Source organism: Quercus robur, chromosome 10 (assembly GCF_932294415.1).
Source record: "Quercus robur chromosome 10, dhQueRobu3.1, whole genome shotgun sequence".
Classification (NCBI taxonomy): Eukaryota; Viridiplantae; Streptophyta; class Magnoliopsida; order Fagales; family Fagaceae; genus Quercus; species Quercus robur.
Window position 1 is genome coordinate 50,535,561 of NC_065543.1, and position 72,089 is coordinate 50,607,649.

The following is a 72,089-nucleotide window of genomic DNA, read 5'->3' on the forward strand; positions in this document are numbered from 1 at the left end:
ACTAGAATCAATTGCGCTAGAAGAGACAATGAAATTGCAGGCTCTAAAACATCTTTGTGGTGAAAATTTTGTTCTTAGCTTGATCATATTACCTTTTGTTTGTTTTTGTGTGTTGTGGACCTGTGGTCCAAAAATGACTGCTGTGTTTTCATTCTGAAACCTTTAAAGAATTTCCATAAAGATTAGGTGCCATTCTGGATCAGAAAAGTTCTATTATAAGGGGGAATAAATTGTGTTTTGGGAAGCCATGGTACTTTTCTATTATAAGGGGGAATAACGGTGCTTCGCGCGCCGTCGATCGCGAGATCGCGCGATCTTGAGAACGGTGCTTCGCGTGCCGTCGATCGCGAGATCGCGCCGGTTCTTCTGGGTTTTGTAAGTGTTTTTCTGGGTTTTGCCTCTTCCTTCTTCTTTTCCAAACACCAGAAAATATTTTCCGAAATTTTTTTGGAAATGCAACCAAACACATGAAAACATTTTCCTTTCCGGAAAATTGCATTTCCGAAAAATGGAATATTTTCCGGAAATGCTTTTACACGAACCAAACACAGCCTTACTCTGATTTTCTTTTCCACTCCTCACCGTACCCTAGCTAACCCTGTGCCTTCGGAGAGTTCCACACCCACCATAGATTGATGAAGGAAGACCTGCATCGGTCCGACGCCGGCAAAGAGCCCAGGTGAGAAATCCATCTATTGGAAGACAACCCCAGTCTGACGCCGGCGTCTTCTCTTCCTTCCAGAAACCCATTTCACCCTTTTCCCCCACCTTCCCTCGAGCTCCGACCCATGACACCTCTCTTCCCATAAATATATGGGAATGTAAATTGTTCGATTAGCAAGATTTTTGGTTTTTTCTGCAAATGGACGTCATATTACCCAGTACTCAAGGTAATTTTTTCCCCTTTCCGATCGATTTTTAAAATTCCTTAAATGTTGCTCGGTTTTTTTGTTTATTTTTATTTTTTTAATTTTTATTTTTTCCCAGTGATAATATCCATTGGTTTTGTCTTTTGTAGTGCCCATAATTTAATTGTTTCAGTTAACCATTGAAAGTTTTCACAAGGCTGACAATGGTTGCTCAGAAAATGTAATGTTTCTTTGAATCTCTCTGTTTCCTTTGACAATGTTTTTCTTTTAATTTTATTTTTGACATATACTGTGATCCCAAATATTCTCAACAAAGATGTTAGAATTGTGAATGCCCTCTCTTTATCTGATTTTCAATTGTGGTGTTCTTCATTATGTGCTTCAAATGAAGAAGAGTTTTGCACTTTGATAAAAATGCACTTTCCAAGTAACAGGGCATTGCCCGACTTTTGTTGAGTGACTTGGCGATGGAAATTGTCATTGAATTCCAGTCCTTCAAGAGCAATGATTTATGTAGTTTTATTGGTTTCTGTCCATATGTCATTTTCAGGCAGTGATCTCTACTATTGCTGTAATAAGTCAGTTGACTCCTCTAGCTTAGAGATAACCAATTAAATCATTTGTGTTAGTTCCTGTGATCCTAGGAAAGCGTATAATATTGTGTGACTTGATTTCTTGTTTTTGTCCTGAAATTTGTAGTAGCTGACATTTAGTTTCTTTCTGAAGGTTGGACACTCTATTGGTTCATATATATTTATTGATATGTTCAGGAGATACTCAGAGAAGGTGGTGTCAACTTTTGCTAAAAATTAATTTGTTTGCTATGATAATGCTGCCTCCTCATGTTCTCACTCTAAAGATCCTTACATCAGTGGTGGCATCCATGGCCCCTGTTTGCTTCCAGATTATTTAAGCTGCTGCAAGATGAGGGTTTTTAAAAAAAAAAAAAAAAAAAAAAAAAATCTTTGAAGTTCATGCACACAGTTATAAAAGAAGGCAGATTCATATCAGTTTCCACTCAAATTACACATCCGACCATAGAATATTGGGCAGATAAAAAGTTTCAAAAAATAGAATTAGAGACTTGTTTTGCATGCATTATTTTATGATAGTGTTGGATATACACATGTGAGTCAAAGTCATAGTAGATAGAATCTAACTCAATTTGATACTTGAGTTCAACCTTTCTCCTATACTGCATGTCAAGAATTCAACTTGGAACATGATGTATTGCTTATTCGCTTTCCACCAACTTTGATGACCAAGTCATAGTGGATAGACACCTAACCCAACTAAACAAAACTTTAGCATTTAAATATTTTAAAGACATTTATCATATGCAATTTCATTAATTATTATTTTTAATATTTTCTAGATGATCTTTCTCCTTTGATTAGGGATTGTGGATTGCTAGAATAATCTGATAGAGCTGAGTCCTGACCCTCTTGGTTTCTTAGAGCTAGAGGTTTTATACCTGAAATCCGTGGAATGGTGTGTTATAAGTCATTATTTATGATGTCTTCTATAACCACTGCCTTTGGGCGATTTACAAGCTAAAATTGTTCAGAACTCATCAGGATTTTGTCATGATCAAAACCAATTTTCTTGCAGGATATTGCATAATTGATTTATAAGGAAAAAAAAATTGAAATTCAGACATCAATCATTAAAGCAATTTTAGTAGTTGAGATGTCACATAGACAATTTTGGAGACTCCAAAGTCCAAACTCATATCTTCTGAGGTTTTGTGTTTGTTCCAGCCATTATTGACAGTTTGATATTGACAATATTGGCATCCATGTCTTGGAGGAGTAACAAAAAGACTCTAGAAGAGACAGTAAGTCATTTATTCAAAAGGCTTTATATTCGTATAATCACAGGCACCACCTCCCCTTGACCTTTTGGTTAAGTTTGTGTGTATCAGAATTCATATGGAGTGAAGGATTCAAGACTTGGTGTCAGAAAAAGGACTAAGAATAAGGATAAAGTCATATAATCTACCATATGATAGCATCCTCAGAAAAAAAATCACACTATGATCTTGTTAATAATTGTGCATATGCTATGATATTAGTCAAATTATCTTACCAAAAGTTCCTATGTTCTTATTATCAAGTGTGTATGTACTATGCATTTGTTACTAATTATCTTTGTGCTATGACAGTAGTCAAATTACCTTGACAGAAGTGCCTTGTTGAACAGCTTGCTGTGACTAATCCTGGACTGGGGGTGATTGAAAAGCTTCACAAGTCCAATACCAATTTAGCAAATTTGACTGGTGAGGACAAATTCTTCCACACAGTAAGACAGTCTGAGAGAACTTGAATAAGGTTGTTGTATGAGAGAAAAATGATACAAAATTATAAAGTGTTGAAATGGGAAGGGAGGAGGAAGAAAAAGGTGAGTAGGCAGTGTTGAAATGGAAACGGTGGGAGAATAGGTCTGGTTGATTACGGTATGGTGTGAGGGTCATTATAAGATTTTTAAGTGGAGTATCTGGGATCCTAATTAATCTGATACTATAATTAAATAAATAAATAAATAATGTAGATAAGGTAATTATAGTTTACATTATAATATTATTCATTGAATCTAACGTTGAGTTTGTCTATCAATTTGAATGTAACCGGCCATGTGCCTTGTAGCTTAATTGGCTGGGAATAAAGTGCTTGGGGGTGTAGAGAGGAGAAAGGGTTCGAGCTGCGAAGTTAGCACCATATTGTAACTTTCTAAAAAAAACTAAATGTAACTGCAAGAATGTTTTATGTTCTTTGTATTTGTGGATTTTACATGTTACATATGCACCTTTTAAATCCTTCATATTTTTTCCTCCTATTTTATGAATTTATGTTACTATTTTACTGAAAAAAAAAAAAAAAAAAAAAAGAAGTGCTCATTGAACCCTTTTTTTTGTGTTTTCTTTCTTTTAAGCATCAAAAGTTGCAAGCCTGCAAGTTATGGATCTGCCTTTGCATCTTTTTACTTATAGGCCAGTCTAATATTTACACTTACTGATATATTAACCAAGAAACAAGAAATTAATTACATATAGCACGTTGGTTCATAGTTCATACATGACACATCAATATTCTCTAATGTTTGTGAAGCTTCATAAAATATAAATTTCAGAATGTGGCATTACTAACAGTATAATTTCAAGTTTCAGCCAAGTGGATTATATAAGCAACCAAGGACAAGCGGATTCACTGTCCTTTTCGTTTCCTGAATGTAGTTGCAAAGGAAGCCAGATTCATTCATACTTTCATTATGGAAAAGTTTGCCATTATAAAATTCTTAACATAAAGTAATACTGGATTGATAGCATCCTATATTATTCTTAAATATCCTGCTTTTGAAGATGATATGATTTTATATGTGGATTACTAGATTGTTATTATGTGCTTTGGGTTAAAGTAATACTGGATTGTTGGTTATAAATTTTATTGAGATGAGCAAAGCTTGCAGTCAGTTACTTAGCCCATGTGCATAAATTAGTTAATCAGGTGTTCAAATAGGTGCAGGAAATTGGTGCTTTGTCTTATGGTTTTCTTGATGGTTTTTCTTGGATATCAGTGTGAATTTGCTCGATATATGCAATGCTTTTAGCTCTGAAATCTCAAGGGTGAACCAGGGCCATCTCTTACTTCAGTGTGTGCTGCACAATTTGGATTCCAGCTCTTCAAAGCAGTTTATCAAGGCTCGATCTTCACTTGATGCATGGAGACGACATATTAGTTCAAAGATCTGTAGAGTTGAAAACTGTTCCACCCATTTTGAACAAGCTTGTGGAATCACTGGATCTTCCCAAGGTTAAGAACTCAGCCAAAGGCAAGGAGAGCATAGGGACTTTTAGAGGGACTAAATCTTCTTACAAACCAATATGATGGCTTTTTTCATGTAGTTTTAACTAGGCGTGATGCGTTGCTCTGTAATGTTAGAGAGAGTGGTAGTGTCTCTGACCCAAAGTTAGGTTGCAAAGTAGTAGAAAGAGTACAATCTTAATTATTGGGGGTAGCTAAAATTTGTTTGGGGTTTGATGTAGATTCTTTTGTATTTGATGTTATTCTGTTGATTTTTTTTCTATTTGATATTATTCTACCTAAATGGCATTTAAATAAATCACATTTGTGAATTTTGTCATTTATTTGGAATATTTTACAATCTATTTGGAGAAAAAATATTTGTTTTTGCTTTTATATTATGCAAATTTATTTTACAAGTCATTGGAAATCTGTTTTGAGTGTTCAGTAAATCTTTTCACACTAACGTATCAGAAATTTGAGATGCGAGCAGTGTAGTATGAAAGTGATAATTGGTCTTATTTCTACTTGTGAAAAATACACAGTCGATGCCAACAACAAAACACTCTTTTGTGTGAATTTGGATAAACTATCAAGTGTCTTGAAAGTTTCTAAGATACAAATTTAACACTTGATCCTTATGCTTCACAACAGAACAAATTCACAAAGTTTGTGAACCATCAGTTATGGTCCTCACAAAAATCAATTATCGGCCGCACATATCGATGTTGTGATATCAATACGAACCTGTTTCATCTCAGGTTTGTCCAAGATTGAGATTGCTTCTGCCATGGCATCATAATGACCTCTCTCACTACCAAATGATGTGCCCCCTGTAGATCCTGAACATTCAGCATCATTGTTTATCTCATGTGCTCTAACGAAATTGTGAAAAACCATTGTAGCAACAATGATCAAGTTTTGAGTGTGCATCTTAAAGGGTGGCATATGTTTCAAAATTTTCCATTTATTCTTCCAAACTCCAAAAGTTCGTTCTATGATCGAACGGAGTGATGAATGGAGATAATTAAACCTCTCCTCTGGATGATGCAGCACTTTAGAAGGCCGAAATTCTCCAATGTGGTACCTCTCCCCCTTATATGGTGCAAGGAACCCTTTCCTCATAGGGTATCCTGAATCAACCAGATAATACTTTTCTGCAAATGAACACGTTTATTATATTAGCATTTTCACTACATTAATACATACTTTAATCCTGTAATTAAACTGAATATTTACAAACCAGCTGGAGTTTTGGGGAAGTTGTAACTCTCATTATTGAGGCAGCTAAAAAAAATCCTCGTGTCATGCGCTGACCCTTTCCATCCAACACATGCGAATGTGAACTTCATGTCAAAGTCACATGCGCACATGCAATTTGTTGTGGTGGTCCCCTTCTTGCCATATTATGGGAGCTGCTTATCAACATCAATGACCACGGGGATGTGGACCCCATCAATTGCACCAATGCAACCCTAACCATTGGCACAAAAGTACCATTTGAAATAAAATACGTGGTATGACCATAAAGATAATTTAACTTAAATCAAGTCAAGATACCAAATTCACAAAATACCTTGAAGTGTGGCCAATATCGATCTGAATGCTGAATATGTTCTGGCACGTCCCAAAATGTACGATTAGCAGGTTGGATAATGTCCGGTGCCATAACGGTGGCTAACAATTTAACTACCGTGACCACATGTCAATGCACTGTCTCACCCGAATGCTAAAATTTTTCTTGCACCATTCTGTTACCCTCACCATGACCAAGTACCATCAATGTCATTGCCAGAGACTCTTCCACGCAAACACTTCTGGTACCGTAATATCCATACTGGCGCAGTGTATTACACAATTGTCTAAACACATAGCTTGACATTTTAAAATTTCTTCGACATTTCTTCTCATGTCCAGTTAAAATATACTGTACCCATTCTAAGCCAGTTTGTATATTCGTATGCAATGGTACTTTGGTCATATAGGTATCCACGTAAGCTAGACATGCACACCCGGCTAGATATGTTGCGAGTACAATGTCGTCGCTCAGGTCGAAGTCTGCTTCCATTGGACCTGTACTTGGGAATAGGAACAAGACCAGACTCAATATGCCTGAGATCCTCTAACAGGTGCTGCAATTAACAGGTGCTGCAAGAGAGCTAAAATGATCTAATCTATTTAATTCTAAGTTACATGAAGCACATCTTACAGTATAGTGAAACTATGAGCCAGAAAAACAGGTGTCACGCAAATTGTATGTTTCTGACTTCAAAAGCTTCCTGCAGGATTTTCACAGCACCATCGTACTTGCTACCTAGAGATCTCAATATGAATACAAGTCAAATGTTGAAAAGCTCTTTGATAGTAATAATCATGATGATGCTGTGACTATTTTACTTAACTAATGAAGTTGGTATATTTTGGGACCAAGTGCAGAGCTAGCCCGGAAACAAAAATGTATATGTATCAAGGTCAGGATGTAATAATGACTTTAGCTCCATTGTATTGATTAACATAAATTGGGGACCTCCTGTAATATTTCCTAGTGACGTGTGTAGCCCTAATAGATTCTAGGAAAAGGGTTCAATTAGGCCACCAATTGAAAAATATATGATCAATTGTACAAAGGAATCCCAGCCCCAATACAAATTTGCAGACACGAGTTCTGCTATCACAGAGGCTGTTCACCTAAGCTGGGTTCTAACACCCCACCCCCCCCCCCCCCCCCCCAAAAAAAAGAAAAAGAAAAAGAAAAGGAAAAGAAAAGTCCTAGATCTAAATTAGAATAACTCAACTTGAATAGGAGGAGATTGTGAACACTAAACAGTACAAGGTGAAAGAGGAGCAGTCAGTTTCCTTGAAGACGATAAGTGTTTGTGTTATAAAAAGCAGGCTTACCCAGCTAACTTTAGATGTGTTTGTGACACTTATTAGATATACAAAATTAGTTAGTTATTTAAGAAAACATGGAATGACAGAAAATGATGTAATTGATTTGGTTTCATGTGATAAGTCACATGAGACATCTTGTAAAATATTGAATGTTTGCAAAGAAGTCAGAAAAATATATACTCAAATTTAGAATCACATGATAAGCTGCTTCCAAGCTCTATCCTACTAGAAAACAAAGGAGGAAATTCTTCAGGAATCAGTAAACTCAAGTGAAAGATGTTACCAAGGCCTAAGCAGGTCAAATTAGGGTCCAAACAACTTCGAATGTTCAATCAAGTATATGTGGTAGACCTCACATGCATTTGTCTTTTTTACACACCTGATTGGCCTAGTTTAATCTTGTTACCTCCCACTTAATTGTTCTGTCTTAGCCAGTCTTCTAAATAAATATCTGGCAGTTTTCTTACTCCGCTTACTTGTGAGCTGACTGAGACAGGGTTTATACTTTAACCCCAGACAAAATAAGTCAAATAATGATACTAAATTCTCTGCCAATTACCGTGGTTAGTTATCTGCAATACTTGTTCGAGAGACAGAAATCAACCAAGGAGACTGCTAGTTTTAGTCAGCTCCTTTTCTGCAAAATCAAACAACTTGGATGAAGCCATGGAAGATGCCAAGAAATCTGTTGAGACAAGACTACGAAAGGCACCTCCAAGCAAATCCAATCCTATCCAGTACAAGTAACCTTGATAGAATTTGTGTGGAGATCTCAACTAGAAAGAGATATTAATTTACATTCTCTTTCCTCATTTTTTCAGTTTCTTTACTTGTACTGTTCAATAGGTAGGAGAAATGGATCTCTATCACTTTTTTTTTTTTTTTTTTTTTGGGGGGCACTTGCTCTGGTTTTAGATCTCTGCTTTTGCAAATACACAATTCTTTGAGAATTAGTATTATATTTAGGAGGAGATGAGGGAGAAGTGTATTTACAGAATGTCATAGAATGTATTATTTTGTTTCCGGAGATTGCCAGCTTCTTGTTGGCTATTGGTGCTGAATATGGTTTTGTTTTAGATTAATCATTATGCTAGTGTTTATAGTGATATATTGATTTTTAGGTTCTCCTTATAACCTTATGTCTATATATTATTATTTTCCTTTTTTTAATTTTCAATATATACAGAAAAATGTAAAGATGTTGAAATGCTACTGTGGCTCATTTTGTCATTATGTTTCCTAGTATTTCTACATGTAGCCAAATGTAATGAGCAGTGTAGGAATGATTGTTAATTTCTTTTGGCTAGTTTAGGGTAGCCTGTGCCATGAGGAGATAAAAGGAAGTTCCACAAGTTGATTCTCCAAACAAGAAGAATAATTCCTGAGTTTTGACCTCCTTTTAGGTAGAAGAGAACCTTTTCTCCCACAAAAGGTATAATGGTTCCCTCACTCTCATAATTTTTTTGAGGCATCATCTTCTTCCCTAGTGCTCCTAAAAATTGCATGTTTCAAATATATCACGCATGAATTTCTGAGTTTTCACCCCTACTCAACACGAGGAGCCCATGTCATCCTGGCCACATTTTTGGCCCTAGTCCACCTTCTTATTCTTTCAATGCAGAAGCATTGCAAGACTACTAGAGATGGCAAAATGGGAAATATATGGTTAATGCTTGCAAGTTTCATATACTAGGCAGGATTGGTGAATTTTCATCCCTTTCTCTACACACCAATTTTTGAATTAAGGATTATGCACCTCAATGAATGGACATCGTAACAAATCTGACCTTATACAGCATGATAGTGCAGGATGGGTTTAAGATATGTTCTTATGCTTTGGCCAAAAGAAAACAAAAGAAAAAAGAACTTACACAGTAAAAATATTCTATATGTAATATGTGCCCAATTTGATACTTCTAAGAAAACAAACAAAAAACAGAAATTTCCATAAGCGAGTGACATATTGATGCAAAAAAGTTCAAATACAGTGTAATGTAGAATCATAAATTCATAAGAGAAGAATCCTGAACTTTGTATGGTTGGTTGGTACTTGGTACTTGGTACTAATAATCCTTGTAAAGTGCAGTTCAAAATTTAAGTACTGAAAACCAAATTATGCAGAGATTACTTGAAATTGGGATTGATTTAACATAAAATGGAAAATATGTATAAAAAAAATTATGCAGGACAATCTTGAAGAAACTGTATGCTTTCGTAAAATAGAATTTCCCAGGCTAAGCACAGAGGCTAGTTGCATAATAAGTAGGTAGACAATCCATTACCTTTTAGCCTAAAAAATCAGCAAAGTGGTGCAGTGTAATACCATAAGTGGTTTAGTCGAATAGGTGCAAGAATCTCACTCTTCTCAACTGCCAATCCGTTGTTTTTAAGGATCTCAGCAATGGTAACCACCGTGGCAATAGCTGTACATATAATATAAAAGTCAATCATTTCAAAAACAAAATTTCCAACAATACAAACAATGAGTGTATTTCCCCACTTATGTGATTTAAAAATTGCATGACCTCTGCACAGTAAATACAAACAGTGAGAACCTTCTACTATTCTCCAAGTACAATAGTCAATCCATGCTTCAAATGAACATCTTACAGATGGTAGAGCTAGTATATATTAAACCATACAAACTGAACGGAAGAATCTATCATATGTTCAAAGTTTTACAGAACATAGTAAATATGATAATTTAATTCCTAACTTGCGCCTAGCAAACTCAACCATCCATCACCAAACTCCAGTTACCAGCAAGAGAAGGGCTGAATTCTAAAATATTAAATGCAAAAGTCAGACAAAAGAAGCATTGGACAAACATATATAAATATAGCTCAAACACATAGGAATGATGAGCAGTGTCTTACATACACACTCATAACAAGCATTAGTTTTTACCAATAAAAAAAAAAAAAAAAAGATAATAGTGCAATAGGTACAACATTGAAAGTTTGATTACTACACCAAGCCTACACAACCCTATCGAGACAATCTATTGTTCCTTCACGGAAAATGATAATCAGGGTGCCTTTGGTACTCTTTTTTCTAGCCACTTCAGCTGGATGTCCTTGTTATCGGAAAGTGCTGCAAACATGTGTCTACCTGGCTCTTTTTCCATGAAGTAGATGGTGCTAAACAAATGAAGGTAATGACCCGAGTACATCCCGGGAAGACTCAACACCATGTCCAGAATTTCTTTAACCTAAGCCGTTGCTGTGGGAGCAGATGGTGTATGGGCACTTAGACTAGATCTTTCAACAATAACATTTGAGATACTCTTCAAAGAGTCTGACATCTCTTGCGCAGCTGAACGCTTTTTCTTTTGTTTCTTGCAAATTGGCTTGAAGATGTGGACACTAGTTGCCAGGCCTTTCCCCTTATTCATTGCTGGTCCTGCCCTCGACGATGATGGACCTTCAACCTTCATTGCGTCAACATTCACAACGGGTTCACATTGGGGGTCAACAAATTCTATACTATTAGTGGAGTCCCCAGACCCTTTAGTGGTTTCCGTTGGTATTGGACCACTCGTGTAGAATGCATTTTTCCCCGTTGCAACCGTGCCTCCAAACATGATGTTCAAGAGCTCACGATTCGGCAAACCATGCGTTTTAAAGGTTTTTGCATCGGGACATGCCTACATGTGGACAACCAGTAGTTAGAACACAAGAATATAGTTTTAGACAGTAAAGTTTTTCACAATTTTGTATTCATCAAAACTAACCGCAATCTTTCGGTTCCACCACTCATCAGGTGCGTCAAACATCCCAGTTCCAGGATCATAACCCAACCCAGTGTCATTCTCCAAACACTTGTTATAATTCTTCCACATTTTTCTCAAATGATCCCATTTGTTTTTAATCTGCAGCCAAGTCACCACTTTTCCAATCTCACCCAACTGCCGAATCACTTCACTAACCCTAATTTTGGACAAAAATCCAGTGGCCTTCCTCTAGCTCTCCATGACTTGAATAGCATAGAACCGACAAAAAGCCTCTAGTTCCTTAGGGTCTTTCCAGTCAACTCTTTCATCATTACTACCACCGTCCATCGATTTCTTCTGCTTAACCATTTTTGCTACAACTTCCTTCTATACTCATTGAGGTATTTAAACAAACAGTTCGGGTGCATTTTACAATCAGTTAGGCAAAGTAAGAGAAATGGTATATCCAAATGCAAAGTAAACTCAAATGAAAAATGCAAAGTAAATAATGGTATATCCAAACACAACAAAGGTTGTAAGAGAAATAATGGTATTAGACGAAGGATCAATAAACCCACACTAGTGTCATGGAAAACACAACAGAGAACCACACACAGAAGTTGAATACAAAAACCACACACAAACGGTTAGACCCAAAAACCACAGATTGATGCAAAGTAAACAATGGTATATCCAAATACAACAGAGGTTGTAAGAGAAATAATGGTATTAGACGAAGGATCAATAAACCCATACTAGTGTCATGGAAAACACAACAGAGAACCATATACAGAAGTTGAATACAAAAACCACACACAAACGGTTAAACCCAAAAAACCACAGATTGATGAAGTTTCATGGAAAACAACTTACCCGTGAATGCAGAGATCCACAGTGGTGGCAACGATGACCCAAGCGGAGAGAAGGTGAGCTCGAGCGTTTGTTGAACAGAGGGGATCTTTTCTTTTGGTTCTTCGTACTGGGTTTGCTTTCATCAACTGCTGTGCTCTGTTTTGACAGCTTTCTGTTTGGTGGGTAGGTGAAAGACATTGAAGAGGATTCGGACGGAGCATTGAAGGGGATTGAAAGCATTCTGCCACCAGTAGTTGAGAGAAAAAGCAGAAGCCTTGAAGAGAATGGAAATAGCTGTTAGAATGAACTGCATACCGTTTTGATATGCTCTGTTTTGATAGCTTCTTCTTGTGCACCGTTTTCCTCAGCACTTAGAGCCATGAACAGTACGCGCAAGAGGCAATGCGTTGATTGTTTCAGCTCTTGCATTGAAATGGTGTGTAGAGATTAATAAATGAAACGGTGCGTAGAGATAAATGAAACAATGATGTCCATGAACAGTGTGTTTGGATAAATGAAATGGTGCGTGTAGGAGAAAACTTGCATTTCTTAGCAGCAGCCTTGCGTGTTTCCTCCAGCTTCGCGTGCACGTGGGTCCCAACTGAGCAAAACGTAAACGCAGAAAACGCTCGATTAAGTTCAATCCAAATGCTCACTTAGGGTCCTCTTGTTTTGGCTTCAAACCATTTCAAGAAATCATTTTTCGTAAGACCGTGTGTTTGGTTGCGCATGGAAAATGGAATTTTCGGAAATGCATTTCATTTGACTGTAAAAATAAAGGCTTTAACCCGGAAATCATTTTACGTTTCTATTTTCACTACAAACCATTTCAGGACTCATATGCGCAAAGAGAGAGAGAGAGAGAGAGAGAGAGAGAGAGAGAGAGATAGAGAGAGAGAGAGAGAGAGAGAGAAACTACAAGGAGAGATCGCGCCGATCACACCAGATCGCATTGGTCTCATCGGTCTCGTCGATCGCAACACCATGCCGATCGCACTAGATCGCATCGGTCTCGTCGATCGCAGCACAGCGCCGATCAAGCAAAGATCGCACTGGTCTTGTCGATCGCAGCACAGCACCGATCAAGCAAAGATCGCATCAGTCTCGTCGATCGCAACACCGCGCCGATCAAGCAAAGATCGCATCAAATTTTATGAATTTTTTTTTTTGGGTTTTGTTTCTTTTGTGTTTGTGGACTGAGAAATGATATTATATATTTGTTTGGAAGCTAAGAAAATGTGAGAAAATGTGAGCAACAAGTAGAAAATGTGTTTTCTATAATATTATCAAGAACACAACCAAACACTAAAAAATATTTTTCGAAGTATTTTTTAAAATACCACCAAACACCTGAAAATATTTTCTTTTCCGAAAAATATTTTCACCTGAAAATATTTTACACTTGAAAAACATTTTACATAGAACCAAACAGTTTTTCAACAAACACGTAATTCCTTTCACTGTGAAACACAAAAATAAATTAAAATATAGAAAATCTGCTTTAAGATTGTTTGCTATATTTCAACAATTTACTTTTGTGATAAAGCAAAAGAAACATACACAGATCTAAGAATAAGCAATAATACAAATAGATGTGATAGGTAAAAGCAATAAACAAATACTAAATATATATAAGAAGAAATCTGCAAATCATTAAAAACCCACGAACCAAATGCGTGAAGGATGAATGATTCAGATCAAGTCTTGTGTTTGACACAATCTCCTTAAAGTAGATTTCGCCCCTCACACAATCATTGTGGTGCTTTGATACTTACGGACGTCTACCTCCCATGATAAAATGATTTACAGCACGAAAACAAAGCACACAAGATTGTGCTCTACGAATTACTCAATGTCTCTTTCTCTCTCTTTGACACAAAATAAAATGCACAAAAAATATTCTCACTATTTTAAAGTTTTTTTTTTTTTTTTTTGAAAAGTAGTTTTTTATGAATGAAAGACTATGAAAAATTATGCATTTCTGAACAGACACTCTTTTTCAATAATAATTGTTGTGCATAGATTAACTGACTCAAACATTAAAATAATAAAATATTATTATTTGGACAAGTATGCCCAATCCACATATGTCAAAAACCCAACCCAATGTCCAACTCATGAGCATATAAACTCATATATTATCTCTTTCCTTTCCTATGTGGGACTTAGAATTTTTACCACATTTAATAACATCTTCAAGTGAACATAGAAAATATCAATTTCTTATTCACTCCATGTTATTTTTCCAACAACTTTGAAGCTCTTGAAAGAGTTCTTGAGCATCCTAGATATGGGTCTGGAGTGGCTAATCATTTTGTGATAGTGGAAACCATCAAAATATGATTTTGAAAGATCATTTATCGTAACAGGTGATTGAAGCAAACCCAGAAAATTTTTATTGAAAACTGAAAAGGGTTAAAAGGGAGAGAAAATTATGTGGCTTATTTATTACCTTAGGATTTGTTGCTTCCCACGTGTCTTTCATTGGTGTAAAAACATGAGAAAACTGGAGATATTATAACGGGAAGGGAGCCTGCCCCGAAAAAAAATAGGGTAAAGTTTAGTGATTTAAAACGACATCGTTCCATTAATTTTTTTTTTTTTTTTAATTTGATACAAAACAACGTCGTTTTAGTTTGTAAATTAAATTTCTGAATCTCTTTTAAATGTTGTCTTCTCTTATCTCTTATCTCTTGTCCGCCTCTCCCCTTTTCCCCTCTCTCTCTCTATCATTCCTCAGCCCCTGCCTTCGCCACCGGCCCACAACCGTCGTCCACTGGATGCCACCGTTTCCAAGGTTTCCCCTCTCATCTCTCCACTTTGTCACAACTATTATCTAGAAATTTCAAGAGAATGTTTTGATGCTTAATACCTAGCTACTATGGTTCTACTTTCTATGCTTTCTTCGAGGTATGAAAATTTACATAATGCTCAATATATACCTGCTTCTCCTTGCAATGCTTTTTAGAAAGATGGAGAATTTGTTTGAAAATTTTGTGAAAGATTTTGAACATGTTTGTCTGTTTGTTTGTTTTGTTTTGTTTTGTTTTGTTTTGTTTTTTTGAATATTTGGGTTGTTTGATATTTCTATGTGGGTTGCTTGATGAATTTTTTTTTAATTATTTGTTTTTTTTTTTTAATTTTTGCACCGAATTAACTGCACCGCCCTGCTATGGTCAACCAAAGTTGGTCTAGACCGGTTCTTACCCTTCACATCTGAGGCACCTATAGGTGTGGTGAAAAATTTCCCCCCATAATTGGCCGTACCGCATTGTGTACAGGCCTAGTTGTTGTTTAGTATTCTTTCTATAAGTGGCCCTCTGTGTTGTTTGGTATTCTTTCTATAAGTGTTATAGAAAGAACAGGCTAAGGAATTCCTACTCTCCCTTGGTGCTCGATATGTGTATTTATCTATATGTTAAGAGAATTCAAAAAGATAACTATGATTTTAAAAAATATCAAAAATAACTCTAATCTAATTAGATAATCTTTATTCTTAAAAAATAAAAAAAATAAAAAATTGTTAAAATTGTAATTCAATATATATATATATATATATATATATAAAAACTACTAGAGAAACTTTTTTCCTAAAAATTAGCACATTTTCTATCTAAATATATCTCATGTATGTTTGATACATTTTTTTTAACCCACTACACACTCTTGGTGCAATGGTCACTCCACAAATATAATTGTTTTGTAGGGTGTGGGGGGGCAAGAGCCGAGGTTCAAGTTTCTAAGAGGGAGTTTCACACATATATACTTAGATTATGTTAAAATAGAATTCTATCTTGTATAAAAAAAAATACATTTTTTTTTTCTAAAAATTAGTACACACTAAAACCAACAGTTTACTTCATTGCAAATCCTAAATTTTAGTTTAAAAAATTCTCTTCTGGTGTAATTTCACTAACAATAAATAGATTCAAATTGAAAAATTACATTAAACTAAAAAAAAAACTCAATCGCACATGCGGAGCGCGTGTAATGAAATAAAATTTTCAATTAATTGATTTGTAAAATTGTGACAAGAATATATATACACACACACACACACACACACATATATACTATTATTTAAGAGGTGTCCCATATTTGGATTCCTCATTTTTTAGTTCAAAAATGCCCCAACACTTCTATATTTAAGTAGGGACAAAACTAAAGGACAATTTGGTAAAAATGCAACTCTAATTCCCACTAAAACATTGCCTAAAAAGTAGAACTACTCTCTTGTAAATTTTTAAATTGTTTTATCCACTTATAAATTAAATTCATTCTAAAAAAAAAAACACTTATAAATTAGATTCTTAAATTAAAAATTGTATATATAAAATAAAAACACATGATTTTCTTTTTTTTTTGCTAAAAGAAAATCTCATCGCACGCGCGTAATAAGACTAGTATATATATATATATATATATATATATATATATATATATTTGTGTGTGTGTGTATATATATATACATATATATATATATATATATTTATTTATATATATGCGCGCGTTAAAGACCGTGCATTGAATTGCTCCAAGTTTCGAATTCTTAGAAGATTTCAAGGGGTAAGCTCAGTAATTTTGTGCTTTGTCCAGTAGGGAAGCTGGACTACTGCTTTGGTGGGAAAATTAAACGAATTGTAGTTGAAAAAACTGTTGATTTCCTTATATGACCAAAAGGGGTAGATGGGTGTGGGTTTCAGTTAGCTCAACTGGTAAAATCTCTGATGGTTGTATAAGAGATCTGGGGTTCAATCCCCGCCTACACCAAAATTGATTGGTGTCTTGGTCTGATAATAAAGAGCTATTATCAGGAGCGGACGCCATAGGTTGAAACTCTCTCTCAAAAAAAAAAAAAAAAAAAAAAAAGGGGTAGATGGGTAGATTTTAGGCATAAATGCACTTTTAGTCCCTACATTTTAGATTTTTTATTTTTATTTTTATCTCTATATTTTAATTTTACTATTTTTAGTCCCTAAACCAATTAACGCTTGTTATTTTCGTCATTTCTATCAGTCAACCGATGGAAATATCTAAGGTGGCTAATGGAAGAATTAAAATATTATAAAAAATGCCACATCAGCATCATATTTTTTAAAAAGTAATTTATCAATTTTAACTAAATAAAAAAAAATAATATTAAAAAAATAAAATACATAAATTTAGATCTAATTCATTTTAAACAATAACACACAAGAATATCATCACATATTTAAACATCAACACAACAACATGAGAGCACAAACTCAAATTTAAAAACACAAAGAACACAATAACAAACTAAATCTTTCATCTTCAACAAGAACTCTAAAGAACACAAATTCAGATTTCAACATAAGAACACATGCCTAGATTTTCTAGCATTTTCTTGCCCTTTCTTGTCAACCAAACACAATAACACAAACACAAACACAAAATGATTTCCAGTAAGAATAAAAACACAAACACAAACCCAGCAACAGATCTTCCTTGTCAACCAAACACAAAAGCAACAAACACAAACCCAGCAACTAACGACGATGAGGACGAAGACGTGGAGAAGCTTCTAGAGCCGTTCACGAAGGACCATCTCGTGGCTCTGATCAAGAAGGGAGTGAGCAAGCACCCGTAATTGATTGAAATCGTGCGTGAGCTCGCCGATGCGGACCCCGCCCACCACAAGATCTTCATCCACAGCCTCGACTGGGACACCACCGTCGAAACCCTCACCTCCGTCTTTGGCAAGTACGGCGAGATTGAGGATTGTAAGGCGGTCACCGACCGCGTCTCCGGTAAGTCCAAAGGCTACGCCTTTATTCTCTTCAAGCACCGGAGCGATGCCCGGAAGGCTCTCAAGCAGCCCTAGAAGCAGATCGGCAATCGCACCACCCTATTGTCGAGACCCATGGCCACATCCGTCAGTTGCTGATATTTGAACATAAACACAAGATCACAAATTCAAAATTTGAAAAGAAACAAGCACCGAGAGAGAGAAAGAAAGAGTCATGGATCTAAAAAGAAAGAAGCAAAACAAAGATACAAATACAAATAGAGCAAGTAATGGATCTGGAAAGAACGAAGAAAAAGAAGTATAAAATGAGAGTGAATTGAGAGTCGGCCATGGCTGGGATAGCTCTGTTTTCATGTTTAATTTGATGTGGATCTATAGTTTGTTATTATGTTCTTTGTGTTTTTATATTTGATCTAGATTTATGTATTTTGTTGTTTTTAATTCTGTTTTTTCTTTTTTTTTTTAATTTAGTTAAAATTGATAAATTATTTTTTTTTAAAAATAGATGCTGATGTAACATTTTTTATAATATTTTAATTCCTCTGTCAGTCATCTCAGATATTTCCATCGGTTGACTGATGAAAAAAATAAAAATAACACGTGTTAATTGGTTTAGAGGCTAAAAGTGGTAAAATTAAAATGTAAGGACTAAAATAAAAAAAAAAACCAAAATGTAAGGACTAAAAATACATTTACGCCTAGATTTTAACCTCCAGTTCAAGAACCCAAGATTCATAGTTAGCCTTAGATTTTAGTTCCACAATCACTCCCAGTTTATTCACATAGGTTTCATTTGCTTTCATCAAAGAATTTATAAGGTACACAAAGCCAGTTTATTCTATATATATGTTTTTAACTTTCAACTACTGATCTTAGCTTTGCATGTACAGTTTATGGAACACAACATTATTCTATACAGCATTCTGGCAAGTTGTTGATACAATAATATTCACAGCTTATTCTACTGAACTTTTGCAAGTTTAGCCACAAATAGAGCTTGTCTATGGTAAAAGAGCAGTCAAGTGATCTTACTTAATTTTCTTTGTAAGGATAATAATGGTTGGAATTCCTCCTTTCTCCCACTTATCATTGAAACAATTGAATTACAAAAAACAGAAAGGAGCTCGCTCACATTTAAACAAATTCTTTGAAGCAATAATTATTAAAATAAAAAATATTACCGATTTCTTCTACATCATTTCAAAAGATAAATGTAGCAAATGATATTCATCGCTAACAATTCATAATATCCAATATGATTATTCATAAAAATAAAAATGAAATAAAACAAAAGTTTTAGAAACAATTCCACGGGAAAATTAATTAAGATTGTTTAATTTTGTGATAGATAATTCACAGAACTTTACTGTCAATATGTAAAAAAAATCGTACAAATTTAAGAAAAATATATGTTTAAATAATCCTACATATCACGGGCCTAGAATTATCGCCTAGTGACTGAACAAAAGACCGTACAATACTACGATGCAAGAAAAGATAAAATTAAAATTCCACAATTGAATGGGGGATTTTAATTGTCCCCATGTAGAGATTGGAAGGGAGAACAACAGCCTTTTGCCTTGAATGTGCTTTCTGCTGATTCTAATGCTTGGGTAGCTTGGAGGGCCATTTCAGAATGGAGTTGGAGGCCATTTTAATTGTCCACATGTAGAAATTATCGCTTCTATCAAACTATATTGTGCCATTTTTAACGATTATCATTCCATCAAACTAGAGTGTACCATCTTTACGTTTTCTGCAATAAGGGGCTATAAAATTATAATTGGAAACTACTATTTAATCAGGGTTTCCATGAGCTGATACTAATCGAACTTCTTCAAGGAAGTAGCTAGTATAAGAAGTCTCGGTCACTTACTTGCACTGCTCGTCCCATCTTTCCACCATGGGAAGGTACAAAGACATTGCTGTTCAGGGAGACAATGTATTCAATGGCAGCCAGAGCTGAAGACTTGTTAATGTACTGTGAAAGTCTCCATTTTGTGCCAACTTCTCCTTTGTCGCAACATTTGCAAATTCTGCCACAAGCGGCTGCAAAGCCTTTTCTCTCCCAAATGGCTCTCCCCCTGCAATGTATACCCGTGCACTTCCGGATGCTCCTTGAACCTTTACGGGCCTGCAATAACAGAACATTTAAAATTCTCTCAAGTTAGTCTTAAAAATCGTTATCAAGGATTATACATATGAAGTTTTGAGTTTCTGATATACCTTGCCATTTCTAATGCATTTAGGGGGCATGGTCCAGCAAGTTGTCGTTGAATGTAGGTCATGTTTAACCTTCCTGTCAGGCATTCAGTTTGAGACTCCAGAACCTTGGTGATGATGACATCATATTCTGTGTCTAAACCAGTGAAACATCCAGTTCTGACCCACACATCCTTCTCTAGCCGGAGATGGAGGGCAATGAAAGGGCCTTCCATCCACATTCTCCTTGCAGGCTGATTTTCAAGCTCCCTAATTGGTGCTGCATATCTTAATGCATGAAAGGATACCTGCAATATGAAGATGAAATGGGACATAATTAGGCTCGAGAACTACACTAATGATCATTTCAAGTGAATTTAATGGAGATTTATTTCCAATGTACCTTACATCGAAGCTTCTGCAGATCAGATGGAAGATTCTTTGAGAGTTTAGAACCTGAACCTTTCAACACTAGAGCACCCTCAAATTTGAAAAGTATGAGGAGAAAATAATTTGTCTCTCTGTGAGACTCAAATGTATTTCAAGGGTCGAATATGAATGACTTCTAGAGCCACTAGAACAACCGGCATAGCACGCACACATATCTAATAAATTGTTTTTTAAGAAAAAGAAAATATCATAATGAGTGCATCTTCGATTCTGAATTAGCATTCTACCTACTAACACTTCATAAGGAATCTTGTTTTCAATGGTCTGCCTTGACATCAAATGCACGGAAGGAAGAGATGATACAACACGTACATCAGCTTGTAAAGTGCTCTGGTAATGGTTTACATCAAATATATCCAAAAACTCACTGCAGTTATTACAAAAACAAATTGACTAATTGATTTCCATATATAATTTCCTTCAATACAGGACAATTCTAACAATTTCATTAGAAAAAATTTATGAACCATGAATTCCACTACACATTGAGAGGTGACCAATACTCTACTCATGCTACTATTCATATGTCACAATAAATGAGTGCTGGAAATATATACATTCAAAGGACTAAAGTACTTAACACATCAAATTTAGTCACATATTTTTCTTTTACCTTCCATCTCCCATATCAGATTAACCTGCAAGACTAAAATCCAAGCATGGTTTGTTCCCTGCCCATCTGGTTGCTCCCAGAACTCTCTCAACTCCTCAGAAACAATATTCCTAACAACCCCATAGCCAGTAACGGCACAGTCACAGTTCACTGATTTTAAAAAAAAAACTTCAAGGGACATAAAGTAAAATAAACACATCAGATTCAAGAACATAAAGTAAACACATAATCAAGAACATAAATTAAACACAAAATTTGTGAAGAAAGAGGGCATATTTTTATTTATTTTTTGATAGGTAAGAATGATATATAAAGGAACGGCTACTCAAGAAAAACATAGAGCAGACCCAGGAAATACAAGAAGAAAAACAGAAAGAAAACATAAAAGAAACCCAGTTCTAAGGATTAGAACTAAACCTAGAAACCTCCATAACCTAAACGTTAAAAACGTTATAGTCACCCCACATCCATATCCTTTTCTGTACTACCAAAGTAAGACCAAACCTAAACCCTAACACTCTGCCCTCACTCCTCCAAAGGAAGACCAAGCTGCCCTCACTCCCTCAAAGGAAGATCGAGCTCTTTTGCCTTGTCGTTGAGAGCCCTCTGTTCCTCCTTGGCTAACCCACCGCTCACCCTCACCAACCCCTTGTAGTTGTACTGCTGAATGAGATAGCTCAGCGCCTCCACCTCCACCTCGCTAGAAAACAGGAGGACGTTGAAATCCCTCGATCCATTGGCTTCAGCAGCCATCTTCTGGAGCAGAGCGTTGGTGTGGGCCTGGGACTCCATAGCCTCAGAGTAGATCTCTTGGAATCCTTTTGTCCAGGCCAAACTTGGGAGCCATAGGAAAGAGAGAGAGGTGGGTTTCGATGTGTTTCTCGGACGAGTTTCGGATTGGTTCTTTCTTGATCGTGTCCGAAGTGAAATAAAAAATGCGCGGCTGTCCATATATAGCATCTAATGCTAAAAGACAAAATTAACCCTTGTTTGATTCTCTCGTGTATTTAAGTAGGGATTGCAATTTAAATCCGATCCGTGGATACCCGGCCCGGTCCGACCCTAATGGGCCGGATTTTACCCGGCCCGATAAAGAATAGGGTTGGGTATGGGTTTTTTAAAAAAAACCTGAAGCGGGTCCGGGTTTTTATAAAAAAACCGAAACCCGACCCGTTTATGACCCGGTTACTTTAAAATTACAAAAAACACCCCCCTTATATATATATCTGTAATGAAAACCCTATCTCCCATTTTCCCTAACCCAGCCGCCTCTCATGGTCTGATCTATTTTCCATTTCACGCCCTCAGCCTCACGCCTCAGCCTCACATCTCCAGCTCACAATCTCATTCACTCAATCACTCTGTCTCAGCTCTCTCACTCACTGTCTCACACGGCCACAAGCCCACAAGCAGTCAAGCACAGCTGCACAGGCACTCCGTCGCCGATCTCACACTGTCGCCACACTGTCACAAGCCCACAGCTCTCTACTCTCTCTAGTCTCAACTCCGTTTGGCCTCATTGTCGCCGATCTCACTGTCGCACAGCCCTCTTCCCCTCTCATCTTCCTCGCCCATGGCCTCACGGCCTCGCTCCACCTCGATCTTCATCTTTTTGCTTTTTTTTTTTCTTTTCTTTTTTTCTGGGTTCAGTTCGTGTCAAATTCTCAATGTGAGTTTGTGTTTGTGATTGTGATTTTGAAAGGGAAAATTATAGATCCAAAATTTGTGTTTAGGATTTTTGTGTTTATGTTTGTGATCGTGTTTGGATTTGTGTTTGTGTTTGTGATTTTGGGCCAGAAAATCATAGATCGAAGTTTTTGTTTCTGATTTTGGGCTTGGCTGGGCATGAGGGACGGGGCCCGCGGGGCCCGTGGAGGCCCGACGGGGCGGGTTTGGGGTAAAGAAAAAAACCCGTTTAATAAACGGGTCGGGTTCGGATTTCTGAAACAGACCCGCGGGTCGGGTCCGGATATGGAAAAACCCGGCCCGAACCCGACCCGTTGCCATCCCTATTTAAGAGTCGGTTAATTTAAACCTAGCATTCTTAATTAAATCATTAAAGACTAAAAAATTAAAAACGAAGTTTGAATACAAACTTAGTTATAGTTAATGTTTATGATTTTTACTTTAAAAAAATTAATATGGTTACTTATTTTGAAAATCTAATCGTTAAATTACATAATCATTATATTTTTAACATGCATGTCAAATTTTGTGTCAATTGGATATTATTTATTAATCGATTTATAAACTTATTTTTTCATGTATAATTTAGACTATAAAAACTTGAAATTTAAACATTTGATTAATAATATAATTATTGATATTTGATTTTATAAAAATTTTCCAAGTATGGGAAATATAAAAAGAAAATTTAATTCAATGTTGAAAGTGTCAAAATTCACATATAATAAAAAAAATATTAAGTAAATTTGTAGCCAAATTTTGTGCAAAAATTGTTATAGATATTATAAAAATTTATGTTTTTGATTTTAGGATTCAACTTGACAAACGAATTTTTAATTTTGAAAACACAAGAAAACTATTTTCTATTTTTATGCTTGAAAACAAGTTTTTGAAAAAAAAAATTAAAAAAATCAAAATAAAAAACTGTTGTCAAACATTAAGTGTGGTGAGAAATGATATGTTTACAACAAATCCTAAGTGGCAGTTGTTACTGGTTTTTATTGTTAGGTTAAAAAAGTAATGTCAGTGTTAAATTCGAATTTGAATCAATAACAACTAACCATCTATGATTTGTTGTAAAAATGTTATGGACTAGGTGTGGCTGACTACCATAATCTTTTTATTTTTCTTAACAATTCTAGGATTGAATGCTTTAAACTTCCACTAGGTCATTATTTTGATATTGAATGCTTAATTAGGAAATTTTGGTGGGGCCAACGAAGAGATTGTCGAAAGATACATTTGGTGAAATGGGAAACAAAAGGAGGTATGGGTTTTAAAGATTTGAATTTATTTAATGACACACTTCTTGCTAATCAGGTCTAGCACCTCCTCCACAATAAACAAACTCTGTGTTATATAGTTTTTGTATCAATTAGATATTATTTATTATTCTATCCATAAACTTATTTTTTTTTATATAATTTAGACTACAAATACTTGAAATTTAAATATTTGATTAATGATATAATTAATGATATTTAATCTTACAGAAATGTTGCAAAAATGGGAAATATAAAAAGAAAATGTAATTCAATGGTGAAATTGTCAAAATTCACATATATAATAAAAAGATATTAAGTAAGTTTGTAGCCAAATTTTGTTCAAATACTAGTTTTCTTAACGTGGTTGACTACTGTAATCTTTTTTTTATTTTTTATTATTTAAATACTGATCTATTATTATAGTCTTAAAATTTAGCCACAAATTAAAATTTGATAAATAATTTAAGGTATTCTTTTTTAAATTTTCTTTATTTGACCAATTTTTTAACAACATGTGGTTGGATTTAGACTTTAGTGTATTTGGATGATATATATTACAATGTTTCAACTTTTTATGAGGAGCCGACTCTATAAGTTAAAACTCTCTTGAATAAAATTCCTGATGTTTTAATTTGGTTCCCCAAATTTCAACTTAGGTAAATACAATACATTGTGAATTTCCATCTGATCAAGAGTATATTCTTCAAAAGGGACCTTGGTTTGTTGATGGAGCTTTACTAGTTGTGGAGCGATGGACACCTAACCTCACACATGGGATCATATAAGATCCTCTTTCATTAGATATGTGTATGGCATGATGGATGAGTTGGGTTCACTTTCCTACTGCCCGGTTCTCAGTTTCTTCCTAAGGGCCTCGATCTCGGCTTCCCTGATAGGTTGCATGTACAACTCAAATTTAGCTTCCTGAGTAGCATACCTCGCTTTCAAGGCCAATGACTTTAAAGTGGCATCCTGAAAATGCGTGTTAAAGTTGCTAGCAACATGTCGAAGGCAATATCTATGAAATACTTGTACTCGTCCATCATCATCTCTAGGCCAGTTTGCAATTGCGTTTTGAATACCCTTAGAGCATCCGTAGCAGTCGTTGCAAAAATTATGCCATTTTGCCACACCAAAAACCTACTTTATTATTTTACCACATCATTTTACAATATCTCATTTATCGATGTTCTATATTTTTACCACTTCATTTAAATATTATTTCCTAATTCTTTTTAATTCTTATTTTATTCTTTCTTTATATTTGTTCCTAACGGTAATATTTGTTCCTACAACAGTCATATTTTCAAATCTCATCAATTCTAACGGTAATATTTTCAAACAATCCTCTTAATTCAACTGTCATATTTTGGCCAATTTAGACCTTGAATTGACAAGACTCACATTTGCATGACCCTTAATACATAGTTGAACAGATAGAGATTACAAAAAAGACAAACAAACGGTTAAGGCCATTAAAATCAATGCTCTCTTCATTGTACACTACCCTTACTTGAAAAGACACAGAGTTTGAATTGGAGTGTAAAGCTAAGGCTCCTTCCAATATATACAAAAGCAAAAAGGATTAACAAGTAAAGAAAAGCCTTACTTCCATTTAATTTACCTGAAATTATTCACTTTCCCTAACCAAAGCAAAAAGTAAGAACAATTACAACTAAAAAAATGAATGAACAATACTACTTTCTTCACTGTACATAAAGCCGTAGTTCCATATGCAAAGATCAATAATTAAACAAAAAGCCTAACTTCCATTTAATTTGTAGCAAACACCCAATTTCTCTAAATTTTAGCTCTCCCTTTTGAATTCTGTCTTCTGTGTCCAAAAACATAAAGATTAATTTCCCAAATAACAAGGAAAATAGTAAAGAATTCAAGATTGGGTTTTTATTGAGCAAATCCTAAAAGCACTTTCCTTTCCTTTATTTCTTACTTCTTACAAACAAAAATGCTTCTCTAAATCATCAATTACTTCCTTAAACAGCTTGATTAAACCATGTTTTTCATCGAAAACTTTTCTGGGTATTTTCCCATAGAGGCAAACAGAGCTTTAGCAAGCAATTGCAGCACCCAAACCCACAAATTAATTAAAACCCAGATGATAAGATTAAAAACCCAGATCAAATATAATATTTAATTTAAAAATACTAAGCCAATTAGTGGTAAAGGTTCAAGCTTTCAAATTCAGTAACGAAATAAAGCAAGCACAAAAATAAAACCTTGACGGAGAACTTACCTGTACACAGTAGATGTAGAACGAATCGATGAAACAAACTTGGCTCACGGTGAATCGGTGAAACCTTCAGAGATAGAACAGTGAATCGGCGCTCTGAGAACGACGATCAGCGAATCGGCGACTCAAGATAGAACAAAGAGGAGATACCCACAACCCAGAGACCCACGCCGATCACAATCCGAAGTCACAAACCCACAATCCGATAGGCAACTCTGAGATAGAACAGAGAGGAGAGAGCGAACAAAAGGGGGAAAAAAAACCGATGAAGGGACAAATTAGATCAGTGATGGTAGAGAGGAAATCGGTGGTGGCTCATATTCATGAATGAGAAGAGAATAGAGCAAAAGGGGAAAGGGAAGAAGAAAGAGTGTGGGAGAGTGGAGATGGAGGCACATATGTAGATCGGGCTGAAGGAGAAGAACAAAGAGATATGTGAGAGAGTGGAGATGGAGGCGGTGAGGAATTGCTGAAGGAGAAGATGAAAGAGATATGAGAGAGAAAGAGGAATAAACAAAGAATAAATAATATGCCACACGCGTTTCGTACCGTAGCAAATTTGTCACGGTATTGTTCAATGTTGCAAAAAACATACCATATCCCACATCTGCTAAATGGGCTCAAATTGGGTTTAGTGTGGGATATGTGCCAAATATTTAGCATTTGGCACATATCCCACATTTACTGTGGGTGCTTTTATGTCGGTCAGAAATTACGCAAATATCCTTATCTGCTATCACATCCTCCAGTGAATTCCTGAGGCATTCTAAAAACTACCCCCAACTAGGCCTTGACTCTTTGTCCACAACGGCAAAGGCGAGAGGAAAAATCTTGTTGTTGGCATCGGTGGCCATTACAATCAACAACACCTCTTGATATTTACCATACAAATGGGTCCCATCAATACTGATCACTGGCTTACAATGTTTGAATCCTTCAATGCATGGGGCGAAAGCCCAAAATACATAGCGCAATAATGTATCACCGAACTCCTCCTTAAGTATGGTGTGATACCAGTACTGGGTGTCAGTTTCTTGATCCAAGTATGCCAACAACAACTTTCTCAACCTTTGGTAAGACTCTTCCCAATCCCCGAATATCTTTGCAATACCCTTTTGTTTCATATCTCATATCTTATAGTAAGAAAGCTTATGATCATAATACTTCACTTTAATGAAATCTCTGAGGTGATTAATTGTTGTCGTATGATTTTCTTGTAACAATGGAACAAATTCTACTGTAAGAAAATTACAATCCATCATTCTACCATCAAGGACTGTGCCAAAGGGTATACAACTGTGAGGACCCCTATAAGATGTAACCATCCATAATCCATGTTTAGGCTTCACGATTGCCCCAACGTACCACTTGCATGACCCATCCATGCATTTCACAGATAGTCTTCTTTTGGTCGACCTACTAGTCATAAAGTTTTTGTTATGCTTTGTGGCGTAAATTGTTAATGTACGTTTCACTGCCTCTTTATTTGCAAAAATCAACCTTGTACTAAAATTCATGTCCACATTCCAAGAAGAAGCAAATGCTTGTTGAATAACTTTAAGATCAATTTGGGAAAAATGATGAGGCAGGAGGTTCAAAAACAGGGGTCGTATTTGTAACATGCTGAACTCTAACGGTAGTGTCCGCATCATCTTCATCACATTTAGCCATATCATCAACATGACGATTGAGAGTAATTTCATGGTCATCAACACCCCTGTCAAAGTCGCCTCGCTCAATCCTTTCTTCGTACTTATCTCTATCGTCAAGATCTTCCCCAACACAGTCTTTGTCTTCATCTTCAACTTCTGGAAGTGTAGAGGATTCAACTCGATGTGTACAAAATTGATCTTTATATCTATTGTCAGGTTCGCTCTCAATTGTTGTTGGTGTCTCTTGAAAAGGGGGTGTATAGCCTTCCAATATGGTGCATCGATCATCTAGGATTGCAAACTATAGAGATGTAGTTGTTTGTACAATTTCCTCTACACTGACTTTCGCATGTGGCTCCAAAGTGACGTACAACTCAAAATTTGCTACTTGTTCCCATTTCTGCATCTTGCTAAACATGATCTTCACATGTTTATCTTCTGTTATCGTCATATATCGTTAATTAATGCATTGATTGAGGACTTCATGTGGAGAATGGAAAGTAACATGTATGTCATGCAAAGTAGGGTTCACTTGCAGCTCTTCCATAATTTTTATTTTCAAATCATTTAGGGTCTTTAGCTTACGGTGTATCATCATATAGTAGCATTGGATACCCAGACCTTGAAATGGGAATCCGTCATAAGGGTTGGCATTGGTAAAGGGTCCACCATAGTATATATTTATATGGATCATTGTCAACCTATAGACCATCAAGTGCAATTGTGTTAGTGACAAATTTATAACTTTCTATTAACATCAATCACAAAACTTTGTGTATGAAATGCTAACAGTACTAACCTCACCCAAATTTGCATATACTCACCTTAGGTCACATACAAAAATAGTCATTACCAATTTCATATTCTTTTAAAATTCCAAATCATTCTAGGGGCATGACTTTCAAAACCCATTCAAATAAGTTATGATGAACAAAAATATTATACCAACCAGTTATCCATTGAAATCTCTGTTACAAATCTTAAACAAATATCTTGAAATAATTTATGCTAAAAAGACTACAAATACTATCTTAGGTATCAAACTCATAATCCATTTCATACCCATGATAAAGACCTAAAAGTACTAAATATTCCTAACAATTGATCACAATATTTAGTACTAAATATTCCCAATAATTAATCACAATATTAATTTTTTTTTTAAAACCTAGCATAGTATTAATCACAATATTTACACTAACAAAAAACAAAAAAAAAACAAATATTCCCAATATGTTGTAATAACATAATTAATCACAATATTTGGTACTAAATATTCCCCCAATACTAAATATTCCCAATAATTAATCACAATATTAATTTTTTTTAAAACCTAGCAAATAATTTAATCACAATATTTACACTAAAAAAAAATAAACAAATATTCCCATATGTTGTAATAACATAATTAATCACAATATTTGGTACTAAATATTCCCAATAATTAATCACAATATTAATTTAAAAAAAAAACTTAGCAAATAATTTAATCACAATATTTCCACTAACAAAAAAACAAATATTCCCAATATGTTGTAATAACATTAATCACAATATTTAGTATTAAATATTCCCAATAATTAATCATAATATTAATTTAAAAAAAAAAAAACTAGCAAATAATCACAATATACTAACAAATAAACTAATCACAATATACTAACAAATAAATTAATCATAATATACTAACAAATAAATTAATCACAATATTTACACTAACAAAAAAAAGACAAATTTTCCTAGTATGTTCTAATTTTTTCTTTAAAAAAAAAAAAAAAAAAAAAAAAAAAACCTAGCAAATAATCACAATATTAACTAACAAAAAATATTTCCAATATTGTAAAAACATTACTTGTGATGTGAGATGAGTGTTGTTAAGGTGAGTGTTGTGTGAGATGAGTGTTGTGTGAGAGCTTAGGAAAGTTGTGAGTGAGTGAAGAAAGGGTCTGAGAGCTGAAGAGAGGGTGTGAGAGCTGAAGAGACTGAGTGAGATGGGTAAGGAGGAAAATAGGTCCCAGCTGGGACCCACATGCCACACGTCTGAATTTAGAACTAAAAATAGTGCTGTAAAGGTCTGGGGACAACTATGTGACTTTTAACACTGATGACATTCTTTGTTGTTTAGGATTTGTTTTTGCAGCTGCAAAGTTAGGCATGGCAGGTCTTCAAATGTGTCGTTCTAATACTTTCGATGAGTTAAAAAGAAGGTACAAACAACTTTGATAATTCTGCCCTTATGGGAGAAGGCTCATATGGAAAGGTACAGTCTAAAACTTCTAATATGCTATAAAATTATTTATGAAATGTAGGGTAAATATCACAATTATCATCTTTCTTTTATCAAACTTTTAAATAGTTACACGTTGTGGCATATCATAAATATAATTGTAAACAGAAATGGGAGGAATAGAATTAAAGGAGGTGCATATTTTGACAGCTAAACCCCATGTCTTAAGATTTCAAGTACCCTTTAATTGATGCAGTCCAAGTCTCAATAGTCATGGTTATAGGGTATGAGGCATTTGGTTCATTATTATTCAGAAGAGAGTAAAGGTTAGCTACCTTATAATGCAAATTATGTTCTAAGTAACTTTAGTGTAGCCTTTAAAAGTTCATGGTGACATACACAAATTTTTTTTTTCTTTTCTGCAAAATTGCAATCTCAGCCACTTGTTTTTGGTTGCTGATTGTCTTCTCTGAGTATTGGTAGTAACACCATGGTACAAAGTTTATGCAGCCACATATGGCGTGCTGCATATGACATATGTGACTCATTCGGTAGCATAAAAGGTACAATCTAACCCCAAAAAATCATTCAGTGGGGTATGCTTGGTTGTGGTTACTGACAATGAGGAACATGGGATGGCTAAGTTGAGTGACTATGGGTTGTTCATTATCTCAGAAGAAATTGACAAATGTGCAGTAGGGCTTATAATTTTTATTGATTGATTGGCCTTGCGGTAAATTCTTCACTGTTAGTGGTGACAGACTTGTGCCCATCATTTTCAGGCAAAAGTAGAAGGCAACGATATAGTACAAATGGTTTGATACAACTGGGTAATAAACATGCACAAATGACTTGAATAAAAATTTTGGGATATCTATGTATAATCTGTGAGAGGGAATATCTATGTATCTGCTGCCTTATGTTATGGATTCAGTTCCGCCACCCCCCCCCAAGTAATTGATCTAGGGTGTTGGAACATGTTACCTCTCAAAAATTTAGATGGTTATATATTAGGTTTCATTGTATTCAACACATGAAAATATACTGCCTTTTTTTAGATTCTAGATGAAAGAACCACTACATGCAAGTTAATGATTGAAGTAACTTGTATATTATGTGTTCCACAACAATGAAGTCCAAAAAATATTGTGCACATTTTGGATTTAACTTAGGTGGGCACATTTAAGTGTTCAAATGGTGTCAGTCATAGGCGAATGCTAGTAAACTCAAAGCATGTCTGCAATACCTGTCAATTGGGAGATACAAAACTCTTCAGTCTGTTCTATCCTGGATTAGCTCATCATACACAGAGGATTTAGGCTCTCTGGCATAATTAAGTTAAATCAAATATTGCTCAAATTCATTTTACTTTGTTTATTTTATTTTATTTTTTACCATCTTCTGAGAACACATTACTGTTGTGTTCCTATTACTCACAGGTTTTAAACTCATAGCTCTTCTTTCTCAGGTTCATGTTTGTAGACAAATTTTTACACTGGAAAATATTTCCTATCTGTTGCCTGCGATGGATCCTTCAATTTGCTGTTCTTGAATGCCCGCCTGAAGCTACTTCACTGATGAAAGGTCATAATATCAGTGGTCTTTTAGACACCGTGCAGCGTTTGCTAGCAGTGTGGTCTAAAAAGGAATTTGTGCAATCAGCCCCAATGGAGCAGCAAACTTGTTTCCTTTGTCATTCCTTTACACCTGTTGCTGAAAAATTCACTTTTATTTAGGCAAAATTTCTGTAACAGTATAAGTTGTAGAAGCCTCAACATTAATTAGAAAACATTGGATATCATATGTTAATATGACTGTATTGTTCTCTAATAAGCCCTGTGCATTACAGAAATATTCATTTTTTTTTCAAATTCTGTTGCTCCTTACTTTATTTTAGATGTGTCTGTAGCTGTAGGCCTTTGCTTGGAGAAGATGTCTAAAAAGAACCTAGGTGAGACTAAAGATGTGATGCACTTGATTCTTCAAGGAGTCATCTGTAGATGCTTTTCCTCATTCTATTGGTATAGCGTCCTGTAATGTGACTGGTTGGTATTCTTCTTATATCTTGTTTTGTTGCTGGCGGGTATGTTGGAGAGCCCTAATAATTTAGTTCGGAAAATGGCTAGCAGTGTTGCTTTAGAATTCTAGAAAGTAATTGACCCAAAAAATCCACTTTACCTTGATGATAGCTGTACTGGTGACATTATTGACTAGGAGTTTGAGTTGGCTACCCCTGAAAAAAGGAATCTAGATACCTCAAATTGCAAGCAAAAAGATGTTCATGAAAGTAAAACCTTTAGCTCTGCACCGGAAAAAGACTTCAAATATACAGCCAAGAATTTGATAGGCAACAATCTAAAGAGAAAAAACATGAAATTATCTGAATTTAAGTTTTTCAATCCAGATGAGATCATTGATCCAGCGACACTAAATAATGAATCAGTCTCTGAAAATGATGATTATAATGCAAGTGAGAGTTCTGATTTCACGTGTGACTCATCTTTACAGCCTTATGACTTATGAGATGATGACACAGATTTGAAAAGAAAATTTTCACAGTTTGTTAGTGTAGTTGGGGCACTACGGATATCTGAGGATGCTGATTGGGTAAGTCATTTATGTTTATCAGTCATATGTTACTTAAAGTTTTTTCTTGTTGAATGAAAAAATTCTTGAAAGATTCTCCTGAGAGTAAAACTTGAAATATCAGTTGTGGTATCAAACAGAGCCACATTTCTGTGCAATTTGTGAATTCTCTTTTGGTAAAATTTCACATAAGCCAATTATATCTCATCCACCCTATAACAGAGTTTAACAAAGATAGTTTACTAAGTGGTTGCAATTAACTTGTGATTAAGTTTTGGTGCAATGCCCTTGGTTCAACCTATTTTGTCAAGAGTTGGTGAACCAAGTTGTCTTCTAGTTCATTAATTGCTCCTGTGCTATATTTCAGGTGGAGAGGGCACTTGATGTTGCTGGAAAGCTTGAGCAAGCATCGCCTGATGAGCTTTGTCAATTAGCTGGTGATCTTGCTAGAACTCTTGTACAGGTTCGTTGTTCTGACTTAGCTGTAGAAGGTGAGGAGGACTCAGCTGAAGACAAGAGGCAGAGAGCAAACTACTATATTCACCAAATGTTGATGTCAGTAAACGCATTATGATACTTGAGGTCATGACAGATGTAGCTCAGGAGCTTGCTAATTCTAAAACTATAAAACCTAAACATTAGAGAGGGCCCTCATATCAAGCATTTCAGAGAGTCAACTCTACTTCCTGCCCAGTTGCAGAGGGCCCTCCTGGAGCTAGTTCCTGGAAGGAGATCTCAAAAACAGAAATTTGCTGAACTGGTCTACTCGTTATGAGAGGGAACTTCCCTCAAGACTCGGCCAGATCAGGAGAGGAAGAAACGCTAATGGAGCCTAAGATCATCAAATATACTAGAAAGCCAGATAGAATGGTCTCATGATAAGTTTCCCGTGTATGGAGTGACCTTTATGCTTCCTGCAATGCAGGGTTTTGATAAGAAAAGACATGGTGTTGACTTGCTTGGTGGAGATTTTGTTGTCCTGGGGAAACTCATCCATATGCTTGGTATTTGTATGAAATGCACAGCCATGCACCCAGAAGCATCTTCATTGGCTATGTATCATCTCAATTTGTTAAGATCCAGGTACTAATTGAAATTCAGTATGTTGATATTTTGACATGATGTGAGACCTTGCAGATGGTACATATCTAATGGCTGAGTAGAAATGACTATTTGACCTGCATGTGTCTGTTAAAGTGGCATAAAGTGAAAATGGGTGAATGGCGGCTTATTGTGATTACTTTATTGCAGTTTCACCTTTGTGTCTGTGCATCATATTGCATGTTAAACCATCAGTGGAAAGTATTTGTTTGAATCCTGTTGCTAATTTTGAGCAGGGAGGTATGCCATCACAAGGAAGCATATGTCAGAAGAGCTGTTCTTTTTGCTGCCTCGTGCGTATTGGGCGCACTTCATCCTTCTAATGTAGCATCTTCCTTGGTTTAAGGAAATCTTGAACTTTCTATTGGGCTTGAATGGGTGCATACATGGGCCCTTCAATTAGTTGAGTCAGACACAGATCGAGAGTGCTACACGGTAAGCAATAAAAGGTCCATAGAGGCTCAAAATTCGTGCTCGCATTTTTCATCTTCACCATCTCTTTCTTGCGGATACTATTGCCTGTGTGTTGAACTTGTAGATTTTGCCGAAGCTAATAGTCAAGCAGTAAGGAATATGCTATAATTAACATTGTGAAATGGACTTGCAAAAACCATTTCTTTTTTTATACCATTTGTAACAACTTCTATTAATTTGTCTTCTAACACATTTCCGAAAAGTTAGCTTTCATCATTATTATGCTTCATGAATCAGTCATTCACTCTAATCTTGAATGCTAGCTAATACCCCTTTTGGTTACATGGTGATGTTTGGATTAACCCTAAGAAAATTGAAGAACTCTAGTTCTGCAGAATTGAAAACATGTTCTGAAACCATGCATATGTAACTCCTGTGATATGATAGGAGAAGTTCAGCACTTTAAGAAAACCTTTTTTATTTTTTTCCTTCTTATTTTGTTTATTTCATCTACTGTGGAATTGTTTAAAATTTTATCCATGCCCACATGACTGATTCAGTTCATTCTTTTTCAGATGGCTATGACATGCCTCCAACTCCATTCTGAAATGGCCCTCCAAGCTACCCAAGCGCTAGAATCAGCAGAAAGCACATTCAAGGCAAAGGCTGTTGTTCTCCCTTCCAATCTCTACAAGGGGACAATTAAAATCCCCCATTCAATTGTGGAATTTTAATTTTATCTTTTCTTGCATCGTAGTATTGTACGGTCTTTTGTTCAATCACTAGGCAATAATTCTAGGCCCGTGATATGTAGGATTATTTAAACATATATTTTTCTTAAATTTGTATGATTTTTTTTACATATAGAGAGTAAAGTTCTATGAATTATCTATCACAAAATTAAACTATCTTAATTAATTTTCCTGTGGAATTGTTTCTAAAACTTTTGTTTTATTTTATTTTTATTTTTATGAATAATCAAATTGGATGTTATGAATTGTTAGCGATGAATATCATTTGCTACATTTATCTTTTGAAATGATGTGGAAGAAATCGGTAATATTTTTTATTTTAATAATTATTGCTTCAAAGAATTTGTTTAAATGTGAGCGAGCTCCTTTCTGTTTTTTGTAATTCAATGATAAGTGGGAGAAAGGAGGAATTCCAACCATTATTATCCTTACAAAGAAAATTAAGTAAGATCACTTGACTGCTCTTTTACTACAAACAAGCTCTATTTGTGGCTAAACTTGCAAAAGTTCAGTAGAATAAGCTGTGAATATTATTGTATCAACAACTTGCCAGAATGCCGTATAGAATAATGTTGTGTTCCATAAACTGTACATGCAAAGCTAAGATCAGTAGTTGAAAGTTAAAAACATATATATAGAATAAACTGGCTTTGTGTACCTTATAAATTCTTTGATGAAAGCAAATGAAACCTATGTGAAAACCGGAGTGATTGTGGAACTAAAATCTAAGGCTAACTATGAATCTTGGGTTCTTGAACTGGAGGTTAAAATCTACCCATGGGGTTATGGAAAAAAAGAGCAGTGGAATTGCACTGAATATACACACGTAAAGAAATATATAGCAAAGCTTGTTTTGGTCATATAAGGAAACCAGCGGTTTCTTCAGCTACAATTCGTTTAATTTTCCCGCCAAAACACTAGTCCAGCTTCCCTACTGGACAAGGCGCAAATTTCCGAGCATACCCCTTGAAATCTTCCAAGAATTTGAAACTTGGAGCAATTCAACGCACGGTCTTTAACACGCATATATATACACTAGCCTTATCATACTCTATGCGCATGCGACGATACTTTTTTTTAGTAAAAAAAAAGAAAATCATGTGTTTTTAGTTTATATATATACTTTTTATTTTAAGAATCTAATTTATAAGTGTTTTTTTTTTTAAAAATGAATTTAATTTATAAGTGGATAAGCAATTTGAAAATTTACAAAAGAGTAGTTCTACTTTTTAGGCAATGTTTTAGTGGGAGTTAGAGTTGCAGTTTTACCAATTTGTCCTTTAGTTTTGTCTCTACTTAAACATAAAGATGTAGGGGCATTTTTGAACTATAAAATGAGAAATCCAAATAGGGAAAGCCTCTTAAATAATAGTATGTGTGTGTATATATATTCCTGTCACAATTTTACAAATCAATTAATTAAAAATTTTATTTCATTACATGCGCTCCGCATGTGCAATTGAGTTTTTTTTTTTTTTTTTAGTTTAATGTAATTTTTCAATTTGAATTTATCTATTGTTAGTGAAATTACACTGGAAGAGATTTTTTTAAACTAAAATTTAGGATTTGAAATGAAGTAAACTGTTGGTTTTAGTGTGTGCTAATTTTTAGAAAAAAAATTGTATTTTTTTTAATACAAGATAGAATTCTATTCTAATCTAATTTAAGTGTATATGTGTGAAACTCCCTCCTAGAAACTTCAACCTCGGCTCTTGCCCCCCACACCCCATAAAACACTTATACTTATGAAGTGACCATTGCACCAAGAGTGTGCAATGGGTTAAAAAAAAGCGATAATTACACATAACCCACCTGTGGTTTGGGCGAAAATCACATTGCCTACCCGTGGTTTGAAAAGTGTTACTTAACCCACCTGTAGTAAATTCCATTTGTTTTCTGTAACCCACCTCTATTAAAAGCAAGGGTAAATAAGTATTTTTGCATGCTTTTTATGTCTCTCTCCTCTTAAAACATAAAACACATACAAAAACAAGACAAAACAAGATCAAAAGGGGCGGCTTATGTAAAAATTAATATATTCAAAACTCTAAACAACAATTACAAAAATGTAATAAATCGAACAAAAAAACAACAAAAAAATATGAGCACTTAGCAATAAGCCAATCACACCACCATGAAATTGTCAGTGCCAATAAACCTTTTCTACTTTATTTCCACCTTTTCAGTCTTAATGTCAATCAAAAAGCCAATAACACCACCAGACTACCTTTTTATAGTATTGTTTTGGGTTCTCATTGACTAGAAGACAAAAATAATTGAGGTTGAATGCTAAAACTTATATCTACAACCTACACATAATATAAAGGTACTGAAAGAAAGAAAACAACCTGCGCATAATATGAAGGTTATTAGCCCGTTTGGTTCCACTTTTTCAGCCCAAAACGGGCGTTTTCAAAAAAGCTAAGCCCGTTTCTGCGTTTGGTAAGTTCAAAACGCAACTTTTTTATAAAAGTTGCGTTTTGAACTTTTAGAAAAAACTGAAGACAAAACGCGCAACGAAAATGGACCATCAACGGTCCATAAATCAAAACGCGCTATGCGCGTTTTGTTATATTACCGTTGCAATCATTGAAAGACCGAAATACCCACACGTTTGACGCCCCTCATCTCTCATCTCTGCTCTCCCTTCGCATTTGACGCCTCCATCTCTTCTCTCTGCCTTGCTCTGCCTTCGTAAGTCTCTCTACTCTCTGTCTTTTTTCTTTGTCTCCCTTTTCTTCTTCCGCTTCGTCTTCCTCTTCTTCTTCTTTCTTTCTTTCTTTCTGGTTCTTCCTCTCCGTAAGTCTTTCTGTAGTTTTGGATTGTGGTTTGTTTTATGGGTAATGATTTTTCTGTGTGTTCTTTGGGTTGATTTGTCATGGGTATGGGTTGTTTTGATTTGGACCGAACCGGGGTTGATTCTCATGGGTCTGATTTGGGTTTTTTTGGTTTTGATTTCTCTGTTCTTTGGTTGATTTCTCATGGATCTGGGTTTGATTTCTCTGTTCTTTGGTTGATTTCTCACTTTTGGTGTGTGGGTTTTGATTTCTCAGGTACCAAAAACACTGATCTGCTACCAAAAACCAGGTACCAACACTGATCTGATTTTTTTTTTTTTTTTACCGAGTGTGGGAAAAAAAATTTCGGATCTTGCTATGAATGGGTATTGTTCCTTTACTTGTTTTGTTATTTGTTTTTGCTGATTGGAATATATAATGAAGTGTTAGTTTGATGAATATATAATGGGTATTGTTTTCGGATCTTGCTGATTGGAATATATACATGTTCTCATGAAGTGTTTTTGTTTATTTGTTTTGTTATAACAAAATTTCGGATCTTGCTATGAATGTGTATTAACTTGGAGATATTGTTATGCTTCACAGACTGGTTGTAACATTTTGTACTCTTCGAAGAACTTATATATTTCAGTTGTGTTAGCTTGTGTTTTGGTTTGTAACATTTAATGTCTAGATCAATGATACAATTTATTTTTTATTCGCCTCTCCCTGTAATGGACGTTTAGATTTCACTTTTCTGTGTTTTCCTTTACTGATGTCAAAGCAGTTCAAGCAAGTATTAGCAAAGGTTATATGATTAAATTATTTTAATTCCCCAGGATACTTAATTTGACCCTTAAAATTTTGAGTTGCTTTTATTTTGGCCTTGTACGTTTCAAAATTTTATTTTGGCATTTTATGTTTGATTCCATTTTCATATTAGTTCTACTGTCTATTTCCATTAGTAATTTGATCATCCATAATATGTTTTTCTACCTACAATTAAATTCTTGCATTCCACAACATTTAGAGATAGTATTCCATGAAATAGTTAAATCTTCAGGGTGTCTGTTGGTTAGATTAGTGAAAATGGATAGCATGACCAATATCAATGGTCTCTAGTGTCACTGTGCTGTGTAAATTGTCACGTAGAGGTGGAGTGGTTCATTCGCCCATCAAATGTAATTATCCAAGGTGCATCGCTTTCCGTAATCATTTATTCTTAGGGTGAGTTATAGTGAGAATTGTGGGGCCTGGGTTAGGTTCAGTAATGTAGGTGAGTTCTGTAAGTGCCTTGTAATTGCTGGATAAAGTTGTTACTTAACTTCTACTATAGCAAGTTTCTGCCCTGTAATAGCTTGATGTAGTCTTGGTGAATGATTGAATCCTAATAATTATGAGGCATATGGCTCGAAGTCCATGTTGTGGCTTTTAAGCCTATCACATGTCTATATAGAGATGCTATTCTGAATACTTTTGTTGGATGGTCCACTTGTAATTTTTTTCCCATGGTTACAAGGGCAGAGCAGGGTTGGGAACCGAAATCATTTCTCTCTTTCATTGACTTATTTTTCTGTTCAAACGTCTGTAGTGATTGGTTATATATGATGGTATGGTCCTTGTTAAAGAGTTTGAAGTTTGAGGTCAAGCCGCCAAGGCTTACCATTGGTTATTAAGGGTGATTTGGCATTAACTTCCCTTGTGCAATAATATTATTACTTATTGTGCTGTTTTTTTTTAATAAATTACTTATATTAAAAAAAAAAAAACGATTACAATGAGAAGTGTATTGGATAAAGGATCAATGAGTCTTCAACTTCAATGCCAATTAGCTCTAGCTTCAATGGCATCTCCTGCCCTTTTAAAAGCAAGGTGGAGGGTGAGGTTGTGTGTTCAAGACTCACCAAGTACATGTGTAACATACCACCCCCCACCCCCCACCCCCCAACCCAAAAAAAGAAAAGAAAAAAGAAACATAAAAAACTTATCATAAACTTAAAAGTTTGCATGTGCTTTGGTATAAGCATAAGCATTTACTTCTTGTTACCCTTGACGGAAGAGTAAAATTTTTCACATCCTACATGTGTGCTTTACTGCCTTAGTAACATTAAATGCCACAAGCCTCTCTATCCCTCACTTCTTCATAGAATTGCACATAAGACAACTTATGCTATGTAATTTGGCATTTGAGTATGTTAGTTTCTCATCCCAATATTGGAGGTTATGAGATTGATGGAAGTGAAAGAGGTAAAGATGTCCTAATTTTCCCTAGTAGCCATAGGATTTAGGATGCTGCAAGGATTTTCTCTAAAACTGCTCAAATTCATTATTCATTATGGGATATACATATTTTGAGATAAAAAGTAAGGAGGCCTTGAAATATAAAATTAATTATTAATTTCTGAAAAAAAAAAAAAAAAAATAGCTGTGAAGTTTCAGAGTTTTCATCTATAGTTTTAATGAATTCATTTGACCTTATCATCTGAGCAAGACTTAAGTCCCTTTGATTTTGTTCTGTCCCTCTCTATCATACATGTATATGCTTTCTCATACCTTCTATTACCCTGATTGTGATATGTTTGATGTTCATGACCTCTGTAATATGTATATATGCATGACTAACTCTCCTTAGAAAGAGCCTAACTCTGCTTTATAATTCTGTTTGGACCTACTAGTCCTTGTACCTATTTGTTTTGATCTTAATAAAAAATTTATAGTTTTGCTAATATGCTTCAACCTCATTGGTTAACTTTATAGATGGGTAAAAACACAACTTCCAACCTCGAGGCAAAAAAGGCTAGAGCATTATGGGATAATAATTCAAGCTGGACCACTACTTTTTGTAATCTTTGTGTGGAACAGATTCAACTTGGGAATAGGAATAAAGGTGCTGCCTTTAGTACCCTAGGTTGGACCAATATAGTGACCAAATTTTGTGATGAAACCGGTCAAAATTATGATAGGGAGCAATTAAAAAGTAGGTGGGATGTGTTAAAAGGTGATTGGAGATTGTGGGAAAAATTGAGGATGCATGACACAGGTTTAGGTTGGGATACAGCGAAGGGAACAATTCTTGCTCCTGATGATTGGTGGGACCGAAAGTTGAAGGTGAGTTGAGTATTTTATTAATATGTAGTTAGTTGGAAATAGTTTTTTTATATTGTTGTTATCTGAGTGAAAGCACTTTTACATTTTGTAGGAATTACCCAAAGCTAAAAAATTTCGAGAGAAAGGTCTACAGAATCCAGAACAACTTGATATAATGTTTAGGGATGTTGCAGCAACTGGAGAAGCTGCATGGACCCCTTCTTCAAATACACTCCCTCCAACAATGCCACAAGAGGGTGCTGGTGATTCGGATGGTAGCTTCGAATTTAAGGATAATCAATGTGACATGAGTTTAGACATTGATAGTTTGCAACAAGGATATACTAGTCAATCACGTAGTTCAGGACTTAAGCGAACTAGTGAATCAATACCCTCACAGAAGAAAAAGAAGAAGATAGGAGGAGCTGCAATGTTGGACAGTCGTATTAGTGAATTAATAACTGTATGTCAGAATAAGTCTGAAGGTACTTCTCGAGAGTCACAAGTTCAGTTGATAATGTCATGGCGATTGTGAGGGCACTTCCTGGAGTGGATAGTAAGTTTGTGGTTCAAGCTTCCTTAGCGTTACTAAAAAAGATACATAGGGATATGTTTCTAACTTTCAAGGAGCCAGAGTTACAGTTGGCGTACCTACAAGAATTGATTTCTTGGAAGCAAAAGAAGTGACCAACCTTATGTGATACTCTATATTAGCTTAGGACTCATATTAGCTTATGACTAATATTAGCTTTATGTTGTATTAACTATGTTGTATCAACTTTAAACAATGTTATGTGATATTTAGTATTAGCTTTGGACTAATATATGTGTAATGTAAACACATTTCGACTAATATTAGCTTTTTGTTGTATTAACTTTAAACTAAGTTATGTAATATTTAGTATTAGCTTTGGATTAATATATGTTGATTACTTTGTTGATATATGTTGATTACAAAGTTATGTAATACTTTGTTGATTACTATGTTGATTTGTTACTTTGTTGTGTAGCCTAAACCAATATGGATGATTATAATGGTACTTATGAGAGTGGCAATTTTATGGAACTATTAATGGATGGGGATTACAGAAATTATTGTGATTATCATGATGCTAGTGATTATAATAATGCTGACAATAATAATGATGGTGATAACAATGATGATGATGATGATGATAACAATGATGATGATGATGAGAGTAGTGATAGTGATGATGACAGTGATAGTGATTCTGATGATGATGATAGTAACAACGATTTTGATGAGTTTTACCAGCTTGTGGCAGTTACTTGCGAAGCAGTTGTGACATATTTCAATAAGTACATTAATAAGACTCCTTGTTATGATTCTGAACAAACAGGGTGGGTTTGGGTGAGACGTTGTATGGAAGGTAATGAGAAATTGTGTTACAACATGTTTAGAATGAAAAAGGAGGTGTTTCTTAATTTGTGTCAAGTTTTAGAACGTGACTTTGGACTTCAACATTCAAGGAATATAAGATTAGAAGAGTCAGTGGCAATCTGTTTAATGATACTTGGTCATGGAACATGTAACTGAATGGTTCAAGAAATATTTCAACATTCGGGTGAAACCATAAGTAGACATTTTGAGAAGATGATCACTCTGTTGGGTGCTCGCTTTGCAGCTGCATATGTAAAGCCTTCGGATCCAACTTTTAGTGAAGTTCCAACCAAAATACAAGACCATCCAATTTATTGGCCACATTTCAAAGTATGTGTACTATTGTATATTTGAATAAGTGTTATTGTCTATAAGATAATACAATGCATGTGGAACTGAAAACTATTAATGTTTTTATTAGGATTGCATCGGTGCGATTGATGGCACACATGTGACAGCAGTTGTACCTACTGAGAAGTCCATTCCATACTTTGGAAGAAAGGGATATCCAACCCAAAATGTGATGGCTGCATGTGATTTTGATATGTTATTCACATTTGTTTTGCCTGGATGGGAAGGTGCAGCACACGACACTCACATTTTTCTTGATACTATTCGTAAACAGAGTAACAACTTTCCGCACCCACCACCAGGTTTGTAATTGGTTAATCAATTGTTCATTATAATTACATATTATATGAGTGTGTTAAAACAATTGAATTTTTTTTTTCTAGGGAAATATTATGTAGTTGATTCTGGATACCCAATGATGAAAGGTTATTTGGCACCATACAAAGGGATATCATACCATCTTCAAGACTTTCGAAGGAGAGGTGGAAGCCCTAGAACTAGACATGAAAAATTTAATCATGCTCACTCATCTCTTTGATGTACGATTGAGCGCACTTTTGGTGTGTGGAAGAATAAATGGAGAATTATCAGAAACATGCCATCTTTTCCATTCCATATCCAAATGCTTATTGTATCTGCTACTATGGCTCTTCATAATTTTGTTAGACTAAATGATAGGGATGATAGGGGCTTCATAAATGCCAATCGAGATTCAATTTCTAGAAGAGAAAATAATAGTGAAGCAGATAGCAGTTATGAGCAGAATTTAGGATCTTTAACAGACCCTACGATGGTGGTTCTTCGTGATTCCATTGCTAATTCCATTTGGGGGGATAATAATTAGTAGTTGTCTTTTTTTTATAATATCCTGTAGTACAATTTAAACTTGGGTTATTGGTATGTATTTTATCATCTTTTTTACATTTTTGTGTTGTACAATTTAAACTTAGATTATTGATATGTATTTTATATGTTTTTACGTTTTTATGTAGTACAATTTAAACTTAGATTATTGGTGTATATTTTATCATCTTTTTACATTTTTATTTTGTGCTTCATGTTGATGGAAATTATTTAGATTTAATTAATATTATTATTATTATTGTTTAGTAAGTATATGAAATAGATGATTTATAATAAGTATGAAATAAACTCACATCCACAAAAAAAAAAAAAAAGTTTGAAATATCCCTTATATATACATTGTCCTTTTTGGTCATTTATCCCTCAAAAAGCCACTTTTAACAGTTTTTACCAAACACTCAACTTTTTCATTATGCACTTTTTAACAGCTTTTACCAAACACTCAGCTTTTTGAAACTCCACTTTTTCATTATGCACTTTTTCAAAAAGCTGAACCAAACTCACCCTATATCTCAAATCGGCTTTTCTTTTCACATAAATATAGTAAATCTTTTCCCTTTTCTCACTCTCTTTTGGGTAAATAAAGAGTTGTTGTAATTGTTATTAAAAGAAGGAAAAAAACTTATATCCAGTTCCTAGCTATTCAAACCCAGATTAGTTCTTCTTCGTGTTCATAAATTGTAGTGGCTACACTCTAAGAAAAAATCCATGTCATTCGAAGGTTTGAGATTCACCAGCATTACCCACCTTTAATCAGTTGAAATCCACCACAACCAGGCTATAATCTCAGATTGACCACAACCAAATCCCAAAACCCAAATCACAACCCACACATCACGCTCCACCTCAAATCTCAGACTCAAAGCAGTTGTGCTTCTCTACAAATCAAAACCCAGGGTATAATCTCAGATTGACCACAACCAAATCCCAAAACCCAAATCACAACCCACACATCACGCTCCACCTCAAATCTCAGACTCAAAGCAGTTGTGCTTCTCTACAAATCAAAACCCAACCCATACAACCACCCTGTGCTCCTCCACTGTTAGCACCGTGCTACCGCCGATCTGAATTTTAGTGTGAGAGATGAAAGAGATAGAGAGAACAGAGAGAGGTAGACAAAGAGAGCAAGAGAGGAGAGAGAAAGTGCGTGAGATATTAATTAAATCAAAGAGAAGAAATAATGGATAGAGTGTTTTTTTTTTTAAAGTAAAAAAATTTTGGTTGTCATTTTCTTTTAACGTGTTACAGGGACATTTTGTGCTTTATTGGAGCTCTTGAGCCAAGTTTCTAAAATTTTTACAAATAGAATCTTTTGATCTTGTTTTGTCTTGTTTTTCTATGTGTTTTCTGTTTTAAGAGGAGCGAGACATAAAAAGCATGCAAAAATACTTATTTACCCTTGCTTTTAACAGAGATGGATTACGGAAAATAAACGGAGTTTACCACAGGTGAGTTAAGTGATATTTTTCAAACCACAGATAGGTAAGGTGATTTTCGCCTAAACCACAGGTCAGTTATGTGTAATTACCCCTAAAAAAATATATCAAACATACACAAGATATGTTTAGATAGAAAGTGTGCTAATTTTTAGGAAAAAAGTTTCTCTAGTAGTTTTTTTTTTTTAAAGAATAAAGATTATCTAATTAGATTAGAGTTATTTTTGATATTTTTTAAAATCATAACTATCTTTCTGAATTCTCTTAACATATAGATAAATACATGTATCGAGCACCAAGGGAGAGTAAGAATTCCTTAGCCTGTTCTTTCTATAACACTTATAGAAAGAATACCGAACAACACAAAGGGTCACTTACAGAAAGAATACTAAACAACAACTAGGCCTGTACACAGTGCAGTGCGGTCGGTTATGGGGGGGAATTTTGCACCACACCTATAGGGTGCAGTTTCCCCTCATGCTTGATTGCACCTCACATGTGAAGGGTAAGAACCGGTCTAGACCAGGTTTGGTTGACCATAGCAAGGCGGTGCGGTTAATTCGGTGCAAAAATAAAACAAACAAATAATTAAAAAAAAAAATCATCAAGCAACCCACATAGAAATATCAAACAACCCAAATATTAAAAAAAAAAAAAAAAAAAAAAAAAACAAACAAACAAACAGACAAACATGTTCAAAATCTTTCACAAAATTTTCAAACAAATTCTCCATCTTTCTAAAAAGCATTGCAAAGAGATGTAGGTATATATTGAGCATTATATAAATTTTCATACCTCGAAGAAAGCATAGAAAGGAGAACCATAGTAGCTAGGTATTAAGCATCAGAACATTCTCTTGAAATTTCTAGATAATAGTTGTGACAAAGTGGAGAGATGAGAGGGGAAACCTTGGAAACAGTGGCATCCAGTGGACGACGGTGGTGGGCCGATGGCGAAGGTAGGGGTTGAGGAATGATATATAGAGAGAGAGAGAGAGGGGAAAGGGGGAGAGGCGGACAAGAGATAAGAGATAAGAGAAGACAACATTTAAAAGAGATTCAGAAATTTAACCTACAAACTAAAACGACGTCGTTTTGTATCAGATTAAAAAAAAAAAAAAAAAAATTAATGGAACGATGTCGTTTTAAATCACTAAACTTAACCCTATTTTTTTTCGGGGCGAGCTCCCCTCCCGTTATAATATCTCCAGTTTTCTCATGTTTTTATACCAATGAAAGACACGTGGGAAGCAACAAATCCTAAGGTTATAAATAAGCCACATAATTTTCTCTCCCTTTTAACCCTTTTTAGTTTTCAATAAAATTTTTCTGGGTTTGCTTCAATCACTTGCTACGATAAATGATTTTTCAAAATCATATTTTGATGGTTTCTACTATCACAAAATGATCAGCCACTCCAGACCCATATCTAGGATGCTTAAGAACTCTTTCAAAAATGTCAAAGTTGTTGGAAAAATAGCATGGAATGAATAAGAAATTGATATTTTCTATGTTCACTTGAAGATGTTATTAAATATAGTAAAAATTCTGAGTCCCATATAGGAAATGAAAGAGATAATATATGAGTTATATGCTAATGAGTTGGACATTGGGTTGGGTTTTTGGCATATGTGGACTGAGCCTATTTGTCCAAATAATAATATTTTATTATTTTAATGTTTGAGTCAGTTAGTTTGTGCACAATAGTTATTATTGAAAAAGAGTGTCTATTTAGAAACACATAATTTTTCATAGTCTCTCATTCATAAAAAACTACTTTTCAGAAAAAACTCTAAAATAGTGAGAATATTTTTTGTGCATTTCATTTTGTGTCAAGGAGAGAGAAAGAGATATTGAGTAGTTCGCAGAGCACGACCTTCTGTGCTTCATTTTCATGCTGTAGATCATTTTATTTGAGGAGGTAGACGTCTGTGAGTCTCAAAGCACCACAATGATTGTATAAGGGGTGAAATCTGTTTTAAGGAGATTGTGTCAAACAAAAAACTTGATCTGAATCATTTATCATTCACGCATTTAGTTTGTGAGTTTTTAATTATTTACAGATTTCTTTATATATATATATATATATATATATTCAATATTTGTTTATTGCTTTTGTCTATCATATTTATTTGTATTATTGCTTATTCTTATATTTGTGTTTATTCATTTTACTTTATCACAAAAGTAAATTGTTGAAATATAGCAAACAATCTTAAAGCAGATTTTCTATATTTTAATTTATTTTTGTGATTCACGGTGAAAGGATTATGTGATTGTTGAAAAACACTAAATCGCAATTGTAAATTAATTTGTGATCTTCAAAAGTTGATTACGTGTTTGACTGTGCTGGTGATATTGATTTTTCAAGGCTATCCATCTTCTTTAATTATATTATATAATATTTGGATATTTGTCTCTTTGGATTTTTAATTGGCTGGGCGTGGTGTAGAGTCGTGTGTAGACTGTATGATTGATGTTTGCTTTGTTTCTAGCCTTTCACGTGTATTAGTTTAAATTCTGACGCCACTGCTGTGTGTTCTGGTTTCGTAAACCGTATTTGTGTGAAACATGTATTTGATTTTTTTTTTTTTTTAAACATGTATTTGATTTACGGTTATTAAATTCTGGTTTTGTAATTTTCTTTTGGCGTTTGATTCGAAGTCGGTTCACTTTGTTAATCTCTGATATCATGATTTTGTGTGAGTTTGATTTATATTGCCATGCCTTGCTCTAAAGTGGATTATACAAATGTAAGAGCATCACCAGTAGGTTGGTTAAATCTATTTTTGGGAGTGAAAAACCACTGTTCACCTCCAAAAACTCCCTCCAACAACCTCTTTATCTCCATTTTTTTTTTTTTTTTTTTTTTTTTTAAGATTTGCTACTTTAGCTCTCCAGGCATAGAAAGCACGGTAACAATTACTGTAGCTCCTCTAAACAATATCCTCCCTTAATATATTACCCGGTTGAATAAAATTTTTTTTTTTCTCTCATTCCTTTTCTCTTTCGTTGTTCACTCTCTCGTGCTTCTCTATCTCAACGGTAACGTACCACAATCAAAACAAAAACACAAAACCCAATCGAAAGATTTGAAACACAAAAACAATATTTCTCATAAGCCTAATGAAATCTGAGCAATAAAATAAAACTAATGAAAAAAAAAAAAATGTAGAACTCCGATCCGTGTAGAATGCCGATCTCCACTTCTCTGCCCGTGATCTATGTGTGTATGAGAGAGAATTTGTTTGTGTGAGATAGAGGGAGAGAAATTTGTGTGTGTGTAAGAGAAAGAGAAAGAAACAGAGAGGGAGAAGTGGAGATACGTTATTGTTCTGGAGGCTACCACACAAGTGATCCGGAATGAACTAGAAAAAGAAAAATAAGGTAGATGGAGATAGTGGGATACATGTGTGGTGGAGAAAAAACCAAAAGAAAAAAGAAAGAAAGAAAAAGAAAAAGAAAAAATGAAACGTACGAATGAAAGAAAAGAAAAGAATAAGAAATGACCATTTAGAAATACTACCACAATATTTTCATAATATTTTCACAATAAATTTTAAGTAATTAGCTAATATTGGTGAGTAAAAAAATAATTTCAGCGGTAGGTTCAAATTAAAATTAGTAACAACTTTCCATATAAGATTTTGATGTAATTCTTGTGAAAAATATTGTGAATATAACATTTTTCATTGAAAAATATAATTGTTGAAAATGAATATAGGAAGAATAAATAATGATAAAAAAAGAATAAAGAATTAATGAAGAAATAATATTTAAATGAGATGGAGAAAAGGATAGAGAGTCTGTTGGAAAATGTATTTGAAAAAGTAAGTAGACAAAAGGTAAAATGAACTGTTCACTCTCCAAACAGGAAAAAATTTGAAGAGACTGCTGATGATGCTGTAACCAAACGAAATACTGTGCATTTGACCTGAATTCGGTGATGGTCAAAGCAAATGTTTTATTTGCATCTCTTGGTAAGTGGTGATTGGTCATTGTATAGTACATACACAACAGTATATGGAAAGGAAATGAGTAACTGCTTTAATTTGTGAACCTGTGCCATCAATTGCCTAGTTTTTTTTTTTTTTTGAGAAACCAATTGCCTAGTTTAATTGCCTAGTAAACTGAGATTTTGATAATATTTATAGAATGGTAATTTAATCTTGCAATGTTTTTTACATTGCTTGTTTTCATCACGTGGGACCCCGCAATCACGCCAATAACAGGTGTGACCTGTGATATATGAATTGCTCGTGAGGTTTTGACCTATGACTTCAGTGCAAGATTGTAATGGCAGTAGGTCTATGGTATTTAATCTATGAGCAATAGATAAATGTAGAGACAATGGTGTGACTGCCATCTTATATTTGCAATGGCATATGGGTTCGATGAACAGAGAAAATTTGGTTAGAGTCAAATATTTTGAATCTATTTTAATAGACTCAATTTTGGCATGGCTGCCACTGTTATTATCGGTTAGCATTTTTTATTAATCATCAAGGGACTCATAAATTCAAAAGTAACCAATATTTATTAGTGTCAAACTTGAAAAAGAGTGAGACGAATTGCACATTAATGGGGCTGTAATTATGAGGGTTTCACTCGTAGTTAGGGAATGTACAGATTACTCCTTGGTCAAATGTGTTATCTATATATAAAATAATAGGTGAAGCAGAGAGAAACTCAAATTAGAATTCCTAATTAGAGTTCTAATTTTGTGTCATATGTCTAGATTTATCCTTCTAATTGTTTAATTCAAATATAAAATTAGAGTCTAATTTTGCTCCATCTCTTGTGAAATGCTATAGTCTCCTTTTTTCCTGTATAAAACGCTAGGTTCACCACCCCTTCTAGAAATCTGCGTTTTACATTAAATGTTGTGCTATTTTTTTTTTTTGGGCTAAATAAAACCTTTTGATGTCAGACACACCTACTTACAGGTTCACCTCCCCTTCTACAATAATCAAACGCAAATTAGAAATACAGCTCCCCACAGATTCAAAACTCTCAGATTCAACACCTCTAGAACTCACACTTCGACCCCAACAACACCCACGATGACTTCTTGGAGCAAATGTTCTCTACAGTCCCTTCGTGTTCTTGGCCTGACCTTAACCCCAAAACCCCGTGGGATCTCAAGCCCAGAGACCTCTTCGACGAAACACCACCGTCTAACCCTGACAACAATGTTCCTTACCAATTCGACCATGACTCTTCCACCCTCGCTTCCAAGCTCCGTAACCACCAGATTTCCGGCGCTACTAAGCCCTCCGCTGCAGCTGCCATCATGCTTCAACAGCAACTCTTCATGTCTCGCGGTGCCAGCGCCGGAGCCAGTGAGTCTGGTCTGATACAAATGCTGCTTTCTTTGGGTGCCTCCGACGATGTCGTTGATGGGTCATCATCTTTCAAGTCTCCCAATACAGTGAGTTTTCGAGTTTTGAGTTTGACTTTACAGTAACCGTTTGTGCTTTGAGTGGTATTAATGTAAATAGTGGTGAATTATAAGGGTGTTTTTGTTTAATTTACCAGGGATCAATGATGAATGCTTTTCAACTGTGACTATTCTTATTTAATATTTTCTGGTTATTCATATTTTTTGATTTCAAGTATTTTGGATTTATATCTGTCAATTCCTTTCTCTACAGAGATGAGGTGGGTTCTTTCTAAAATCCTTGACAGCTCTTTCTCTCTGTGTCAATGGCAGACAAGAAATTAGGGTTCTTCACTATAAAAGAAGAGGATTATGGAGGCATAAAGAGAGGGGAGGCATGTACTACTACAGAAAGAAGGAGCACCAAAGGGTAAGACCTTTCTTTTATTTAGTTGCTTTTCTGAAATTTAATAATTTGTTAAGATAGAGAGAGGCTGGAACCACTACTGGTGAGTTTTTATCTTCGATTTAAGTTTGTTTATTAATTGTGATTAGGTTTTGATATTTTTTTTGGATTGGTTTCGATTTTGGTATTCAAATTAAGTTTTTCTCTTCGCTTTTTAGTTTGACATTTTGATCAGCACACCCTCAAGTTCAGCTAGGTACCAATTTCGAATCGATCAGATTCCAGATCGCTTAAATCTATTTTGATTCTTTTGTTTTTGTTTTTGTCGGATCTAGAGTTTATCATTTGCTTTTTGGATGAATATATTACTTTTGTTTATTCGTGGTGTTAGTTCTCTACTTTGAATGTTCTGTTTTCAATGTATTTCTCCCTCAATTGTTCACATTCTAGATTTTGGAATTGGAATGATTGTGTTACTCGCTAATGGTGAATTTTGCCACATCACTTCCCAATGAAAACTTCAAAGTCACTATAACTGATTATATGCTTTCAATTTTTTTCAATTTGGTTCTAGATTTGGATTCAAAAATTAGGGCTAAGGAAATCAGGTTTTAATATGTGACTATTCCTTTTTTAATTTTTTCGGTAATAGATTTTTTTCAATCCGTCTATTTTGGAATTAAATCATTCAAATTTTGATATGTGACTATTTTATTAGATATTTTTAGTAATGGGTTTGTTTAAATTCGTCTCTTTTGGATGTAAAACATTCAATTTCTTTCTCTGCAGAGATGAAGTGGAATCTTTCTTCAATCTGGAGTCTCTAATTTCGTCAAAGCAAAGGTACCAATTTTTTTCCTAATATTCTCCTAACTATACCTCTCTTACATGTTCTGTTATTAGTAAGGGGGATTGAAATTGTGGGATTTTGAAATCTGAAAATATTTTGTTATTTTGTTTATACATTGTAGATTTTAGACGATATTTTTTTTAAGTCATGATTTTGTTATTTTTGATGTTGGGTTTTTCTAGGTTTTGCATGTTTGAAATTCTTAAATCTGAAAGAATGATGTTCTTTGTACAAAATTAATTGCTTTGTATTTTATGGTAGAGAATAATTTTCTCAGAGATTTACTTATCAAAAAAAGATAATTTTTTCAAGGATAGTATGATTTATGTTTGGGTATTTGGTTGGATTTAGGCATTTGGGTTAGATTTGGTTTTGATTCAGGTATTTGGGTTAGAAAATTAGAATTTGTTTAGTATTTGTTTTTGTTTTGGATATTAGGAATTGAATTGGTTTTGGGGCTGTTCTGTAACTAAGTTTACAATCTGCATAGTGAGGGGACGAAAGAATTCAAAGCGTGGCCAATGTTGCCAATCATATCTTCTTTGCTGGATACCACTTCTCTTTCTACAATAATCTATCACTAAACATGTATTTATACTTTTATGTCTTTCTTATAAGAGTTAATCTGTACTTTTTCCTATTTATTTATAGGACATTTATTGGATGTTTCTTTACATATATCTTGTTTTCAAATATAGTTGCTTAAGTGTATATTGCCATGATCAACACAAAGATTAATTAATCTTTCAGATGACTCTTGGAAGTAGTGAATCCAACTCTTAATATTTGTGTTTCTCCTCAAGAAATCTAAACATGTGCACATTCTCAAGGATTGATTCATTTATCTACAACTTTGCCCGGTTTTGAAACTCACAAATATATGACAAAAATAAGGATAAAGTACAGTGTTTGGTGATAGATGATTTTATATAGTTCTTGACAATTTTTTTTTAGTTCCATTGAGTTGAGTCTTATAATAGGATGAAAAATGAAATAGCTGGGTATATTTCTAATCAATTAGCTATAGGAAAGCAAATTTGATTAATTCTTTCCAGTTTAATTCTTTCATATAACTTTTAATTTTACTTCCATTGCTTAAGCCTTTCCTAGGAATTACGGCTGTGATGACATGTAAGGAAAATTGCCCACTTAAAAACCTGCCACGCTTACAATTTGAAAGTTACAAAACACCGCATGTTGCACCATTTGAGGCTTTAAGTTTTAAGTGTTTATTGTGCAACCTACAAAGTTTAACACACAAAACACAGATTAAGAGAGAGAGAGAGAGAGAGAGAGAGAGAGTTTGATAAACATAGAGAGAATGAGTCTATTAGGCATAGAGAGTGGAGAGAGAAAAAAAACTGAGAAATCTGCCCCTAACTGCGTCAAGCAACAGTCCACACCTTTGCCATCGTCAAACCCATTCCCTCCACCAATATAGTCTCTGTTTTTTGGTTTTTTACTTTTATTTTTATTTTTTAATTTGGGGTCAAATCTGATTTAGGTCGGGGTATTTTGACTGGATTGGATTGCATTAAGTTTTTTGGCTTAGATTTGGTTTTGAATAAGGAATTTGGGTTATGAATGGTTTTTAATATCCGTTATTTGTGTTGGATTTGGTTTTCCTTTCGAATAATTGGGTTCAGTTTGTTTTGAGTATATCTCTACACTTTAAAGCTTTCATTTTATTTATTCTATTTTAAATTTTTTGTTGAAACATTTTTTCCCTTTATAATTTCGTTTCCCATGTTTCTTTTCTAGCGTTGTTATCAAGTTTTTCCAGTATATACTTCTGTGTATTAGATTTTTTCCCCATATAGTTCCCATATCACAGTGATTGTGTCAATTTTATTTTTAAATTGTATTTCATTGGTATACACACACTTTGTAATGTAGAATGAGATTGGCCATATTTGATCAATAGGGCTAAGATTGCAGACTTTGCATCTAAATTAAATTTTCATTCCTATTTATTGATAACAGATGAAAACAAATACATATAAGACAGCCCTGAAATCCAAATATAGAGGAAACAAGAAGCTGAAAACAGAAAGAACAAGAAGCTGAATACAGTAGAGAAGTGCAGAGCAATAGGTACGCGCAGAGAAATTCAGAGCAACAAGTATGTAGATTGCAAAAAATGCAGACCAACAGGTGCAGAGAAATATAGACTGTGACAAATATTTTTAGATGTCAAATATTTGAGCTTCAAGTCCCAATATTTATTTATTTCAAATATTTGTTTAATGATGTGCTCCACCTGTTTTTTAAAAGAACAGAATCAGTAAATTTTTCAGAAATTGTTGTTTCTTTTGAGATACGAGTTTAACAATATGAACAATTTGAAGAACCCTTTACTCTTTCACTATGGAATTGTTTTTTTTTAATTTTAATGTGTTATCCTTTCTTATTTATCCATTCATATGCATTTAGTTCCTTGCTCTTTTCATGTTTGATGTATCTTAATTTGTTATAATATTTTGCTATCTTGGAGGGTTAGTCATGTTGTACATCCTTTCTGCATGGGGGGGGGGGGGGGTTCGTAGTTTCATCATTGAGTCCAAATTTTTTCAATTAGTAGTAGAGGAAGGGGGCCGTTATTTCTTGTTAAGGATTTTTGAGAGGGGTAAATTCTTTATGAGATCTGTTTTTATGGGCAAGAATGCAGCACAATGGCTGATGCTTAACATTGAACACCTTGTCGTTGGGGAGAACTCCAAACAGTTTTTTACTTTTAGAGAAGGTGACACTGCGTTTACTCTTCAATGGCGCTCTAACTCCTCTGGTCAGTTCTTGCTGCTGACTGAGCTCAAAGCTGGTGGGCCTAGAAGGTCGCTTATTATTCCGGAAGGCAAAGAGAGAAATGGTTGGAGGGCTTTTGGTCTGGAACTAAGAAAATTGTTGAACCCTTCTCATTATGCGAAGGGTGGTAAAGGTCTTCCTAAGTTCATTCCTCAGGTGCGGAGGCATAACTTGGAGGCTCAATATTCTAGAACTTTTGCTGAAGTTGTGCAAGGTGTTCACGGAAGAACAGAGCATAGAAAGAATCTAAAGCAACTAGGATTCACAGGTAAGGGGAAGGTTACTCAGCTAGGAGAGGAGAAAACGGAGTTGAATCTGAGAATTGCAGGGGCAAAAGCAAGGGATTTTCCGGTGGGTAAGTCTGATAAGAAGGAGGTGGTGGGAGGGGTGAGGAGGGAGCAACGTATTAATGAGGTAGTAGAGGTAGGTGAGCAAAATCTGGCAGATAGGATACGTTTCCCAAGTCCAAGTCTGTGTTTGAATTCAAAAGATTATGAAAAGGGGAGGAGGAGTGAAGTAAGGAGATCTTGCTGGACAGGGAGAAGTCTTGTCGTGGAGGTTGATGGGACAGGGAGGAGGTGGGTTTTCTGGGTTAGAAAGAAAAGAGGAGATATGAAGATCATAAGGGATGTACGGGCAGGAGATTGGAAATGCAATGAAGAAGCTTCTAAGACCCTTAAATGGGTTCCACGGGGAACCAACCAGGTTGCAATTAACCCAGCTTTGGGCCTAGGTTCAAGCCCAGTGTTGACCGAAGCTGGTGTGGGCCTTTTTCAGTCAGTTTTCTCAGGCCCAAGTCTTTTTGAAGTGGGTGAGAGTTCTCTGAATGGAGAAGGAGTATCGGCCCAGCCCCCGTGGACACTGGCGCACCCCAAGATCTTCTCCCAGTCTTTCGATCTCGAGCCAGTAGAGTCGGTCCAGTGCGCAGCAGTCTCGTTGGTGGCCGACGGCCCATTCTCCACCGGTACCAGCTCCGACGAGCCTTGGTTACCCGGTACCAGCTCTAACGAGCCTGGGTTACCCGGTACTAGCTCCGACGAGCCTTGGTTACCCGGTTCCAGCTTCGACGAGCCTCCGGTTATGGCCGATGGCTCCTCCGCTGCCGGAACTAGCGCCGTCGTGCCCTCGTTACCACCGGGCAAGGTCGCCGGAACCTTCTTTGTCGGAAATAGCTCCGATGATCCCTTGGGGACACCGGGTAAGTCTATCAAGGGGTTTTCCCGACCACCGGTTGAATGCTTTTTAGCTGATTTCTTCTGGAGCTTATACTGGGCTGGGCTTGTGGTATTGGGTAACAACGATGGGGATAAAGGAGGCTGGGAGAGTTATGCCATTGTTAGGACGGAAGCTGTCCTTGATATTGAGAAACCCAGTCTGGCAGTGACACCCCCAAAGACAGTGTGTGTTGTCCTTGGGGTGAGTGCTTTGGCGGTGGAAGGATTGATTAGTCCAGACATGGGTTTGGGTGGAGAGGAAAGTTTATCTATACCTCTGTTGTCTAACACTCCCTTTGGATTACCTTCGTCAGCTGAATTGAATTGTGGTAATGAGATTGTGGAGTGTGAGAATATGTTGGATATTTCTAGATGGGTTAAGAACAGGCTTCCTAGTTTTAGTAAATTGGTGGGGCTGCCTTTGAGCCGACATGAGGATTTATGCATTGCTTTGTTACAAAAGATTGAGAGGGAGACGGAGGCTGCCAAAGTGTTGACCAGGAAAGTAACAGCTTCTAGAAAAGTTGTCATCTATAAGGATAAGGGGAAGAGAGAGCTGAGGAATTTGCAATCTTCGGTTAATTATGATGGCAAGTAGTGTGCTGGCTGCTGAGCTATTTTATTAGTTGGGGAATTCAAGTCTTTATGAATTTAAAAATTCTTTCTTAGAATGTTAGGGGTTTGAATGACTTTCGAAAACGTTCGATAGTGAAAAATTTATTGCGTGAGTGGAAGTGTGATGTAATCTGCCTTCAAGAAACTAAGCTTTCTGGTCTGGACAGACAGATGGTTGGCAGCCTGTGGAGTTGTCCTTTTGTGGATTGGGTGGCTTTAGATGCAGTCCAGACGGCTGGTGGGGTGTTGTTGATGTGGGATAGTAGGGTTTTAGAGAGGTTGGAGTTTTTGGTGGGTTCTTTTTCTGTGTCTGTTCGGTGGTAAGGGTTGGGAGACGGCCTCATTTGGGCGTGTTCTGGGGTCTATGGCCCAGTAGATAACAATGCGAGGGGACTAATGTGGGACGAGTTGGTAGGTGTTCATCATTTTTGGAATGTCCCTTGGTGTTGTATCGGGGATTTTAATATTGTTCGTTTCTCTAGTGAACGGTTGGGAAATTCTCGTCTTACTCCGGCTATGGAACTGTTTTCAGAGTTCATTGAGGATCTTAATTTGTTAGACTTGCCTTTGGAGGGAGGGAGCTATACTTGGTCTAGCGGATCGAATCAGCCCTCGATGTCTAGATTAGACAGAGTTTTGGTGTCTCCCTATTGGGAGGAACTTTATCCGGACGTGACTCAACGGATTTTACCTCGCCCTATTTCAGACCATTTCCCAATTCTAGTGGAGATAGGGGGAATGGCGAGGGGGAAAAGCCCTTTTAGATTTGAGAACATGTGGCTAAAGACGGAAGGGTTTACTGATAGAGTGCATTCTTGGTGGAATCGGCATTCTTTCTCTGGTACTCCTAGTTTTGTGTTTGCCAAAAAGCTGAAGGCTTTGAAAGAAGACATCGTTCAGTGGAATCGGTTGGAGTTTGGTCATGTCGGACGCAAAAAGACTCAACTATTAGAGGCTTTGAAGTTATTAGATGCCAAGGAAGGGGAGTTTGGCCTCTCTGATGCTGAGACATATGAGAGAGTTGCGGTGAGATCTGAAGTTGAGAAACTTCTCTCCTTGGAGGAAATTTCATGGAGACAGAAATCAAGGATGCTATGGATTAAGGAAGGAGATAATAATACTAAATTCTTCCATAAGGTGGCTAATTCCCGTAGAAGGTTTAATCATCTGAGTTTTTGGAGGTGGATGGGGTGATTTATGAGGAGGAATCCGAGGTGGCTGCCCAAGTAGTAAACTTTTATAAAAATTTGTATCAAGAGACAGAGGAGTGGAGGCCTTTTGTGGAAGGTTTGGAGTTTGATCAGATAGATGGGTTGGAGAGGGGTTGGCTTGAAAGGAGATTTGAGAAGGAGGAGATTCTTCTAGCTATTAATGAGTTGGCTGGAGATAAAGCTCCAGGTCCAGATGGCTTTTCTATGGCTTTTTTCCATCATTGTTGGAGAGTGGTGGAAAGTGATGTTCTAGCAGTTTTTGAGGAGTTCTATCATCATAGTAAGTTTGAGAAATCTTTGAACGCTACCTTTTTAGCCCTTATTCCTAAGAAGAATGATGCTTCTAATATTCGAGATTTCAGACCTATTAGCTTGGTGGGGAGCTTGTACAAGATCTTGTCTAAGGTTTTGGCTAATCGTTTGAAACGGGTTTTAGATCAATTGATTTCTGAGTCTCAGAATAGTTTTGTGGGAGGTAGACAGATTCTTGACTCAGTTCTTATTGCCAATGAGTGTGTTGACAGTCGAGTAAAGAGTAAGATCCCGGGGGTGATTTGTAAGCTAGACATTGAGAAAGCTTACGATCATGTGAATTGGGAGGCCCTTCTAGATCTTTTGAAGAGAATGGGCTTTGGGGAGAAGTGGTGTAGATGGATTCGCACTTGTATTTCTACTGTCCAGTTTTCTATTTTGATTAATGGGACTCCAGCTGATTTTTTTGGGAGTTCGAGGGGATTGAGACAAGGAGACCCACTTTCTCCAATGTTGTTTTTGGTCATGATGGAGGTCTTAAGTAGGATGTTGAAAAAAGTTGAAGGTGCTGGCTTGATCAGGGGTTTTAAGGCGGATGGGAGACGGGGTGAAGGGGAATGTGTCTCGCATCTTCTATTTGCGGATGATACTATCCTGTTCTGTGATGCGGAAATAGAGCAGATCCTTCACGTGCGGATGCTTCTCCTTTGTTTTCAGGCTGTGACAGGTTTGAAGATTAATGCTTTGAAGAGTGAGATGGTTCCAATAGGGGAGGTTAATAATGTTCATACCTTGGCAGAGATTCTTGGTTGTCGGATTGGGTCTTTGCCTATGACCTACCTTGGTATGCCGTTGGGGGCTTCCTATAAGTCCCCTTCTATTTGGAATCCTATCTTGGAGAAAATTAATAGGAAGTTGGCCGGGTGGAAGAAGTTGTATTTGTCAAAAGGAGGTAGACTGACGCTTCTTAAGAGTACGCTCTCTAGTCTTCCTACTTACTATTTATCTCTTTTTACTATCCCCTCGCATGTGGCTAATAAGATTGAGAAGATCCAGAGGGACTTCATGTGGGGGGATTCGAAGGTTCATTTGGTGGGGTGGGATAAGGTGTGTGCTCCTAAGGCTAATGGAGGTTTGGGGATAAGGAAGTTAACTACTTTTAATAGAGCCTTATTAGGAAAATGGTTATGGCGGTTTGGGGTTGAGGAGACTCGTCTTTGGAGGAGGGTCGTAGCTTTGAAGTTTGGGGAAGAGTGGGGGGGATGGTCTTCTAAGCTAGGTAGGGGTGTTCATGGATGTGGTTTATGGAGAAGTATCCGAAAAGGTTGGGAGGTTTTTAGCAAATATATCCGGTTTGAGGTAGGGGAGGGGAATAGAGTGAAGTTTTGGACAGATCAGTGGTGTGGGGACTTACCACTCCATCTATCCTTCCCGGTAGTGTATGGGATTGCCATTAATAGAGAGGCTTCTGTGGCCTCGTCTCTCGAACGGTTGGGGACCGAGGCTCGAAGAAGCTGGAAGGTTCTTTTACTTAGGAATCCTAATGATTGGGAGATGGGAGATGTGGATGATTTCCTTCACACCTTGGCTTCTAGTTTACCTCAATCTGAGCAAGGTGACCGTATGATATGGAAATTGTCGAAGAAAGGAGATTTTAACATACGCTCGTTCTACGATAGGCTTCGAAGCCCCTTGCCTATTATCTTTCCTTGGAAAGGTATTTGGAAGGTTAAGGCTCCTACGCGCGTCTCTTTCTTTGTTTGGACTGCAACTTGGGAGAAGATTCTTACAGGAGACATTCTGCGAAGTAGAGGCTTTGATTTTGTTGACTGGTGCGTTATGTGTCGTTGTAATGGGGAGACGGTGAATCATTTGCTTCTCCATTGTGAAAAAGCTTATCAGTTGTGGAGCTTTATGTTTAGATCCTTTGGGATTTCTTGGGTCTTGCCTAGATCGGTTGCAGATATGCTTTTCAGTTGGTGGAATTGGTTTGGAAAGCACTCCTCTAGCATTTGGAATTTAGCTCCGATGTGCCTAATGTGGTGTATTTGGAGGGAGCGAAATTGGCGGACCTTTGAGGACATGGACAAATCCGATGACCAATTGCTTGCTTATTTTTGTGGTTCTCTCTTTGATTGGTCTAGGGCTTGGGGACTCACCTCTAGTGACTCTCTCCCTTTGTTCCTTAGTTCTCTTCTTTGTAATTAGCTCTTTGTTGTTTTCCGTTTGTTTTCTAGTCTTTTTCTTCTTCTTTTTGTTTCTTTCTCTGTACTCTTTGCCCTACCTTATGTTTTCATGGGGTAGTTTCTTGAATATACATCTTTCTTATTTATCAAAAAAAAAAGAGGGTTAGTCATGTTGTTCAAGTGTTTTCCACTAGAGTCACTAAAGTACATTCTCATGTTTGTAAGATTTCAACTTAATTTTTCAAAAGAATTTTAAAAATCTTTCACTGGGTGAATTTCTAAATGCTGCTCAATGACACTTTGTGTTTGTAAGGGCATTCAAAAATCAAACAAAGAGAGATACTTAAGAAGATTTTTGAAAGCGTGAGAAGGATAGAAAAAAATCAGGTAATTTTAAATGTAACTAATTCACATTGACAGAATTAGAAATTTCTTCTGTACTCATTGCACCTTACAACTTTCTCAAACTTACATGATGCATGTCTTTGAATTATTTTAATTTATGCATTTATTATATTTGAATTCCTCTACAAAATTAATTCTAATATAGATATTTTTTTGATCAATTAGTGTTAGGATACGAACGTTTTTTGGGTAAAATGGGTTATCCATATTTAATATTGATCATCGTTGCTTTCTAATTTATAAATGTTGAATTATCAGTTTGAATTGGTACTAAATTCTTTCTAAGTGTGTCGAATAATTTTGACCGACATTGTGATTTTATGTAGCACTTAGAGAACTTGAATACTTTCACACTAAGTATCACCAAAGTACCGATCTATGATTTCATAGTACTTTGGAAAGCTGTGGTATTATGCAACAACCTGATTTAGCTATTCAAGGGTCATTTTTTCTTATTTTACAGTTTTCTTTTCATATTGAATAGTAAATCTAATTGGTATGAAATTTGACATGCGTGTTAAGAACATAAGGAATATGCAATCCAACAGTTCAATTTTCATATATGTAATTATGTTAATTTTTTAGTGGGAGTTGTAGACATTGGTTATAAGCGAGTTTGTAGTCAAACTTTTTGCTTTGTACTATATTTATTTTAAAATATTATGAAAAAGGTTCTTGCAAACGTGAAGATGATTTTACACTTTGGTTTATGGTGGCCTATTGTTTCAACAATTACATGTTGGTGCACACACATGTTTTAAAAAAATTGACTTATGTGGGTGTGTAACCATTAACCAATGTATATTGAAGACTGAATTATATAATCGATTGAAGCATGTGATTATCAAAGGCAATTGCAAATATTCTAAACTAATTTTTGTTACTAATTTTTTTTGCTTTATAATTTACATGTATAAATATAACCAGGCTAAAATATTACTTTTACTTTTGTGTGTATAAATATAACCAAGCTATCTTAGAATTTTTATCATATCATGTTTATTTTTACTTTGTTTTTCTTATTTATTGGATTTTCCTTGGTCAAGATTGACCTTGCAAAATGTAAGCTTATCTAGTTTAGGAATATTTTTTACATTGGCTGATGATATTTAATTTATGTTTAGCTGATGAAGAAATTATGAGATTAAACCAATGTTCAAAGGCATGGTTGTTAATAACTTTGGACCTACAAGATTTAGAGATGAAGCAGGAAGTCATTAAGCAAGGAATAAAGTATTTGAAAGATTTTAATAAGTAGAACTTCTTTTTTATTTTAATTAATTATTATTTTTGAACAAATGTATTTCTTTATTTCTATTAATTATATGTATTGTTGTATTATGAGCAAGTCCAAGGACAAGGCTTTAGGCCTTATTCTTTTGGAGTAACCTTTGAATTTCATAATTAATTGTTTTGTTTTGATGCTAAGCAAAAAAGTGAAGTTACCATGTCAGCTTTTCTGCTTATATAAATTGATAGTTTTGTTTGATTGAACTTGGATCATTTGAAGGTTTTTTTTTTTTTTTTTTTTTTGACAGTTTTCTTTATTGAGATGTGTTATAATTCAAACTTAATGTATATTTCCCATTATCTCCGTTTTTATTTTTCACTATTTCAGTGCTGTGTATGTGCTATACTCAATTTTCTTTTCTAAATTTGCTGTGAAAAAAATGATTTGACTTAATTTCAATTCAATTTATTTTCCATTTTTATAATTATTCAATCTTTGCTGTGAAGTGTCATAGTGTTTGGGTTTTTTCCCCCGTTTCCCCCATTAATTTACATGTAAGGGTTTGTTGTGGCTTGAGCCACATTGTCTAAGGAAGTTAAAACACTTTAGTGAGAGTTATGTTTTGTTTATGTGTCCATATGTATGTTTTATTCTTTGGTTGATTTATTAATTATTTCTCTTGATGTGCTATATCATAATAGGTTGATGTGCTATATCATAATAGGTTGTTGGTGGTTGCATTTTCATCATGATCGGAAGATGAAGATGGAGATTACCTTTATCAATGATAGAAATTACCCTAATTACCTGCTGTGTCTTCGTCATTATCACAAGATGTAGATAGACTCTTTTTTTTCCTTCCCAAACCTCATCTTGCTTGACAAACCTTATATTTATCTATTTATACCATATATATTTATCTTACATTTTAAATTGATTCTATAATTCATTATAACATTTGTATATGTTTATTGATTTCTTATGTATATAATTTTTATGTTCGGTCGTTCTATACAGCTTTTTTAGAATTGTTATAAAACATTGTTTCCGTAATTAAAGTTTAAATTCAAAATCCCTTTGAATATGCTTATGATGACTCCCTTTGTACTCCTACTGATGGCAACATTGATTTTCGGACAGTATATGGGGTTCCAGCATGAAGGGCATAAGATATAGCCAGAGATTTGAGTTTTGTATTTGCTAGAGACTCTGCTTTGAGTTTGCTGGCAAGAAAAAGGGAAGGGGTAGCCATGGTTCATGGGGTTTTGGATGGTTCACTGACTACATTGTTCAGTTCCAAAGCCAAAGGAGTTGATGGATTTAGCAATTTTTGGAGAAGATTAATATGAACTAATTGTATTTGATTGATGACAGTATAGACTTCATTATTATTCATATTTCTTTTTCATCATGCGGTTTAGTAGCTTCATGAAAGTACAAATTTAAAAAAACCATGAATCTAAATATTTATGAGGATTGAAAAAATTAACTTAGGGAAAACAATTTGTTTCCCATTGCTTTAAGTTTTACATTTAGTTTGCTTTAAAAAGGTCCAATAGCATCACTTAAATAATAAAATGAAATATATTTTTTTATTGTTTTATCTAATTCTATCCTCCTTGTGATAAACCCAAAAAGACAAAAAAGAAATTGACCAATAGTATCACTATAATTAATCATTCCCATATGGTAATACCAAAATACAATATATACGAGTTTATTAATATAAAATATATATACTGCTAAGTTTTGTTAATGAAATTTTCTGGTTAATAATATGAATTTAGACTTAACTGTGCCTTTTAAACATGAATAAACTCATGATTAAGAATATATCCATTCTCGTGCGATAGCACAGGCTACATTTTAGTTTATTTATAAAGTTTAAGGCACAATTATTTGTATTGATATGAAGGACACATGATTGTTGTATTTGAGCACATATAGCCTTATTTAATTACATACATGTATATATTTTTTTGAGCATGTATGAACTTGATTGGATTTTAATGTGTTTAATCCATATATATGCTTTGTAATATTTCTTTGGATGAAATATATGTTACATGCCTTAGTTAAACATACTTGAGTTGTCAAAAAATTTGGAATGCACAAGAGTCTATTATGAGTGCTTATTAAGTAAGTAAGGATGAGGCATTAGAAGAATGAAGTTGAGAAATAATTCAATGAATGCAATAAGTTCTTGATTACCATAGAACTTGTGGGAGGAAGCTATTATTTCCATTTTATTTGTTCATTGAGATGCCTTAAAAGAAACCACTAAGACACCTTGTGAATTATGGAAAGAGTGATCGTCTTTCCATAAATTATAAATTCTTTAAATGTGGGGGTGTTTGATGAAGGTGGTGATTCCTATTCTTAAAGGATAAAGAACCATTGATTATGTTTTCATTGGTTATCGTCATAACAATAGTGCATAGTGCTTTCTAATTTATGAATCTATTATTTTTATATACATGACAATTAATTAGAATATATTTCAAGTGTTAAACTTTTTTAAAGAAAGTTTGAGTCTATGTTTAGTATCTCTCATGATCAAGAGTTGATGGAAGAGAGGTTGAGCCTAAGTGTAGTGAAAGGACAAACGTCATGATTGTTTGGTCCAAATTTTCTAATTTATATACTAGAAGATGAACTTAAAGCTTCAAAGAAGCAAAATCCTAAAGTGCCTTCTTGGAAAAGAGATTGTCAATAGTGCAATAAATCCATCTTTGAAATCTATGCATAGTAATTGGTGGATCTACCACCTAAGAGTTTGAGAGTTGATGGAATTATTGACTATTACAAGGAAAGACTTGTTGTAGAAGGCTATAAAGAAAAAGAAGATATGAGTTTTCTTGATACACAATAAACCAAAGGGGTTTATGGTTCTTGTACAAGGAAACAAAGTATGTAGGATTGTTAAATCTTTGTATGGATTGAAGCAAGTTTCAATGCAATGACATGAAGAATTTGACAACGAGATGATGTCTAATGAGTTTAGATTTAATGCGACTAGTGTGTAATGTGAAATATGCTATGTTGTCACTACAAAAAATTGGACCTATAGTGGTGTTTGCTATAGTGGCGTTTCACAAACGCCACTATTGTACCGTCACTACAGACCTATAGCAGTGTTTACTCTACAAACGCCACTATAGCCAAAAAACCACCAAAAAAAATTTGATTACCAAAAATCAAAAGAAATTTTTTTTTTTGACGTGAAAAAGTTTTTTTTTTAATTGAATTAAGATTGTAATTAAATTAATATTACAATTTTAATTAAATTAAAAGATACAAAACAAAATACATAAATAAAACAAAATACAAACACTATAGCTATCTATCCCAGCAAATTCAAAATGAAACACAAACCCACCTAAAAAAATTCAAAAACAAACACAACATGCTCACATCCAAAAATTAAAAAAAAATTTAAAAAAAAAATAGCAACTCCAAATACAAACACTATAGCTATCCCAGCAAATTCAAAATGAGACACAAACCCACCTAAAAAAATTCAAAATCAAACATAACAGGCTCACATCCAAAAAAAAAAAAAAATAGCAACTCCAAATACAAACATTATAGCTATCCCAGAAAATTCAAAATGAGACACAAACCCACCTAAAAAAATTCAAAATCAAACACAACATGCTCACATCCAAAAATTAAAAAAAAAAAAAATAGCAACTCCACCCCACGAAGCAAAGTTGACAGCAAACAAGGAATAGACCAAAACTATTATCAAAAAATAAATAGACCAAAACAATCATAAATTTTTTTTTATTTAAAAAAATGCTTACCTGCAACTATACAACCAATGGCTTCAAACACTATCTACAAATTTGAAAAGAATCGGTAAGCTGCAACACCATCTACAAATCCAAAATCCAAAAATATTAACACCACCACAAATAAAACAAAAGAAATAAAATTAAAATTTAGAGGAAGAGAAAAGAATCAATTCAGGTATGAAGTGAAAGAAGAGTGAAAGAAAAAGAAAAGAAGAAAGATGGAGGAGTGGAGATAAGGGAGAAAAAGAAGGAAAAAAAAAAAAAAAAAAAAAACAACAAAAGAGAAAGGAAGTCTGAGACTTGGCATGGAGAGTTAAGGGAGAAAAAGAAAGAAAGGAAAAAAACAAAAAAAAAGGAAAAGAGAAAGGAAGTTTGAGGCTTGGCGTGGAGATAAGGGAGAGATATGGGAGAGTGGGGATAGGTGGGGGTTTTAATGTTTTTTAAAATATATATATATATATATATATAAATGATATATCCACAACAATTTTACAACAAATTTTAAGTGGCAGGTTGTTACTGATTGTTATTGTTGGGGCAAAAAAATAATCTTAGTGTTAGGTTCAAATTTGAACTAATAACAACTAACCACCTATGATTTGTTGTAAAAATATTGTGAAAACGTTGGGAACGGAGTATCTCTCATACATAAAAAAAATAATATATGTATATATATATATATATAAAGAGAAATGATATATCAACAACATTTTCCCAACAAATTTTAAGTGGTAGGTTGTTACTGATTGTTATTGTTGGGGCAAAAAAGTAATCTTAGTTATAAGTTCAAATATGAACCAATAACAACTAATCACTTATGATTTTTTGTCAAAATATTGTAAAATTATTGTGAACGTAACATCGGTCATTTAAATATAAATATATAATAATATATACATTTAAATAAATATATATTTATATTATATTCAAATATTTTGGAATATGCCATAGAATATTCTAGGCATATTCCATTACGTGCGCTGAAACTCATTCTTTTTTTTTTCCCGAAATATTGTAGAATATGCACTTTTGGACCTATAGTGGCGTTTGGCGTTTGGGAAACGCCACTATAGGTCCTATTCAAAACGCCACTATAGGCCCCTATTTTAATTTTTAATTTTTAAATTTTTTTTTTTTTTTTTTTTGTGTTTGGCTATAGTGGCGTTTGTCAAACACCACTATAGGTCTTTTTTCTCCTCTAGCTTTTATTACAAAAAAGCGAACCCAAAAAAAAAAAAAAAAAAAAAAATTTGAAATACAAAATGCTTATAGTGGCATTTGTCAAACGCCACTATAGGCCCGACCTAATCGGGAAAAAAAATAATAATAAAAAGTGCCTATAGTGACGTTTTACAAATGCCACTATAGGTCGTTGGAAACGCTATTATAGATATGCCTATAGCAGCGTTTATAGAAAACGCCACTATAGGTCCAATTTTTTGTAGTGCATTATTGGATATGCTCATGTAAGTGTTGTAGATGTAATACAAGAAATGAAAAATTCTAATACATCTAATAGACTTGTCTTGTCCCAATCACATGAGAAATGTTATGACAGTCTAGTGAGAACACCTTATACAAAGAGCATATGTATTTTTAGGAAGTCAATAAATCTAAACAGACATACATGGTTGGATACTAGTGCCTCCTATTTGTATATATTGGTAGGGCAAAAAGTTATGGTAGGTTTCTACATATTTATTGGAGACAATACCATGAGGCAGTTGCTCTCAAATGGAAGCATTTCCAGATTATAAAACGGATCTGTAATCAATTGTTTATGTGGAGAGCAAATAAATTGCATGTTCATTGAGGGGAATGTGGTTAAAGCCCATTACCTAATAGTCTCCGGGATGGCAACCCAACCTAACTGATTGGAGATCCCAAGATCTAGGTTCAAAGGGACAACCGAATCGTGGAAACTATTTTTATCACTATGGAGATAACATCTCCTTCTCATTCCTATGATGAAATAGTGATTCCTGTAAGCGATGTTCAAGGTAAGCTTTACTTTTAATGATTCTTATTAATAGGCCAAGAATGTATTGACCCCTTGTGATGAATTAACAAATTAATTTGCCAAATTAATTAATTAATTAAATTAGCATGCAATACGCTTGGTAGCACAAACAAATCACCAATTAACTAAATGTAGCAGAAATTAAATTGACACGGTGATTTGTTTGCGAATGGGGAAAACCTGCATTGCAAAAATCCTATCGGGTGATTTTAAGGTCACTACTCCCGAGAATTCACTATTATCACAACAAGCGGTTACAAGTAAAGGAATTCCAGTACCTTATACCAACCTACAGTTGAACCCTTACCCCGATATCCAATTGGACTTGTTTTGTAGTGACAATCTCTCCTTTTTAATGCACGGCTCCTAGTACGTGACTAACCAATTCAATGCACGGATCCTAGTACGCGGCTTACTCATCAACTTGAGAAAGATGTTACCTGTAAAGTTCTTCAATTCATTAACATGATGAAGATCATGAAACTCCTTGGTTACAAAACCCTACGGTGTACAAACACAGCAGCTTCTTCAAGAGAAAGATGAACTAGGACAAATTCTATCTTCGGTCACAATTTGCATGAACACAACTTTGCTTCACACTCGCGCAACTGTGCAACCTTTGACGACTCTTAAAATAATCCTTATATATGTTTAGGGTTGTGAGAAAAGAAAATTCAAACATATACACACGAATTAGATGAAAATCATAACTGAAAATCTGTTTTTCATAAACCTCGATAGATAGCTTATCTATCGAGAAGCTGTCGAGCATCGGGCTAGAACAGCTTTTTAAACCTCGATTGATACTAACTGTCAAGTTTTAAAATTCAGCACTTCTTCACTTGATTCTTAGACAGATTTGCATGGCTTTAACACTTAATCTTGAAACCTTATTCTTTGAAGCATTAAACACATCTTAGATCTACTCAATTATAAGTAAAGTGCGTTTTGTCAAAGGATTAGCCAATTCTAATTTGACATATGTTTCTAACATTAAATCACATATGTCCTAACACTTATATCTTGGAATTCCAAGTGACGTATAGTAGGATACTCTTAATAAGAGTCACCTATATGAGTGTGAAGTGGGCCGCTTCCATGAGAGTTTCAATGCTAAATTTTCTAAAGCACTTCATGAATTTACCAAGATATGTTTAGGGTCGTAATGAAAACAACTATAAGAACGAAATATGTCCAAAAAGGAGTTGTGTGAATTCTATTGTCTTGGTATACACAAACGTCTAACAGTTCAAAAACATCGTGTTCACTGATTAGCTAGTATATCCGATAGTGTTTCACAAAGGAAGGTTCAAAGCCAAAAGCCACCTCTCTCGATACAGTAACTTTTCTTCTACTCTTTCTGTGTCTGCATCATCATTTGCATTGTGTTTATCAATTTCTATTCATGTGGGGGATTGTTGGAAAAATAGTATGGAGTGAATAAGGGGGTGTTTGGTTTGTGTTTTTAAACAACCATTTTCAGTTTTTAAACAACATTTCACGCATTTCAATGCACTTTTTTACCCACACGTATTTCCACAAATGTTTTTAAACAACAATTTTCAGTTTTTAAACACATGTATCAAACGGCCCCTAAGAAATTGATGTTTTCTATGTTCACTTAAAGATGTTATTAAATGTGGAAAAAATCCTGAGTCCCACATAGGAAAGGAAAGAGATGATATATGAGTTTATATGCTCATGAGTTCGACATTGGGTTGAGTCTTTGGCATATGTGGACTGGGCCTATTTTATAGACAAAAAAAAAAAATGCCTTTATTTTTTATATATAATTTTTATTTTGAGAATTTAATCTATAAGTAGATAAAATAATTTAGTCAATGTTTTTTGTAAAAATTAGAGTTATATTTTTATAAGATTATCATTTAATTTTGTCTCTATATAAACGTAAGGATGTAGAGATATTTTTGAAAAAAAAAAAAATCCAAACAAGAAAAGTCCAAATAGTAGTATAGAAAAGTAAAGGGGCCAAAATGGCCAAATACCACAAATTTTTGAAATATTTTGTAAAAAAACACTGTTTCAGAACTATATAGGGAAATACCACTTTTTATGGAACTCGAGTTTCTTAAACTCGAGTTTCTAGGAGTTTTGCCACCGTGGCATTGCTGAGGTGGAAATTGGGCCATTAAAAAAAATCATGTGGTACTCGAGCATGGTAAACTCGAGTACCATGCAACACAATACTCGAGTATACCAGGCTCGAGTACCATACAACACAATACTCGAGTGTACCAGGCTTGAGTACCATTTTATAATAAAATGCTGTTTTTTTATTTTATTTCTAAGGTACTCGAGCTCACCAAGCTCGAGTACCTTGTAAGGAACTCGAGTAAACTCGAGTTCCTTATAACTTTTTTTTTTTTTTTTGTTGGGATTATTGACAAATAAACATAAAAATAAAAATAAGTAGCTTTTTTTATGTTTTTATTTATTTAAATATAAGCATTGTAAAATATAGAGATTTTAATTTCAAAATATGAATTTAATTTCTACATTAAGTAAAACTGTTCACTGTTTTCTCATAAAATTTTTCCTGGGGGTGTTACCCCCGGACCCCCAAGAAGCTTGTCCATGAGCGCTCCGGCTTGGGCCGCTCCATGGACTAAGCCTCAAAAAATCTCTCATTAAAAATCACACAACATTATTCGAGTTGGGTCGGGTCGTCAACATGAATCAAATGATACCCTTAAAAGTGTGGATGAAATGTTTTATAATGCTTAAATTTATAAAAGATATTAGTGAAAGTTCCATGCGTTGCATGGCTTTAATCCTGAATTTTCTTTAAATATTTTTTTGAGAAATTATAACTAAATGAGTTATTATTACATAATTTTAGAATTATTTTCTAACTATATATAAGACAATTGATGATTATGTACATTCAACTTTTACAAATCTAAAGATTAACTGTTCATTAGTTTTGGCTAAGTTTATATGAAATCATTGTGTCATTTTTTCCCTGCTGTTTTTTGTTGCTACATATGATTCTTGTGCTTTGGTTGGACATTTCATCCACACTTTAAGGGTATTATTTGATTCATGTTGACGACTCGACCCGACTCGAATAATGTTGTGTGGTTTTTAATGGGAGATTTTTTGAGGCTTAGTCCATAGAGCGGAGGCTTGGGCCGACAGGCCCAAGCCGGAGCGCTCATGGACAAGCTTCTTGGGGGTCCGGTGGCAACGCCCCCAAGAAAAATTTTATGAGAAAACAGTGAACAGTTTTACTTAATGTAGAAATTAAATTCATATTTTGAAATTAAAATCTCTATATTTTACAATGCTTCTATTTAAATAAATAAAAACATAAAAAAAGCTACTTATTTTTATTTTTATGTTTATTTGTCAATAATCCCAACAAAAAAAGAAAGAAAGTTATAAGGAACTCGAGTTTATTAAACTTGAGTTCCTTACAAGGTACTCGAGCTTGGTGAGCTCGAGTACCTTAGAAATAAATAAAAAAACAGCATTTTATTATAAAATGGTACTCGAGCCTGGTATACTCGAGTATTGTGTTGCATGGTACTCGAGCTTGGTATACTCGAGTATTGTGTTGCATGGTACTTGAGTTTACCATGCTCGAGTACCACATAATTTTTTTTAATGGCCCAATTTCCACCTCAGCAGTGCCACGGTAGCAAAACTCCTAGGAACTCGAGTTTAAGAAACTCGAGTTCCATAAAAAGTGGTATTTCCCTATATAGTTCCGAAACAGTGTTTTTTTACAAAATATTTCAAAAATTTGTGGTATTTGGTCATTTTGGCCAAAGTAAAGGTGGATGCCAAACAGTGTTAAGATATACATGACTTTGAAATTACCAAGTTTGTGAGCGGGGAAACTTGCTGGAATTGACTAAACACTACACGTAGGATTAGGAAATGAAATGGGCCGTTTGTTTAACACTTAAAATAGTTATGATTCAGTTAAAAAAAATAGTTTTGATTCAATTACGGCCGCTGGTTATCAGAAAGAGACGTATTTCTTAAGTTAAGAATCTTAATGCACTTGGCAAGATGCTTGATACTCTGAGTGACTAATTAGTGCATGGGGGGTCAGTTAGCACAGCATTTAATAAAAAGTTGATTACTTGCAAGCTTCTCTAATCTCTTACTTATCAATGATAAATCATAATTTGCTTTTTTTTTTTTTTTTTTTTTTCTTGCAATTCTTTTATTACTATATAATTCCGGTATTACTACTTATTATTGTGATGACAAATTTGGCCGACAAACAAAATTTTCTTTTTAGATGCTATAAAATTTTAATTTATAATATTTGCTTTACTATTATTGACAATAAAAGACTTTACAATTAGTGGCTTAGTACCATACAAAAAAAAACACCATATCATGTATCGATGATGGTAACTCCCATGATAACATGACATATAGAATATGAATTTTGAAAATTTAACACACACACACAAAAAAAAAGAAAAAAAAAAGAAAAAGAAGGGTCTCACCTAACCCTCTCAATTTTCTACAATTTTTTTTGCTAAACCTCTCAATTTTCTACTTATAAATAGATTTACTGCATTGTTGTATTTTCACTCTAATGTTTATAATTAAAAGCTTAAAACACTAAAAAGATATGACTTTAAAGACAGGGTTAATCTTGCTGCTTTTGTAACCAACAAAGGAGTTATGGAGATCTAATATCTTATAGATATTCTACAAGCAATA

At 34.8% G+C, this 72,089-nt stretch overlaps 4 protein-coding genes, 1 long non-coding RNA gene and 1 pseudogene across 7 annotated transcripts; 4 read left to right on the forward strand and 2 right to left on the reverse strand.

The window, feature by feature from the left end:
- Nucleotides 1-10,438: 10,438 nt before the first annotated feature.
- Nucleotides 10,439-11,927, reverse strand: LOC126702222 (uncharacterized protein At2g29880-like). The gene is made up of 2 exons (XM_050400880.1): nucleotides 11,295-11,927; nucleotides 10,439-11,207 (listed from the first exon to the last, which is right to left on the reverse strand). The coding sequence occupies exons 1-2, from the start codon at nucleotides 11,400-11,402 to the stop codon at nucleotides 10,773-10,775; spliced, it is 543 nt and encodes a 180-aa protein (XP_050256837.1). The 5' UTR covers nucleotides 11,403-11,927; the 3' UTR covers nucleotides 10,439-10,772.
- Nucleotides 11,928-17,561: 5,634 nt separating this feature from the next.
- Nucleotides 17,562-22,089, reverse strand: LOC126703008 (uncharacterized). Of its 3 annotated transcripts, none has more exons than XM_050401892.1 (4): nucleotides 20,501-22,089; nucleotides 20,122-20,405; nucleotides 19,772-20,029; nucleotides 17,562-18,029 (listed from the first exon to the last, which is right to left on the reverse strand). In XM_050401892.1, the coding sequence occupies exons 2-4, from the start codon at nucleotides 20,203-20,205 to the stop codon at nucleotides 17,967-17,969; spliced, it is 405 nt and encodes a 134-aa protein (XP_050257849.1). In that variant the 5' UTR covers nucleotides 20,206-20,405; nucleotides 20,501-22,089; the 3' UTR covers nucleotides 17,562-17,966. The 3 variants fall into 3 exon arrangements, 1 of the variants encoding a protein (XP_050257849.1); XR_007647910.1 differs by lacking the exon at nucleotides 17,562-18,029 and adding an exon at nucleotides 19,215-19,651; XR_007647911.1 differs by lacking the exon at nucleotides 17,562-18,029 and adding an exon at nucleotides 19,215-19,664.
- Nucleotides 22,090-31,628: 9,539 nt separating this feature from the next.
- Nucleotides 31,629-35,076, forward strand: LOC126702464 (uncharacterized; annotated as a pseudogene).
- A 2,390-nt stretch (nucleotides 35,077-37,466) lies between these two features.
- On the forward strand, nucleotides 37,467-41,493 carry LOC126704302 (L10-interacting MYB domain-containing protein-like). The gene is made up of 4 exons (XM_050403301.1): nucleotides 37,467-37,788; nucleotides 38,148-38,181; nucleotides 40,629-40,979; nucleotides 41,071-41,493. The coding sequence occupies exons 3-4, from the start codon at nucleotides 40,629-40,631 to the stop codon at nucleotides 41,491-41,493; spliced, it is 774 nt and encodes a 257-aa protein (XP_050259258.1). The 5' UTR covers nucleotides 37,467-37,788; nucleotides 38,148-38,181.
- Nucleotides 41,494-42,520: 1,027 nt separating this feature from the next.
- LOC126703353 (protein ALP1-like) lies at nucleotides 42,521-43,691 on the forward strand. Its single transcript, XM_050402316.1, has 3 exons — nucleotides 42,521-42,690; nucleotides 42,782-43,013; nucleotides 43,095-43,691. The coding sequence occupies exons 1-3, from the start codon at nucleotides 42,574-42,576 to the stop codon at nucleotides 43,247-43,249; spliced, it is 504 nt and encodes a 167-aa protein (XP_050258273.1). The 5' UTR covers nucleotides 42,521-42,573; the 3' UTR covers nucleotides 43,250-43,691.
- A 7,877-nt stretch (nucleotides 43,692-51,568) lies between these two features.
- On the forward strand, nucleotides 51,569-53,999 carry LOC126703093 (uncharacterized). The gene is made up of 2 exons (XR_007647933.1): nucleotides 51,569-51,642; nucleotides 53,633-53,999. It is a non-coding gene; the product is annotated as an uncharacterized LOC126703093 (long non-coding RNA).
- The last annotated feature ends 18,090 nt before the right edge of the window (nucleotides 54,000-72,089 follow it).

What these genes read in the sequence shown, in the direction of transcription:
- LOC126703353 (XM_050402316.1), top strand. Translation starts at nt 42,574, where the DNA reads ATGATCACTCTGTTGGGTGCTCGCTTTGCAGCTGCATATGTAAAGCCT. An exon ending in TTTATTGGCCACATTTCAAA is followed by an intron (nt 42,691 to 42,781) that starts GTATGTGTACTA and finishes TGTTTTTATTAG; the next exon opens with GATTGCATCGGTGCGATTGA. An exon ending in CTTTCCGCACCCACCACCAG is followed by an intron (nt 43,014 to 43,094) that starts GTTTGTAATTGG and finishes TTTTTTTTCTAG; the next exon opens with GGAAATATTATGTAGTTGAT.
- LOC126703008 (XM_050401892.1), bottom strand. Translation starts at nt 20,205, where the DNA reads ATGCCTGACAGGAAGGTTAAACATGACCTACATTCAACGACAACTTGC. An exon ending in AATGCATTAGAAATGGCAAG is followed by an intron (nt 20,030 to 20,121) that starts GTATATCAGAAA and finishes CTGTTATTGCAG; the next exon opens with GCCCGTAAAGGTTCAAGGAG. An exon ending in AGATGGGACGAGCAGTGCAA is followed by an intron (nt 18,030 to 19,771) that starts GTAAGTGACCGA and finishes TTCAAATATCAG; the next exon opens with CAACTGACGGATGTGGCCAT.
- LOC126704302 (XM_050403301.1), top strand. Translation starts at nt 40,629, where the DNA reads ATGGGTAAAAACACAACTTCCAACCTCGAGGCAAAAAAGGCTAGAGCA. An exon ending in GGTGGGACCGAAAGTTGAAG is followed by an intron (nt 40,980 to 41,070) that starts GTGAGTTGAGTA and finishes TACATTTTGTAG; the next exon opens with GAATTACCCAAAGCTAAAAA.
- LOC126702222 (XM_050400880.1), bottom strand. Translation starts at nt 11,402, where the DNA reads ATGTGGAAGAATTATAACAAGTGTTTGGAGAATGACACTGGGTTGGGT. An exon ending in GGTGGAACCGAAAGATTGCG is followed by an intron (nt 11,208 to 11,294) that starts GTTAGTTTTGAT and finishes GTCCACATGTAG; the next exon opens with GCATGTCCCGATGCAAAAAC.